Source organism: Corvus hawaiiensis, chromosome 2 (genome assembly GCF_020740725.1).
Source record: "Corvus hawaiiensis isolate bCorHaw1 chromosome 2, bCorHaw1.pri.cur, whole genome shotgun sequence".
NCBI classification, from domain to species: Eukaryota; Metazoa; Chordata; class Aves; order Passeriformes; family Corvidae; genus Corvus; species Corvus hawaiiensis.
Window position 1 is genome coordinate 27,557,113 of NC_063214.1, and position 72,089 is coordinate 27,629,201.

The 72,089-nt window shown below is 45.2% G+C and overlaps 1 protein-coding gene across 1 annotated transcript; it reads right to left on the reverse strand.

The window, feature by feature from the left end:
- Positions 1 to 1,554: 1,554 nt before the first annotated feature.
- Positions 1,555 to 59,841, reverse strand: GAP43 (growth associated protein 43). The gene is made up of 3 exons (XM_048294057.1): positions 59,727 to 59,841; positions 28,687 to 29,314; positions 1,555 to 7,497 (listed from the first exon to the last, which is right to left on the reverse strand). Exons 1-3 carry the CDS (start codon positions 59,754 to 59,756, stop codon positions 7,409 to 7,411), a joined length of 747 nt encoding a protein of 248 aa, XP_048150014.1. The 5' UTR covers positions 59,757 to 59,841; the 3' UTR covers positions 1,555 to 7,408.
- Between the last annotated feature and the right edge of the window lie 12,248 nt (positions 59,842 to 72,089).

The following is a 72,089-nucleotide window of genomic DNA, read 5'->3' on the forward strand; positions in this document are numbered from 1 at the left end:
CAGGGCAAGCTTTGTGTGCCTGGTTAGAAAGTCTCACGTGGAGATTTACATTAGGCTGAGCTTCAGCTGACACACGTGCCCTGGGCCAACAGTTCAGCTCCTGCCCTCCCCCTCTAACAGGTGGAGATAAAAGAGTGCAAGGCAGCTTTGCTGCCTCAAGACAACCACTTACTTGGAGAGAGGTCCTTAAGTGTCCCTTTAGAGGTGTTTTGCCCCACAGAAGCAAAGCCAATCTGCCAGGGCTGATCCCTGCAATCGAGTGATGTGGCTAATTGAAACCACTTGATTTTGAATGCTTAATATTTGTTTGCACACAAGATGTAGTCCACGCCTTTTTTGGAGAAGCCACGAGGCAACTGATGATTACACACAAGAATACAGACATCTAATTGTGTCATTTGTAAATTGGCACTTTGTCCAGAACCCATGTGAGGTGCTGAGGTCTGCTCTGTTTCCCAGGCAGCTCCTTGGAGCCTCATCAGGAATTTTCCTGGGCCCTTGCTAAGCCAGCTGCTGTATTTCATAGATGAGTTGCAAGTGATTTCTAAACAGTGGTTGCAAAGCTCCCTGGGATGAATAGATGTGACAAAAATGCTTGATTTCAGCTCTGCTCTTGAGCTGCTGACAGATACAGCTAAGGATTAAGTCAGAAGCCTAGCACAGCTTGGGCAGCAATTCCTGCTCTGTTCATATTTCATTGTGGTTGGCACAAACTTGATACTGAGGGAAATAATGGTGGGGCTTCTTAACTGCTGAAATATATATTTCTATCTCAAAAACTTCTGGCATTTCCCAGGGAACTACTGAAGATTTAAATCTGATGAGGAATTTGATATCTTTAGATAAGCTTGCACAAGGTTGCCTAACTTCTTTCCATGGAGGGTGGCAGAGCACTGGAACAGCTTCCCAGGGAGGTCGTGGACTCTCCCTCTCTGGAGATATTCAGACCCCACTTTGACAAGTTCCTGTGCCACCTGCTCTAGGTGACCCTGGCTTGGCTGAGGGTTGGAGGGGTTGGACTGAATGATCCCCAGAGGTCCAGCCATTGGTGACCCCCACTCCCATTTCTACACCCAAGCAGATTCCCTGACTCAGAACATCCCAGGCTCAGACATGGCTTTGGATATTTTGCAGCTCTGTGGTGCCCAATCACAGTGCTTCTCAGTCCAGCCCAGTTTCCAGGCAGTGCCCAGACAGCCACAGGCCAGCCTTTCCTGGGTCAGAGTCTCTGTGGGGATGTCTGTGTCATGTTATATAAAAACCCAGGACTTTTGCACAGGAGACCACATCTTCCATCAGGCCAGTTAGATATTCTACCTCAATGGATATTAAGCACAATAAAAACATACCAGGCCTTTTACTTCACCATTTCAATTTAAGATAGCTTTTTACCCAGAAAGAATAAGTAGAAAGCATTTTTTTCCATGGTAGTAGGACTTGACTGAGAAGGTCAAGGGAGAATGAAATGAGATTTTTTTGTAAAAGCATCAAAGTCCTACACAAGGGAGAAATTTCTATTCCAGGAGCAAATAATTGCACACAACTACACATATCTATAAGTGAGAGACTTTATTTGAACCAATTTTTCAAATACAGACATCTGTATTATTCTCACTTCTCGGGAATGTTTTCTGCTCATTTTTGAAGCTTGCAACCTTAGGACAATATTCAGGACATATGTGTACATTAGATCTCTGCAGATGGACACATTCATAATGCACAAGTACAATGAGTGAGAGACTCTTTCCAGATCCTCACACAAGAGCATCGGAAATGGGCCGCTCTAATCGTCAAGTTCTGCTCTTATTAGCTTCCAGACACGTCACAGTTCTTGATACTCTCTAGGCTGTAGCCACCTTCTTCAGGCCCCGATTTATTACTGTGTTACTTCAGCTGTATGCCAGTGGAACTCCTCAAAATAGGGCTTAGGTGATGCACAGGGATTTGTTTTATTCATTGGGAACAGGCATGAGCAGAAAAACCAAGCTATTGGGTGAACAGTTCACCTGGGATTTTCTTTTGTGAGAGTAGTCTAGGTCTCAGGCTGGGATTTCTTTTTTTAGAAGTGACCAGTGGTTCTGGGTGTGTAATACATGAATCTTGATGTTCAGAGCATACAGGGGACCCGTGGCTTGGACCCCAGTGAGGTGTCTCTCAAGTTGGGCACTCCAGATGTGAGCCACTGGGGTCACTAGCCTGTTCTGCAAATCTCGACCTCCACCTCTTCTTCCAAGTATTGCTCAACAGAAGAATGTAGTAATAAAGCATTGTAGGTAAGAATGCAGGCTCGCACATGACCTGAGATCAACACCCTGAAAAATGGATAGAGGGTAGTGCTTTCAGGACCACCTAAATGACTCATGATCTTCAGTTCCATTTTGGGAAATGACTGGAGAATTTCAGGCCTGAGACCCCCAAATGCACTGCAGAGAGGAGCTGGGACATCGTTCAGCATCTGGGCCTTAGGAACTTGCGTCTCTTTGAAAGCCAGTGAAATGTGTGCTCTCAAGTGCCCGTGTCACTTAGGTTATTCTGAAAACTGTACCCTATATACATATAGGTAGATAAGGGGCAGACTTTCACAGGCACAAGTGGCAGTTAGACATGTAACTCCCATTGATTTTTTTTCCCCCTCGGGGACCTGGAAAATCCCCCTCCCCCGAGGAGTTGAATCCTCCTCTCGCATTATTTTCACACCAGATTAACACCACTGGTTCCAGTGGAGCGACTCCTGAGTTACCCCAGTGTGAGCGAGAGGAGAACCAGTCCTGAGGTGCTCTAAATATCCAGTGAAAGTGCTAATGTGGCAATGCAGAAAAGCAGGGAATCTGAGCACAGGCCTGGAAGAGGACCCCCAACGCCACCTCTGGCGTCACTGAGCTGCAGGTGACCACCGAGCGGACTCCTTAGCCAAGAGGAACCACAGAAACATTCATTCAAACCCTTCCCTCCACCTCTGCAAACCACAGCCACTCCACTTCCTTCCTAAGACGCCTATGACAAGCACCAGACCTTCAGTATGAAAAGTCACAAGTGCTAGCCTGCTGTTTGAAGACCACAGGAAAAAAGAAATAACTCCTGTGAGGAGTTTGGTATGAACTCCCTCTTCCTTTTTTCTTTTCTTTTTTTTCCTAAACCCCTCTCCGTCAGTCATGGCCATTTCTTTCATCTAGAGTTTCCCAAGCAATGGTGTTTATGTGGTCACCACAGCTGAGTTCCTTCTGGCTAAGGCCTCTCATGGGGCTGCATTAGGGTTTAGGATTGGAAAACACTGGGTCTGAAGGGATCTCAGCAGGATGCCCTTCCCCTCCCTTTGGAATGTGGTTCATGGAGAAGCTCCTTGGCTGAGGCAACTATTGCAAGGGTTGTGGGGTTTCATCTGCTATCAGTGCAGACAGAATGCCACAAGCATTGCAAAGCAGACCAAATTCATGAGAACGATCTACTGCATTGATGGGGAGTTTATGTTGGAATTCTTTTCACTTTTTCACGGCTTAGTCTAGCGAAATGTAGTAGTGAAATGTCAAGAGCTGGCCTACAGCTGGTATGAGCATTCAGGATAGCTGTGGGTCACTAGCATATCTTACTACGGGGGCATGGAAAAAGCCCCTCTAAGACCCTGAATTTCCACAGCACTGCATGGTGAGGTCAGGCACCATATTCCCAGTGTGAGTCACTCTGATATGCCCTGCCCTTTTCTTACATAAAGTAACAACCACACACACCTCCAGGCAAAGCTATATCCTCTTCAGGGAGAGAGAATTGACACATACTCCCTGGGGAATTCCTGTTGGTTGTTACAGCAGCAGTAGTAGAAAAGCTTCAACTACTCTGCTGATTACTCTTTGCCCCACTCTTTACTTCTGGGACCTCCTGCCTCTTCTGCTGCTTTCAGCTCACTTGATGTCTTGCTAGAAAAACCATTCCTCAAATACCCTTGTTCTCTTTCCAGTTTCCGTCCCATGCTACATCCTTTATACTGTTTCCTTTTAGCCTTTGAAAATCTGGCTGAAGAGGCAACTCAAGGAAATCCAAATGCTATTCTCTGCTCTCTTCCTGTACCCTGAAGACAGCCCAGCTTCCTATACAAATCTTGTGTATTACACATTAAACCACTGCCTGCTCAAGGCTGGGTTTGTCTCTGTGCTCTCTCTCACACTCTCTTTGCCCTGACTCTCTGGCAGGATCAGGACACGGCACAATAATAAAGATAGGGGGTGCTTGGTTACAGCCAGTAATTTTAAACTGCAACCAAGGGAGAGGAATTAGTATTTAAATTATTTAGGTTTGCAGTTGGTAACCACATACCCCGTTCTCTTTGTGGGGGGAAAAAAACCAAAACACAAAACCCAACCCTTTGTTCTCTAAGCAACATGGCAAAGTATGTTCTTACAAACGGTGACAAAACATGCGCGATGCCCCAACCATCAGCCAAGGGGGAGGCAACATGCAAAATACAAAGATAAAACGTCCCTGGGGAGAGAAAGTTGTTTCATTTTTTGAGGAGGGAGGAAGGCCTATGTCCAGGAAGACATGAGAGGCAGTTTTCCTTATAAAGTTAAAAATAGTAATAGCAAAGTGGAGGCAAGATGAAAAGTTTGGGGTCTGAAATCAGAAGAGCAGGGAGACCACATGGTCTTTGCAGGAACAGGCAAGACAGAAAACCTTTTAAAATGGTCATGACAGGAGATAAGGCCAAACAAAAACCGTGCTCCCTCCTTTCTGCCTCCTCCCAAACACCTCTCCCACAAATCCTGAGAGCTGAACCTCAGTTCTCTCAGCTCGGTGCTAGAGACACGGGGTGTCTGCAGTGTCTGCGCTGGGCTGGGCCCCTTGTGTGCTACGAACAGCAAACATAGTGTACACCTCTCCTCCCTACGCCTCAGCCCCCGTGTCCCTCAGAGCTCTCTCCCTCCCAAACACCATCCACACCCAGCTGCATCCATAGCAGGCACGGGTGGGGTGGTGAGACCTGACATACGGTCCAAGCAATGCCTGATGTCTGCGCTACATTTGCTGAATTGAGGTCAGGCTGGAAGGTGTCTCAGGGTTTACCACCCATCATGACATGGGAATATTAGCATATATATCATTTATGAAGTATGACACAATACCTATCTGTCAGTCAGCCCATCTTTCTACCTATTTAGTCTGTCTAATCTACTTCAGCTATCTACGTTTCACTATCTCTATCAATCATCTATTGCTCCATATTATCTAATTTCTTCCTGTCTCTCTCTCATCTTGTTCACTCTAATCTTTCTTTCTCTAGCTATACTCCCCTCTCTCTCCCTATCATCCATCTATCCACTCGAAAATCTTTCCCCCCCTCATCTCTCTAATCCCTGTTTTTAAAAATCTTTGTCCAATCTCTCTCCCACTCTCTCTTTCCCTCTTTTTAAAAAAAAAAACACCTCCCTGTCTCTCTCTCTCTTATTTCTACAGAATGCCAGGAAGCACATGGAAATGAATCCTGACATGTTTTGATGGCACTTCCAGTGAGCAGTCTACGTTCGAAGTGATCATTCCTCAGGAGACACTGTTCATCTTTTCTCCCTATTTCCAACAAAGAGATGGAGGAGAACAAAGGAGTGCCAGCCAGCCCTCCAAAGGCCATGGGGCTGCCACTCCAAGAAGCATTGGCCACCAAAGGACGCTGTAGCTCTCAGCACTCCCATCTTTTGGTGTTCCTGCTGTGAGGACAATTTAATCCTGCTCCTGCACCATTGTACAGTAATGCTGCAGGGTACTCTGGCTGTCACTGCCAATGCAGCCAGGAAAGCATGCAGGAGCTGCTGGGAAAGCACACGGTAATAATCAGGGCAGTGAAAGAGCAGTAATAGCCAATGACTGGGCTTTTATGAAAGCCCAGATATTACTAAATATATTTTAACTGTTCACTCTCACAGCTCACAATGACAGCAGCAGACCCAGGTGGCTGTACAGGCTCTGGGTTTGGCGTCTGTCAGTCCTCCACTGGGACAGGCTGGGAGGCACCGCGGAACAGCCCACAACCTATGGGTAGCAGTGGTGGAGATTTAGGAGGTGGTGCTCTGCCCAGAGCCATAAATGACAGCTGAAAGCCTTGGCCCTCATTAGAGCTGGGTGAGCCACCCTGGGGTTCTGTGGGGAGCAGGAATGAGGTATTTCTCAAAGTGCTGCCAACTTGCTCCTATGCCACCAGGCCTCATCCTGCCTGTGTGCCTATTTATTCAATGCATTGGCCCAATTTATTTTGCCAAACAGAACACTTTTGGGGGACCATGCTATGCTACCCAGGGACTTCAACTCCAGCCCAATGGGGTGAGCATCATCCTATTGTGGGGAGAAGCTCAGGTCTCAGGGCCCTGTCCGCTCGTGGCCCTTGGCACACCCCTTGGCAGGGGTTAGACCTTTGGCATGGATCAAGCTTGTCCCTCTGCAGGCTCATACCTCCAAGGTCACCACAGTTCTCCAAATCGGGGCCTAGAGGTCTCCTAGAGGGACGCTTATTTTGTTCTTTCCTAAAACTGATTTTGCTACTTTCATTATTTATGTTATTCAGTGCTAACATCTCACCCCAAATCCAAGCCTGCTCCCCCTAAGAATCCCCTCAGGAGTGCCAAGGAGAGCAGTCGGTTACTGACTGGTGGCCAAGGAGCATTGCTGGGCCACGCAAGAAGTGGCCCACCAAAGACCACAGGCCAGCAGGATGTACGGCAGCATAGAAATGCGACACGGTGGTATTAATGATAATTATTCTCATTTATTATAATTATTATTCAGTTTGAAAAAGGAGCCTGGAGCCAAGCATTATGCTAATTGGCACATTTTTTAGTTGTTGTTCTTTTAGTTCTGAAAACAAACTGGGGTTTAGTATTCTTTTTGTTCATTTGTTTGCTGTGTTTGGTCCTTTGTTTTTTCTTTTGTTCATTCCATCACATTGAAAAAGGAAGAAAAGAACCTTTTTTCCCCCCTCTTTTGTTTTAACTCACTCGTTAAGTCTGGACTCCTCGGATGAACGTAACATTGCACACACACACACTTGGAGAAGAGAGAGAGGAGAGAGAGAGAGAGAGAGCGCTCGCAGTGGGCAGACAGACACACGCACGCGCCAGGTCAAAGAACTCTGATACAGTGCAAGAATTTTCCCAAAATGATTGGATCATCATTACCAAAAACTTGCCATAACAACACCAAGAAACAAAGAAATGTTTAAGCCACACTGTTTGACTGGGATTTTTCCTGCTTTTTTTTTTTCTTTAAATGTTTGCCACACAGAGAGAAAAAGGGTTTAAGTGGTAATGGGAGAGGGACAGACAGGCTCACAGATGTGAGCAGGAAGGGGGGAGATCGAGATTGGGGTGGGAAGGAAGGATAGAGGATAGGGGGAGGGAGGGAGGGGCAATGGGGAGTCATTTCTTAATGTTCAGGCATTTTCTTGGTCCGCCTTGCTCTCTTCTTCTTTCACCTCTTCCTGCTGGGCACTTTCAGTAGGTTTGGTTTCTTCTACAGCATCTAGTGGGGAAAGAGATGGTCCAGCGTTAGTCAGCCATGATCTAGAGCATCCTGCACGCGCACACAGCCTGATGGACTGCATGACTTCAGGCTTGTCGGTCCCAAAAGTGACCCAGGGCTTAAAGTCCCTGGAATTTCTGTAGCTTGGAAAGAATATGCTAAGGTTCAGTCCAGCAGGCAAATATGTAGCTCTCACAAAACACCTTCAGCCAGAAAGCATGTGCCACTGGAAGGAGCTGCCCTGCTCACTGCTGATGTGCCAGACCACCACTGTCATTTCATTAGGGGCACTGATTAGACTCTTGGCTTATCAACTAGATCACAGAGCCTTTTACAGAACCCACTGATGGTACCAACCACTGCTGAATTTTTGTCCCCCAATTACCGCTATGGATCCTCCCAGCTGAGACTTAATGAGGTCACAAAAAAACCCCCTCTATATACACTTGAAGCCTGCAAGACCCAGAGGGAAAAATTTTATAACTTGTAACTGAAACTTCTCTCACATTGAACAGAGATCTAGAGAAATATCTCTAGCCTTCAAGAATGGGAGTCTTCACCCAGAGGCTGCTACATCTCTCTAGTTTTCTGGTCTCTCAGAAGCAAAGCTGCCCTGGGGGAAGCAGTGAGTACAACTGGAGGCTGGGTCTGCCTGTCAGGCAGACACCTTGTTCTGACACATCATTCACATGAGAAAAAACTAATGCTAGGAGCTATCCCACAATGAACTAGACAGAGGATCAGAATCCAAGGGAAGGCAGAGGCAGCCAGGAGGAACAAGGCAAACAAAAACAATGCCCCTCAAGCTGGAGTGATCTCGCTTCTGTGTTCATCTAGCCCATGCCTCCTTCATTGCAGCAGGATGGATTTAATTGTCTCTGAGCTTCTACTGCCCAGCTCTCATCAGGGTACAGTAACATGTCCCCAGCCTCTTTCAGGAACAATCCCTGCACTGTTTGGATTGCTTTTTACAGGACAAGGTGGTGTCCTGTAAAAGGTGGCTGCAGGGCTGTAAGACAGAATAATGAAAAGGGTCTTAGTGCACTGTAGTGACTGGCCTGCTCCCTTGCCATCTCCCCTTTTTCTCACTGGCTCCCACGCCCATACACCCCATGGAGAGGTCAAGCAAGCAGCAATCCAGACTTGGGATAAAGAACAAGGAAAAGAAACAAGTGCTGAAGGGCTGGGTGGTGTGGGACAGACCACATGTCATTGGTATGACATATACCTCAGTGATGGCACTCAACATACCTCTGTAGCATCACTATAACCACAGTGGTCATTCAGAGAGCACTCTGGGCTCCCTGCACAGTTCCTGGCTTCTCTGATGGGCTATCAAAGTACGTTGTACCAGTAAATATAATGGGCCAGGGACTGCCCCAGGGCCAGCTGGCACCACACAGCTTATGTCCATATGGATAAACTCTCTTCTTCTCCAGAAGAGGGTAGCTGTGTCTGGGACCTGTCTGAAGCAAAGCTACTTGGTGTACACAAAAATCACACCAGGGCCTGTGCCGTCAGTCTGACAATGTGGATGTTCACTTACCAGTGTTTAGTTTGTGAGGATTAGCACCCTCATACCCACGTTTAGTGAGGATGCTATTTGGGATGTGAAAGTTTCCTTACTGACACCATTCATGCATTTTGGCCTGGTCCATTTGATGCCATCAGATGGCAGACTTGTATTTGCTTCCAATACTGGCAGTAGGTGCTACATTCCTGCTTCCCTCTCCCTCAGCTCTTTAGCCTGGGTTTTAAATATGTTCCTAAGCACCACTTCCTTATGAATCACCTTTAAGTTGTGTGCAACTTCCCATTTGGAATCATCTTCATTAAAGGATCTGCTTCTGGACCTTCAAATACTTTTTATCTTAGTCAACCGACTGCTGATTTCCCAAAAGAAAAAAATTTCTGTGAGAACATCCCCATGGCCACAGCCACTGCATTGCAAAACCCCTGTCAGCAAAAACATCTGTGGACTTTCCTTCCCTTGATACTGAACAGCGAAGCAGGACTCCATCCAGCTATTCAAGGACTCCATCTGTATCTGGTACAGCTACCACCACAGACCAGAGACAAAACAGGCTACTGATTAAAATAGGATTGTAACAAGTGCCATTGGGAGGCAAATCTTGGCCTTCTTTTTAAAATTTTCCTGAATGACTTGATCACTGGGAGGGAGGAGAGTCTCTTTAATGCTGCTCTTTAAGGCATTCATAGCAGGAGACACGTTGAATGATGAAGCTGAGAGTAGAATCCCAGTGTGCAACCATCTACCCCTAAACTTGAGTGAAAAGACTATTGTTAGCCAGCAGCAAAGTCTGGTTTCTTACGAGGCTCTGACAGAACCTAGTAAGGCAGAATTTCTGGGGTTTTCTCCTCACATAAATGGAAGATGAGTGAAAGAGTAATGTGGCTTCAGGAGCACAAATCCTGACACTGTTTTTCATTGTGTTTAAAACTTTTTGTGTCTTCCTACCAAAAATATGCACGGGTTTTAGCTGGCAGTCCCACAGCCCCCTCAAGACAGCACACCAGACGGGCCCATAACACTGCAAGCACAGGGACAGACAGACACTGGGGAGTCCTGCACATCTGCTGTGCTACCGAGTCACACAGATGCCCTGTTAATCACCAGCTGAAAGTGGGGTCCAGCTCCTACAGTGATGGGCTCTTGACAGCACTCCAGGAGGGATGGGCAGGAAATCTGCTCACACCCAAAGTGGGGGAGCTGGCAACCTCAGTGATGCTGGTTAGCTCACAGTGTTCCCATGCTGTCCTTGCGCTTAGGATAAGCAGGCAAGTTGAAACACAATTTTCTGCCGTGTTTTATTCCCTGTTAGCTCACCGCAGTGGCAAATCTAATTTCCAGGGAGTGCCCATGGCGCCTAGAGATCCCTGGCTGGCAGAAGAGCTGCACAGAGGTGCCTCACTGTCCCCATTAATGTTCTCTGGGGAGCAGATAGTGGCAGGCCGATGACTCTCTGCTGAAGCAGGCCAGAGACAGCGCTGATTTCTGTCATGGATGAAATAGGCTGGACTAAGTGGGGTCATGGGACAGCAGGAACAATTTAAGGTCACTTCATCACATATTCAATCAACGGAGAGGAATCCTACAACCCAAATGCTGGACTGTGCATATCCAAGTATAAACAAGAAGTCCAGCTTTTTGAATAAGAATTATCACACAAAATTCAGTGAATCACTCTCCCTCTTTTCTCTTGCATGATATTGAAGCAGTAAGGGGAAACATTCTGTGTACTGCTACACCCTGTTATGTCTTACTTCCTAGCAGCTTTAGCAGTGTTTCATCGGTCTTTGGGATGAGGGAAAAGAAGCAACCTGGTGTTATTATGTAATAATGAACTTTAGCAAGAAGCAATATCATGAAGGAAAAAGAATTCAGCACAAAAAAATAAATTTGAAGCTGTGGCACTGCTAAACCACAGCAGTAAAAAGAAGAGGATTCTCTCTGCGCTGTGGGAGCAGTGCATCAGAGCCCCAGTGACATCAGGGCCAGTTAACAGCAGCTTCTAATTCAGAGGAGAGGTGAGACAGTTTATCTGACTCACCAGTTTGTTTGGTGCAGGCTATTTCTGCAGTATGTTCTCTGGGCTTTCTCCAGCCTTGTTTTCAGTGTCCCAGCAAAGGAGGGCAAGGTATTTCCAGGGAGATGAGTAGATAGCTATCCTGAGGATTCCATACATCAGAGAGAGTATTTCTTACATTGCTTTTTACCCAATACTAGCCTTGATTTTCCAGTTTTTTGAACTCTGGGCTATCGCACCTGTGGGTTTATAGTGGACAGATAGCATTATACAGACAGAACTGCAGTTTTGGCATTTTACATTCACTTTGCTCTTTGTTGCAAAGGTGATAAAAAGTGGTTGAGAATTGCAGCCATCCCCTGCTTGAGGAACAAAAGCATTTTATCCTGGGTAGCCAAACTTCCACCTGTTTAAAGCTGCCTCCCTTCTGAACATGCCAGCACTGTGCGATCTCCTCCTGCACGATCAGAGCCCCCTATGTCCACTTGCAAGGGACAGAACAAGCAGGAAGCAGTGAGCTGTTTCATCAGGTGGACCTGGACTGGGGCAGCATCAATGTGCATGTGGTGACATCATGAAATGAGAAAGCTGAAGTCAGAGTAGATGGACATCTCACCAAACTCCAGACATCTACAGAGAGACATCTGCAGCTGATCTTTTCACCGTCTCCTTCCTTCCTAATTAGTGGAAATAAATAGGACATTTCTAAGGCTCTATTAACTTGTCTTATTTAGATGCCTACTTTAGGACAAGTTTCAGTCTGGGAATACCTGGGAATACCTCCACCTGCAGCAAGCCAAGGTGGAGACATTCACATTTATTCTAGGGCCCTCCAGCTACAAAGCAAAAAGAAACTCACAAAATGAGAGTGGAGGAAAGAGAACAGGAGGGGAGGCAGAGCTGTAATATAAAGCAAAAAAAAGCTTGAGGGGGGGCCAAAACCAAATTCAGTCCTGAAGGAAAAAGCAAGAATGGCTAGGTCAGAAAGCCAAAAAAAATCACCTCAAACCAACAACAAAGCTAACCTGGTTTGTGCTTGCAATCCCCACCCTTACAGTTCTTTTAATGGGCACCAGTCATCACTTGCACTGTTCGTGGTCACTCCAGTCCTGTAGTCCCACCCTTCTAGCTTTGAGATTTTAGTTTGCTTTTTTTATTTCAGCCTTTGGAAATCTATGCTGCAGTCCAGATCATCTTATACCATAGGATAATTTTGCCAGAGACAGGCATCTGTGAGCTGAGCTGCCACTGTTTCACTTCCATTTAGCACTCTGGATGGTGCAGTCAAGTTGAGAAACCTTTTGGGCAGCCTTGGACAAACCTTAAGCCGTTGCTGCGGAATTGTTTAAGGGGTAGAGCTGCACGGTGGGAGAGGCCGATGTGTGTTTGCTTCCCTGCTGAAGGGCCTGTGTCAAAGAGAGGCTTCATACCTACAGCTCCACCTGGCACCAGCTGGGCAACAGCCTTACCCATGGAAGAGTAACAATATGGAAGTGAGACATAGAGCCTTGCTGCAATAGGGTCAAAGAGAGCTCCTGCTCCTCAGCACTCCATTTATTTCCTGGGAAGGGTGAGAGTCATGTCTGCGAGCCCTGCTGGGGAGCAAACGCCTGGAACATATGCAGCTCTGGTTTCTGTGAAGCTGAAGCAGGCACGCAAGCAGCAGTTCTGCTGGATGGTGGTACTTCCAGCTGCCTTTTCTACACCGTGCTCTAATGGCTGAGTGTGCAGGCTCCTCTCCAAGTCTCTCCACTGCCCTACATTAGTGAAATTAGGTTGAGTGGATTTCCGGGTAAAACGCTCTCTCTTGGGACCTGCCCAGCTCCTATCTGACTTGCCAAGATTAATTAAATCAGAGCAGACATCAGCTTATGACCACAGTAGAAGCAACCTCTCTGATGATCATTTCTTTTGTGGCTGGTGGCTTGGGTTTTGTTTTCCTTTTTGTCTCTGTTCCACTGCAGATCTTTAAATTACCACAGCCAATGCCAAGAGAAGAGAAATTGCACAACACTCTGAGATTCTAATACGGATGCAGAGATTTTGCTTTTGCTGCTTTCTCACTGTTTACATAATTATTGCTAATATTGATTGTGCAGCTAGAACTCTCCTGTGCATTCATGCTGAAGTACTGCCCAGATCTACTCAGACACTGCTCTCTCTAGCATTTGTCGTGCTTCCTCCTTTCTCTGTCCTTTGCCAGCTACAGCTCGGGCAGAGATGGAACGGAAAACCTGTTCCTCATCCGGTTGTCACTCTACTCCTAAATATTAATCTGGGCTTTCCTGCCCTCTTATCAGGAGATCTCATATGACCCAGAGACGCTACTTAGAATTTTTTTTTTTTTGAAGGTAAGGAGCACTGGAAAGCCTCATTTAAAATCCCTGCCCTGAGCATCTCCTAGTTGTAATGACATTTGGATCCAGATTTGGATCCAGGCTTCACAGCTTGATTCATCTGTCCCGATCCATCTGTCCTTCTAGCCAGCCAGAAGTCTATTCCAGGCAGACGATGGTAGGTCTGAGACTGCTGAAACAAGACACACTTCAGGTTCAGAGCTGTTGCTTACACAGTTCTGTCTCTGGTCCATGTTAGCCCATTGCAGTCAGCCCTATGATGTGTCATATGCAGAGCTAAAATCCTCCACCCTCCCAACTTGCTGCTTCTAAAAACTGGTAGACTTATGCTGCCCCAGCTAAACATTGAGAGATGAAGGAATTGGGTATTTCAGGTAAGTGGTTGTGTCTGGTCCAGGGTATTGGCTTGTACGATTTCTCCCAAATCCCTGGTGAATCCCTCAGTCTGTACAGACAGACCCATGGTACTGATTCCTGTGAGCCCTGGGCGTCCTTGTGAGCACATGGCACATGGGAGATCTGCAAACCCTTGGCACACCCTGTAACAAGGTGGTGGGGAGGAATGTCCCGAGTGCAAGCAAGGAGGTTCAGGGAAGTTGCCCAGTAACTACTGGAAAGAAGCAAGCAAGTCAGCCTGTTAAGCTTGAACTAAAGAGGTGAACATGGCCCCATACATGGTAGCTTGGGCCTCCTATTCCTGTACCCCCTCATCTTTTTCCAGAACCATGTAAGAATCATTCGGTTGCCCCAGCAGTGAGAAAAAAAAGCAACTTCTGTAAGTCCCATGGCTGGTAACTTCGGTCCAAGCTTGGACAGCTGCCTCTTTTTCTGATCCTTCTAAACCTTCAGAGCACAGCCAGACCCAGTTCTGTCGCCCCAGCTGCCTCTGTGCTTTGTTAGGCTCAGGAGCCAGTGGCTTAGGGATTTCCACTCCTTCTCATCCCACCCCATGCCTTTCTTCCTCCAGCACCACCATGGAAATCCAAGCCCACATTGGCATCCATGTGTGCAGTAGATGGAAAGGGAGGGAATGGTGGGAGAGACGCTCAGGGTGTGCGGCAGTGGAAAGGGAAGTCAGGCTTACAGCTCCATTGCAAACCATTTTTCACAGTGTCTAGACACCAGCTGCCAGGTTGCCACAGAAACTCCCCAACTTTGGCTGAGGGAGGGAGCACTGAGGTCTCCAGGGAAATGGGAGTGATGGAGGAAGAGGGTGGGGAGAGAAAAGGGAGGATGTTCCTTGTGAATGTGAGGTGTTATCCTGTTGCACCTACCTTTGCAAATATTCTTCCATCCTGGATAATGGGAAAGAAGCAGCTCTCCTTCTTTCTTCCACTTCTGCTTCTTTCCCATATCCATGGATGCAGCCAGACATGGAGGCTGAGAAAAACAACATGCCTACTGCTGACTGTTCATTTACTGCTGCCTATTACCAGCACTTTTGTCCCAAACTTCCTGTATACCGTACCCATAACTGGGCAACTTCACTCCAGCTGGAACTGGAAGAAGCCTACCAGAGTGGTGAGGTTTTCAGACAGCAAGATATCCTTTAGCAAGGCCCATCCCTTGGGCACTGCCACAGCTACAAGCAAAGGCAGCTCCAGGGAGGACAGAGTGCTCCCACCTGGCAGCAGTGCGATCTTTCACGGTGCTTCTGTGGGGATGCTTTGCTGCACCAGACCGTGGTGGGCAGGTGGGACACTCTGCAGTACAGTGGCCAAAGGCAAAGTAAAAGAGCTTTTTCGGGATGAGAGTGCCTTGGAGGCAGATATTTTACACTGGCATTGAGTGGCCTCCTACCAAACAGCATCAAAGGTGCTGTGACCTCAGAGGTGTTGTGACCTTAACAGACCTCTACCAAGGTTCCATGGTCTTCACAGCCAGGGAGCTTGAAGGGCAGAAATGGGAAGTGACTCGTGCAGGGTATCCCCAGTCATCAGCTGGATCAGAGTTGATCTGATGAACAATCAGGTGCTCAGCTGCCCTCTATCTCCTGCGTTCATTTCTTCAGCTGAGAAAAACCTTAGAAAAAAGTACCCATAAATTGTTCTTTACTCTTCTTCTCCTCTGCCCCTGTTGATTTCACATAGGTCCTGCAGACCAGAAAGGGTACTCTTTAATTCCTTAAATACCTTATGATTCAAAGAGCTTGAATATAGAGATTTTAATTTCCTTCCAGCTGTGGAATGTAACAGTTGACAGCTGCTTTTGGCACGTGTTGGAAATCATGATGTCCCCATCTCATGCAACATTCTTTTGTGCCACCCATCATTTCTCCCTTGCTGGTTAAGTTCTGGAGGATGGTTTAGAAATAGAGGGCATGTGAGGGGACAGAAGAACAAGGTCTTTCTGACACCCATCCATTTATTCTTTAGCTTCTTTAGAGCAACTGCCCTGTGAGATTATAGGGGAGAAATCAGAGGAAAGATAAGAAGAAATGGAAATACCCTGAATAGATATAGGCCAATTGAACCTCATTGAAGTGACAGATAGTGATTGTTCTATAGCCAGGACATTCCTAGCAAAGTAATTAATTCAGGGAATGAAGCTTACAGTACTTTGGGGACAGAGGTTTGAATTTGGAGAGGCCAAGCAGATGCACAGAGAACAGCACAGCAAGTGACAGAAGCCTGACAGACAGATCAGGTCCTCAGAGGTCTGCCCATCTCACAGCTCTGCTGAGCAGCCTGGCAATGGTGGTAGGATCAGTAGGGGGATAAAAATGAACCTGAAACTGTGGCAGACTGCTGACATTCATGCACTGCTGATCCTGAAATAAAGAGGGTTAAGAAGAAGAAGGAAACGTGCAGAGTGGTAGAGCCTTTGGGTTGTCATCTACAGCTCCCACCTCCTCACACAGGACTGGCTGTGAAGCTGTTCTCCTCCCCTTCCCCGGCAAAACTGCCTAGGGAAAAGAAACTAAAGGAGGAAATCTTCTGTAATTGCAGCAAAATGGTCTAGAAATTCCTTCAGTGCATCCAGAATTAATGTGCTGCTCCTCCCCTCATACTCCTCCCCCTTCAGCTGTCAGTGGCAGGAAAACAAATTGCTGCAGCCCTTACTACAAACCACACGCCCGCCTCCCTTCCCCCAGCCCAAAAGACATGTGCCATTCATAAGCTGCCTGACTGCTGGTCTCCATTATTAAAGCCTAGAAGACTGATAAATTGGGGATTCATGGAGCCTGCAAGCCTCCAACAACCACATTGCCATGGAAACCAGAGGCAGCCTCCATCTCCAGCAGAAATGATATTGATCTAGCTGAAGGCAGGGAATTACAATCAAGGAGAGGATATAAAATGTCTCTTTTTCTTCCCTTTGCCATCCTCCCATTTCGAGTTTAAATGAAGGAGAAATTTCATTTAGAGATCATTAGTTTGTTTCCGTCCATCATCATACACGAAGGCTCTGCAAATTGGATGCTAAAATTAATTAAATGCCAGTTGTCAGGCTTTCCACAGCCATCTTCTTGATAACTGTCCCCAGCAGTTGCAACACCAACGATGTCATCTCTTTGCATCAAAGAAATTACTAATATTTCTCAAACGCACAGCTGGTGCACACCCATAGAATCCCAATGTGTTTTGTGCAGGATGAGCACTGAAACACACGCACTGCTCTCTAGAAGGTGGTTCAGGCTTCATGCTGTACCCAGGAAAACTCCTGGTAGCCTTTGCTTTTCATTTCATCAGGAGAAGGCTTGAGAGCCCAGACACAGGAAGAGGCATTTTGAACTATAAACACTTGTGGGAAAAACCCCACTTCGAGACATCACCATGGCATTGCTGGTGCAGAGCAGTTCTCCCCTCTTCTTGAAATCCCTTGCCTGGGACTGCTTAAAAACTGCTTTTCCAAGGATGGAAAGATAAGCAGCCACAGCACTTGTCCTGCAAAACTGGGTGGGCATCTGGACACTTTCCCCAGATCATACAAAGGCCAGATTCTCCTGGGTTGACTTAAGGTGAGAGGTTGGGCTGTGTCGTCGTCCCTGCTGCCCCAAGAAATCTCTGTGACCAGAGGCGTGGTGATGCTTGTCCAGTAAGTGGTGAGCTCCAGGGGAAAGGGGGTGTAGGTCAGCCCCGAGCCATTTTCAGAGCCAAGCTGTACAGCAGGAAGGAAGGAAGGAGCTGCCTGGAAAACCTCTCATGAGCGCTCTTACTGCCAGTCTTCTCTGTGAAGGTGGCAGCAGCTTGCATCAGTAATTCTGATTTTAATTCAGATTTGGCAAGCTCTATTTTTTTTTTTTTTTTAACCAATTTTTAGAGCCATTTCTCCCAGTTGGAGAGGGACTATCGAGTCTCTGAACTCTCCGAGTGCTGCGCTGAGCGAACCGATGCAGCTGTCCCACAGTAGCCATCTCGGTTTAATCAGCTTTTCACAACAACAATTCCATCAGGCAGATAATGAATTCGGCCGTGACGTGAGGCATGAGGGCACTCGGTGGGACAGCTGCAAATGCTGGGGAGACCACCTAGGGGCATAGCCAGGCAGCCCCATGCCCCATGCACAGCCAGCTGTGCCATGGCCAGGATGCACTCCCGCTCTAGAGCAGCGGCAATGTCTGGGTTGTCAACAGCTCCTCAGTACTGCCCACTATTGTGGAAAAAAGTACCCTTATAGGGAGCTAAGACAGCCCTTTGCTAAGATAGTCTGCAATGACAAGGCTCCTCTTCCTCATTAAAGGTTATTTTCCTTCGCCCTTACTCAGCTGTGGGGCCAAGCAGTAGCTGCTCCTCCACTATCACGTGTGCAGCCAAAGTCTGCCCTGAAGCCCAGCTCTGCACAGGTCCGTGGAGGCCCACAGTTACCACAGCTTCCACGTGCAGAGTTTGTAAGTTTTTGACCAAGGTGGAGCAGCCCAAAATTTTGGCTTGAGCACCATCATTTTGACAGTGGTGGTCATAAGAAGAAGAGGGCCTGATAGGAGGCATGAACTCATCAGGCCTGAGCTGCTCTGAAATGGCTCTGAAATTGCACTGAGGCATAGGAAGTGGCACCCCACCATTCTGTGCTCTTATTGTCTCCTCCCGCTGATTTTATTTGCTGTAAAGGTCCTTGGCTCGGGTCCTGCCTGCTGGTCACAGAGTGATGTTGTAAGGTATCCATGTGAATGAACACGTCTCTCTTACTCTTCCTCTCCTGCTGGAGCTGTTCCACTTCCATAAACCATTAAACATTTATTGGGCCAGAGGAAAACATTGACCCTGTAGACCAGTGGTGAGGGCACTCATCTGGAATAGGGGAGACCAAATGCCACATCCTGGCTCCAGCAAACAATAAATAATTTATACAAAGTGGAATAGCTCCAGCAGGAGGGATCAGGGGAAAATTTTTCCAGCAGCCCAATGGCTTGCTTGCAAAGCTCACTGGATTTCAGCTTCCTGGCATAAGGCCCACCCTGTCTTCTGTCCCACTCAAGGAGGACCTGACCCTCACATGCTAGCTACTCTAAAAGCAGGCAAAGGTTTTCTTACTACTTTAATCTACAAATCCCGTAATTCGTGGTAGTGGTATATATTATGTTTGGGTTTGAATAATTAAAGGATCCTGTAATGAAAAAAAGATTATCACAGAACAATTCCAGTCCAGCAGGACTCAGAAGCTCTGAATGGTTGTGGTTTAAACTGCACTTAGGCTTAACTCCTCTCTTTGGGAGAACCATGTCTCTGTGTTTTGCTAGAAATGAGGCCAAGAAGCAGTTACATGCTACATCCGTTAGGAGTGGCTGGAATCTTCTCCTTCTTCCCTGATGTAAAAATCAGTGATTCCATCCATTTTTCTCATAGTCATTTGGCTGCAGCAATGAAAAAGGTTTCTATCTTGAGGCACAGAAAACCATTTTCTTTCTCGTCTTCTGTCTCTTCATTGAGTGCAGGGAACAGTGCTGGGTCAATGTCTCTGGAGACCAAAGTCTGCTGCACAGCGGCAGTGCTGTGCATTTCTTTCCCCTGCCTGCCTGGTGGGCCTCAGCTGTCTTTGGGAGAGGTTGTGTCATGGACAAGAGGTCAAGTTTAGTCCAAACAGGCACCATGCTTGGCCACACTGGTAAGTCTCCCAACAAAGGCTGGGCAATAGTGCTGGGATGGCTTTGGGTAAACATACCTTCAACGCCCAAGACAAGCTTAAAGGCAGGTGCCAAACCTGTTTGCACTGCTGAAGCTTCTTCCTAACACCCATCAGTGCCACTGCTTGCAAACCTGCAGCACCCTGAAAGTCCATGCTGACCGTAAGGAGCTGATCCACGGGACAGTGCAGGACTGAACAGGGGTGGTACAGAGTTCCAAGATCAAGGTGACACTCATGCCTCCTCACTGTTTGGCAATAAAGAAGTTACTTTCTTTCACCACCTGCATCCCTGGTGTACTACTTGAATAAGGGACTGTGAATGAAGACAAAGAGCAGGACAGAATAGCTGCTCCTATGAACTGCAGCAGCCTTACCAAAGATAAACTCACAGCAGCCCTCTGATCAGATCCCCTGAATGTGGGGGATTTCCATCCCTTCCGACAACAGGGAAAGCAGAGGACCAATGTTACAACACTGTGCTGAGTGCCTTCCAGGGGGCGAAACATAGATACCATTTGTAAGCAGATCTAAGATTAAGGCAGACTCCTTCAACTCGCAAATATTTCTGAAGAGGGGCAGACCCAGTCACAGGGTTTGGTCTCCTGTGGCATATCCCTTGTTTCAGCCCAGATGACTGGAGGTTATTCTGAATTGCTTGTGACATTAAGGCTGAAATCACGGGTGAAATCCTAGTCTTACAGAAGCAGGATAGATAACACGGAATGTCTAAACTGGAACACATACTCTTTCTTTTTTCTAAGTCCACATCCAGTTAGGGAATGGAGTCCCATATTCATTTGAAAACTAGACAATTATGGACTTAGTCCACACAAGCTTGCATTCACACCTCCCTGTTAGAGGCTTGTGTCATTTCCAAATCAATGTATGCCCCAAGCTTTTAAGAACATCAAAGAGGTTTTTAAAAGTACTTGCTACTGCCCCAACTTTAAATTACTTTTACTTTATTCTGTCTTCCATCTCTTCAAGCGGTTATCAAGTAAAATCTTTGAAACATTTTTCACAGCTGCTAAGACAGTTTTGTCAAGGTCAGCAGCACTGGGGAATGCTCCTGCACAATGGCCAGAGTTCTTGTTCCTACTCTCCTATCTCTTTACCTGTACCTGAAATGCATTATCAGCTATGGTTCTGTACCACTGCACCCACTTCAGCACTGGGATTTGGATGCTCTTCCAAATGTCAGAGAGATTTTCTTCTTCATTAAGCTCTGTAGGTTACAGGTAATGTCCGGTTATCATTATTAGCATTACCAATTACTGTTTTGCTGAGGGAAGATGGAGAGGTTGAATAGTGTTTTCCACCTTCTGCTTTCTTTCATAATGAAAAGAGGACTCATTTGCTATTGCCTCGAGGTACAGCTGGGAAATCTCTCATTCTTTGAACACTGGATAATTGGGACCTTATGACCTTTATTTAAGACTTATTTGCATGAAGCATTGAGTCTCACTTTTCTGGTCATTAGGGGAACAGCATTTTCCTTTACATCTCTGGACCCTGTCCAGCTTTCCATGGTTCTTTTCCTGAGTACACCACAGCCTGGCTAAGGGCAGGTGTCCAAGGTGGACTCCTGACTGCCAGGACTTCAGCTGAGATTTTCCTCTCTGTTCCAGTGTCCCATGCTGACACTGATGTAGCTAAGGACACAGAAAGAAAAGAGAAACATTTGCACAGATGAAATTCCCATTTGGTGATGATATAACCAAGGCTCTTTACATGGTACAGGCGATTAGAGCTAAAGGATATGTAAAGGGAGCCTTTGGCAGGGAATACAGAACTAGGAAAGAAGTCACAGTTCTAGTAACCTGCAAAACCAGACTGGACTCTTCTTCAAAGAATAGCAAAGCAGACAATAGCAGTACTCCCCATCCTCTGGGCTTCCCACACACATTATTTTAATATCTTATCTATTTTCTGCCTGAAAGATATCCAGAGTGGAAAGCTAAGAAATGAGGAAGCCCTTCTTTAAATCAAGCTTGCAGCATGAATGTAGTCTTGAGAAATACTATGCCTAGAGACCTGTTCAAATTGAGCTTGTGTAATATGGTCTTCCACAGGTCTATTGGAGGTTCAGAACTGGAGGTGGAAACTACCCCACAGAGCTGATGCCATTGGCTTGACTTGTAAGCCTTCTGTCACTGCTTACATTTTCCTTGGTTCTCTTGGCCACTGTCCAGTCTCACAGACCATCATAAGGCTAAATAAAATATTTCAGTAGTGTCTTTACAAAAAGAGTCATTGCAGTCATCAGTGCTCATTGGGTAGCTGTCTGCAAAAAGCGAAGAGGCTGGTGTGCGTAAGGACTGGGATGAGGAACAAAAGAGAAGAAATAATGCCTTTCTGGAAATATGTGTATAAAATTACAGCCTTTTTTTGGACTGATGTGAAGACACTCTGTCATTCCATCCCATAAAATAGATTTGCAAATTTAAAGGGAGTGCAGAGAAAAGCAACAGAGTTCCTAAAAATTATGGGAATAATTTCATATAAAAAGCAGTTGAAAGCACTGCTTGTGGTTTCTTCAAGAAAGAGATGAACAGCAAGGGCTATGATGCTATGCCCTCTGTGCATAAATGCATACTGTATGACGCTATACTCACAATCAAAGGCATGAAGTAGGGCTATCACAAGCTTTTGCTATTTCTGTGATATAGCACAAGTGCAGAAAGATATTTAAGGCAATGGTGGCCAATTTGTCACCAAACTTTATGGCCATTGTACAGTTGGTTGGAGTTGGGAAAGCTGTTGATGCCTCGTCAATCAGATATTTTGTGTGCATACACACACACACACACACACATATATATACATATATGCCATATAACACCGCAGCTAATTAGCATCAAAAGAGAGAATACATCATGCTTTACCTGGTAAACTAAATCTTAGACAGTAGAAGACAGGGATGAGTCCCAGTAGTAGAGAAGCAGCTTACCCTAGATCTGCCCATAGCAGTGCTTTGTGCTAGCCACTGCAAGTACAATAAATAGATAGTAGCTCTGGCCTGGCTTGGCAATTTCTATGTTCCTCTACCAATTATTTGCACGGATCCTTGTGAGTACAGCTTCACCTCACCAGAGTCCATGAAATTTCCACAGAGATTGGAAGTGATCACTGCACTGACATTGATAATCCAGTCTTAATGCACCTATTATATAGCTCTTGAGGAATGTCTAACTAATCTGACTGTTCTGACCTGGTGAACCTTCCAAATCCTTTTCCCCTGCACGTGGCAGTCATCCATACCACAGAGTCAGTACTTCTAATTTTAAATTTCAGTTCCCTGGAGCTGCAAATCCCAGCTGATACTCTGCAAGCTTATATCCATCTGAAAAGTCCAGCCTACTTGATCCTAGAGTAAAGAGATGACACTGGCAGTGGTGCAGAGCACTTCTGGCAGCTACAGCAAACAGTCTACACTTAAATTCCATTGTCTGTCTGTCCAGACTGCCCACAGGTCTGCTATTTGAGCCCTTCTCAGCAGAAATTTTGTTCATCATTTATGACAGAAAGCCTTCCTCCCACAGAGCATTTTCTGAACATGATTTGAATGCAGATGCAGTGGGCCACTGTGGAAAACATTGTAATGAGAGTGACTTAGAGCAAAATCTAGGTGGAGTTCAAGCATTGGTCTTGTCTGTAGAGAGCCATGTGTTAGCGTGAGCGATCGCTGTACAACATGGCACACACTGTGACACTGGCAGGCACTGCCTTAAACAATGTCACCTCTATGTGGTTTGGAAGAGCAACAGCTGTAGCTGCCAACACCAGAAAGGGTGAAAGACTGCTGTCACCTTTCCTATAATTTGCAGCCTTCACAAAATAAGCCAGTCAACCAGCCTTGAGTATCCATGTTTTCTTACTGAGGTCCCAAAAGAACTGGTACCCCTTAGGCATGAAGGAGTGGTTACCCTGCTCTCCTCAAGAGGCCTTTTACAGAGTCAGCCCACACCTTGTCATCAGGAAATATGCTTAATGTCACCTATGATTTTATTAAAAGGGGTCAAGTACTGCTTCACCACTGGCCCACTAGTGCAGGTCCCACCTCTACAGGGCAAGCTGCATCTCATCAGGGAACAGCAGACCTGAGGCACACACGGGACAAGAGACAGTATTTCACTGCAATAGAGGAGGAAATCCTGCACCTGTGTCAGGTTGCGTGCAGGAAAATTGTGGCATTCCACTTTTCTCACGCTGCCCCTCACAAGGCGATTTGCACCAATGCAAACCCAGCTATGAAATACCTATGAGATGTTTACATGTTTAGATGTTTTATGTAGACACAATACAAAGATTAAAAATTTCAGAGCAACTGAGGACTAGACACATACTTCATACGTCAGCATCCATCAGGTAACCTAAACTGCATTTATAGTTTTATTTTGTTGCTGGAGCAGTACTACAGACAAGAAAATGCTGTCATGTATGCTTAGAGTTGCTCCCTCTGGGGCAGTCATGGGAAGACTACTGTATTTGCATTGCTTTCCTTGGCTGCCAGGTGTAGCAGCAGAGATAAGCTCCCTTGAAACAGGAATGGCAGTGAGGTTGTTCTGCCTCATGCCAGCTACTCCTGGGCCAAGACTGCAATTCCAAGTCACACAGCTGCAGTCCTCTTGCATAGTGCAGGCTGCATGTTCTGGCTGGTACAAGACAATAGACAGTCTCCCTTTCCAAATCTTTATATAGCCAGTGCTCCCAAAGTGCAGCAAGTATTGTCCTTTCATCAATATGGGGACTGAACTGAAAACAAAGAACTAATTCAACTGTAAACCATGAAAAAGGTTCCACAGGGACTTGCTCCCTCTGAGGAAGGGAAGATGTTGCCTCCCAGTGCTCCTTGCTTGCAGGATACAGGGCCCTGGGGGAACTGCTGACCCGCTTACATGCAAAGCACTTATCACCTGGCTGATTTTTCATTTCAGCTGTGAAGCTGCTCCATTGTAAAGCTATTTCATCAAGCACGAAAAAGCATTCTCTATTTCCCAACAAAAGAAGATCCATTTGTTTCCTTAGGCACAATTTACTCTTTCACATTCTGGGCTTTGTATTCTTACCTGACAATCTGAGAGTGCTTTGATGTGAGAGCCAACCAAATTTGGAGGTGAGATTTGAAAACTTGTGTAAGTACAAATGGAGTCTAACACTGTGTGACATTCACCTCCTCTCCTCCCTGGGAAGACATTATAGCCCATCTTCTTCCATAGTCTGCTGTGCTGGATGCTGATCTCATTTCAAAACTGCATTAACAGACTCTTTCCAGTAACTTTCATGGAGACTCTCTGGATTTAAGCCAATGAAGCCAAGATTAGAATGAGTCTCACTTCCTCATCCATATGTGATGTATAAATTCCCCCCAATCGCTTTTGAATTTTGTCCTGTTGAGTAGGTTGGCATCTAAGGGAGCCTCTCTAAGCATAATACCAACACCAAAGAGGCAAAAGCTGGATCATAAGAAGAAAACCTATAAACTTGAGTCTTGACAAGGATGCTCAGATGAGAAGACAACTTCTTGGCATTCTTGTCATCCACCAAAATACATGAAGAGGTTTGAGAGATTGTTCTTTTTACATCAATCCTTCATTGCCACTGAACAAAGCCCACTGACTCATTTCATGCCTTATCCGGGTTGGAAGTCATCTCTTTTTTCCATCTACACAGAGAATTGCTTAAGAACTGCCCTACTGTACAACTGGGAATGCTTGGGGTTCCAGACCAATTGGATGCTATTGGATGCAGGACAGTTGTCTGAAGCTGTTTCCTAAGCCATTACCAACAGACAGATAGAGCTTGTGGAACTGAGTAACAAGGAGTGGCGAGGGCTGTCAGGGGAACAACTGACTGGTACAGAGAACCACTCTGTCTCTCCCGCACTCCAGAAATATTAAACATTAAAATCTGTGCACTTGTCTTTATCTGGTTAGTTATTCCTTTCCCCACTTCCTGTCTTTTTCTGTCCTGCCCATAGATAAAGGCAAAAATCTCTCCTGGGTATAAATTAAATGCCCCTGCCTTTTGCTTGTGCTTGCACCAGGGAAGGTATGCACAGATAGCACAATACAGCCATTGTAGTAAATTTCAAGGCAGATGAACATCACCACCCCAAAGTAGCATGGTCGGCAAGCCTCAGGGTAGTAGCAGCCAAGCAAGCCATGGCAACCAGCCAACCAATGACACTGGCCAGGAGCCAATTTGATTTATTTTTGGCAGCCTGACACTGCACACTACTGTGATGGTCTTCGATCACAGAAATGCTAAGAGGTGACCTTTGAAGGCCAAGGGGACTGATGAAGCTGAAAGAGGATCTGTCCCTGGGCTGGAGAAGAACTGAAGTGGCAGATGTCCCCTCTTTCATGAATGACCATCACAGCCATGCCAGCAACCACCAGTGCTGTGTTTGCTGGGGGATGACTGGGAGAAAGGTCGGGATCTGGCAAATGTGTTTAAGTCTATGGAAAGAGTAAGTACCAAGAGAGACAGAGAGGTTTAAAGATGTAAGAGAGAGTAATAGGATGAAGATGGCAAAAAGAAAACACAGGCTTTCTGTCAGGAAATATTCCCTGTCTGTGGGTACTTTCGTAATGTGAAGATGCTCTTCAGAGGAATATTCTTTAAGAAGGAAGCAGCCTCCTACTATTGTGGACATTGTGCTATAGAGTGTATTGCAAAGCACAGCCCGGAATCCTCAGAGAGATGGACAAGGAGACCTCTTTAATCTTTTTTGCATTTCTTTCTTGGATGACTCCTGGGGCACTTAGCCAGCTGTTCAGGTTTGTGACTGGAAGGCTGATATCATACTGGAATTGGAATTCAAGAAAAATCTATATTCATTAATATTTTAAAGAGGCTATCAGCTTGACTCTGGCCACACACCTTCCATGTTTGCTTTCTGCAAACATTGGTAAGCTTGAGTGTTACTGCATGCATACTGAATAAGTATAAATGGATGCACATACTGGTCTTGAACACTTGATCACTGAAAACTCATTTTTAAATACATATATTTGACTGCAGATTTTCCAGCTGCCTCTGTTGGTTAGATATTTACATAAGTAATAGTATCATGTGCAAATGCATATTAAATCGTGCATTTTAAATGGCCACTTCAAATGATGTGGCCATGAATGGTTGGCCACTTCAAATGATGTTAAAACCAACAAGAGCCTGGGGAAGATACCTGAAAATTATTTGGAATATTGCATAGAAATAAACCATTCTTTCATGAGTGACGACTCAAAACAGGTAAAATGAAATGAAAATTAAAATCAAATAGCTTGCTACTATGAATTCCCTACCTCTATCCATTACAGCAGATTAATCTGAATAAAAATGGAATGTCAATTCAAAGCAGAATCATTCTTGCTTTTAGGAATAAGGCACCCCAAGTCTTAAATAACAGGGAATTAGCATTCATTATCCTATGTACAGAGGACCCCAAAACACTGATTCATCCTGTCCTATTCTTGCCATTGATGTTTATACCTTTGCCTAAGTATAAAACCGACACAAGTACAGCATGCAACATAGCAAATTATATCCCACTAATCACATGACATTCATGTTGCCACTCAACTCATCATATAAAGTAAGAACAAATGGCTGGAGACCTGGACAACAAAAAGCAAACATGGACAATACAACTGCAAGGCTTATTTCTAGAAACTTCTAAATAAGCAGAAGTAAAACCAGGAACCCTTTGTAGCTGAGTACAATCAGTTTAGACTCACGCTCTTTAAGGCTGCTCTCCTTGCCTAAACCTTAAATCACAAATGTCCTGCATGAGTTCCTCTCCCAATATTTAATCTGTCCTTTTGGATATCTGTTCTTCCCTATCTGTCCACTTTGTTGAGCAGGAATAGAGTTGCCTGAAGGCCCAGGTTAGCTATGAAGCTTGGAAGCCTAATTAAAGAGTGGGAGTTGCAATTTGTGGAGGAGAAGTAGTGGACCAAATGAAATTATGGAGGAACATCAGTAAGTACAACACTGGGTGCTGAGGCTCTCTAACATTTACATCAGGCTGTTTATGAGCATCAAGGTGATAGGCAACATTTTTCCCCAACAAGCTAATGAATGCAGAATGCCCTGTACAACCGAGTATTTCATTAATGTGGAGGCCAGTTTTGCTTGGTACTGCCTCTTAATTGAATTTCATTTGGAGTCTACCTCCAATGTTACCTTTTTTTTGTTTATGTTCTATTTCTTTGATAAAACAAGAAAGGTAAAGAACAAGAGAGAAAAATATCCTCATGTCTTTGATGCATTTTCTACTCAGCTCAGTATCACAATTTAAAATCAGTTCTTCTTTACGATTTTTAAACATTATATGTTTGTCAAAAAATCTCCACTTTTGCCTTTCAAGACTCTTCACCCCTTCTCAGGGGAACTGGTTAAGCAGACTTGCACTCGGTCAACAGCAAGGAATTGAAAACACCTCTTAGGGAGACTTTTGGTATTCAACCCTCTCTTCTGTCCTCACTCACTGAGCTGTCAGGGCTCTTAATCTTTCCTTTCCCTACCTGATTCTCTTACTATCCACATTTGAATCAGCTTACACATCTAAAAGCTTCATGCAAGCTTGGCTGTCATGGGGTACTCCAAGCAGAGACCCTACAAGGATAGGTGTGGATGAAACTATAAGCACTGCTGATAAAAAGATGTTCCTGACTAGGATGTGGTTGTACTAAGAATCTCATCCACACACAAGCAGATGGAAGAAAGACCCTTTTGACTCCATGACCATCCCATCAGCAAGGTCTCCTGCAGTATGAGAGAGCTTTTGTCTTGTAAGATTTTCAGCTAAATTTGGAAGCCTCCAGTGAGCTGCTCAAGTTGCTCCACTGGAGCTGTCTGTGCTAGTGTGACTGAGAAGGTTCATCACTATCTTTAGCACATGCAGATCTTGGAGAGCTCTCCCTTCAAGCCTCCCAGCTGGCAGACACTCTCCTGCCACCATGGTCAAAAGGGCTGATGGCACCTCCATCTAGAGGAACAGGAACCTCAGCAGGAGCTGCAGTATTTCGAAAAGCTGATTCGAAGCAGGAAAGAGGGTGTTAAGCATGAAATAAATCTCCCCCACCCCTAAAAGCTAGCAAGGGGATTCCCTTGTTAACTCTTGATCTAATCCCCACACCAGCTCTTGCTCCCAGGGGCCCAGGGGAGGTGTCCATTTCTGGAGAGGCCCATTCCCTAGTGAGGCATTCACTCACCTGTCTTCTCTTCGGTTTGGCTGCTCTCCACTGTCTCCATTTGGGGTTGCGCTGTTGCCTTGGCAGTAGCATCCTCTGCGGCAGGGGTGGTGGTGGCAGTGGTGTCAGCAGCAGGCACGTCGGCTTGTTTAGGCTCCTCTTTGTCTTGGGCTTCGTCAGCCTTCAAGGACGGCGAGTTATCAGTGGAAGCTTTAGTGGCACTTTCCCTTTCGGGGGCAGCGGCAGCAGCGGGCTTTTCCTCTGAGGAGGCAGCAGGAGTGGCAGCCTGTGGGGCTGGCTGCTCTGAGCCCGTGTCAGCGGCTCCGTCTCCTTTTTTCTCCTCTGCTGGCGCGCTGCTGTCTTTGCTGCCCTCCTCCTGCTGGGCACTGTCAGCGGCGGCTGCTTCTGTGGCAGCAGGAGCCTCGCTTTCTTTGTTCTCGGCCGCTCCGCCAGCAGGGCCTTCCTCCTTCTTGTCGGCAGCATCAGTCTCAGATGCTGGGGCATCTCCCTTCTTCTCCCCCTTGAGCTTTTTCCTTGTTATGTGTCCGCGGAAGCTGGCCTGGATTTTGGTGGCTGCCTTATGAGCTTTATCTTCTGGTTTGATGCCATCTTGCTCAATCTTTTGGTCTCCGTCCTCATTTTTTTCAACCTTTGAAGAAGAGCAAGGGAGGAGGGCAGAGGAGAAAAGAGGGAGGTAAGTTAAGATTTCCTCAGGTGTAGCAGAAGCTTTAATTTTATTGAGAATGTCCCACCTTCCCCTCCTGCTAACCAGTGACAAGTTTCAAAACAGCCTTTCCATTTGGTGTGGGTTTGGAGCCAGGTGGCCCTAATTTCATCCCAGTGCTGGACAGACATAGGTCTCCAGCCAAACCTCCAGCCAGAGGTTTGTAAAAGGAATTTAAAGCACCTCATCATCTCTGTCAGCAATGCTGAGAGCATCTTGGCTGTGTAGAAAGGCTTGCACCAGCTGGGTTGTCTCTATTCCCAAGATTTATTTTCCCATTCATTTTGAAATACACCAATTTTTTCCCCCACTCATTTTCAAAACACTCTCCCGAGGGGGATTTTCACAGTCCTTCCAAATCCACCTCTGCCTTCAAGATGGTGTTTCTTTTTAATGACACCTTGTTTCACAGGTGTGTGACTCTAATGACACCAAGTGCTTTGTCTTTTATGGCTTTTTGGCTCGGGATTGCCAACAGAGAATAGGATTGCTGCCCGCCCCACTGCAGTTCCGTGCTGTCAGACGCACACAGATATTCACAGGATGTACTCCGCACGAACGCCCTGCCTGCCAGCGCTCCGAGCGCTTTGCCTTTGCTCTCCACTCATGGTTTCACTGAAGGATTAATAGGCAGATTAATATCACTCTTTCCAATTTCAGCAGACTACTATTATTTCTCTGACTATTGGGGGGAATTCAGCCTTATAACAAAGAACAGGCATTCCCCATGTTTTTTAGACTTAAATTGTGAATTAATGTCTTAAATGGGACCAAAACAGAGCCTGTGCCTCACGCTGGTCTGCTGCAGAGAGATAATGTTCAGCTTATAAACCTTCACTGCATCTACAGGACAGATCACACTTCACCCCAATAATTTAGCAGCCCTTGGGCAAGTAACAGCTCAGCTGCATATTGATGAAAGGACACTGTTCTATTAATAGTCCCATTGGGAAGCATTCAAAAGACCTACTTGGAAGCAGAGCCACTGGTCTCTTTGCTGTCTGCACCTGGTTTCCATCACTGGCTCAGGTCACAAAACAAAGGAAACAAGCTGACTGGGAAAGATAGAAGCATTTACTCCTGGGTAGGAAGAGAGAACCACTCCTTTGGCCATTGAAACTGCGATGTGCCATCTGGGGAAAGGCTTCTGACCAGAAGAGCAGAGAGAGGGGACATTCAGTAAAAGTGTGGCAGAAAGAAGGGAGAAGAAGCCACTGCAACATGCAGATACGCCACCGGAAACATCGTGCCTGTGGAGAGGGGGAAAGAAGAGTGGCCACAGCAGCCACACTCCCTGGGAATGTGGGAGACTGGAAATGATCATTTCCACAGCACAAGAGTGGGTCGAGCACACCTGTGGAAGCGATGCTTGGCCAGGGAACCAGTCACGTGTCCACTGCCATGCCATGGGTGGTACCCACTATGTCCCACTGGGTCCCCAGTGATCCCTCACCCTAGCACTGGTGCCCATCATTCTTTAAGTGGGTATGGTGGCCAAGGAGTGAGCAGCCCCAAACCATCAAGGAGAAGAGCCACCCCACACATCTGTGCAGGGATGTGGATGGGTCCGTGTACAGCAGGAAGTGAGATGGGAGGAACACTAAGTGCCAGGGTGCTTATGTAGGGAGTGAGAAAGGCTGTGAATGAATATGTAAATGGCATTAATACACAGAATTCTGCAGAAGGAATTTTTGTGCTCCAATTTTTTTGCCCAGGGACAAAATGGTTGCTGCACCAATCACAGGGGCACAGCTGAGCATTATGTCTACACTTCCCCAAGTGCATTAAATGACGCAGGATGGAAAATGGGCTTTCATGTTTGTCTCAGCTTGTCAGAGAGCAGGTGATGGTTATGTGTAAAGACAATGTAGGCACCAGCAGGCTGCCACCACTCATGTGTGTCTTGCACAGCTAACTCAACACTGTTTTTCAGCATCTGGGGGAAGCTTTTCAGCCTACTTCAGCACAAGGAGGTGGAAATAAATTGGAAGTATGTTTAACTTGCCAGGGTAGTGCAGAGCTCCACACAGGCTCATCCATCCTGTTCCTTAGACAAGTTTTGCAGCTTGCAGTAAGTACTGTGTTGCTGTGGCAACCTAACTGCTAATACCTGAACTATCTGGTTTAAGGAGATCTTGGGTATGCCAGCATTTACACTGTAGCCACAGCAACATGAAGATAGACTGGTAACAGCACTGTATTACACTTAGATGCTGTAGCTTTGACTCCTTCTCCCCAAGGAGAAGCAGCAAGACTGGGAGACTGGAAGGACAATTTAGACATAACTACAAGGCCCTAAGGGTCCAGTCCCCATGCCTGATTCCTGCAAAACCATTAGTGAATGTGACAAAATTGTTAATCCCTGGACAAGATGAAAAACATTGACTGAAGGGAGACCTTTCTTGCCACTGGCCTTGTTGCTCTTTCATCCCACATACCTCCTACACCAACCAAGACGGCTATTACAGGTCGTGGACTGCTGCACGCCCGGCTCTCCGACTCCAGAGGAGCTGTCCTGTTACCTGAGCTATGCAGCCCTGTAAAGGTTTATCTCCTTCCCTCTGCTAGCCAGAGTCCAGGGCACAGGGAGCCACAGGGTCAGCTCTTGTGCTATTTTGACAGAAGCCCTCACAGAGAGCTGTGACTGCCAGTCAGCCTGGCAGGGGATGGGAGAGCACATCTCTCCAGGGAGGTCAGACCAAAACCTCTCACCTGCACCTACAGCATGGCAAAGCTAAAAGGCTCCCTTATTCCAGTGACATCATTGTCTTCTTCTCCCAGCTGGGGTGACATCCATTTGAGTCCTTGCCAGATCCCAAATTGTGCAACTGCAAAATGTATTTCCAGTAGGGTGCTTTCAGCATAATTTCAGATACAAAAGATAAGAAACATGAGACTGGGGCAGAGGTGGAGTTCAAGATTGTGGATGAAAGAAATGTACTAATAGTTTGTCTTTGCCAACTGTGGCCCTCAGGAATCCTGTTTCTATTCAGTCCTTCCCCAGTAAAGCATCCCAGGCATTTGAAAGCACTTTTTTTTCAGGCTACTGGCCTGCAGGTACTTCTGGGGTAGGACATGGTATCCATAAAGTATGTGGTACATGTTGTATAACAATGGGTTGGGTGAGAAACAAGTTGTTCAGGGGAAAACTTCTGTTCACACAAAAAAAAAAGCCCCAAGGGCTTTTCACCTGTGGATTATGTGCACAGCAGATAAACCTTAATTAAGGAAGCACTCAAGAATAACCTGTATACAGCAGAAGCTCCTGGAAAGCAATTTGTCTTCCTTGGAAAGCTAAAAGGGTGAGTCAGCCCTGCCAGGATGCATTCAAAACCATCTCAGTGGAAAACAAGAAATCTGTCTGTCTTATCTATCTCCCAAGCATTCATGACATCTTGGCTGTAGTATTGTGGCTAGAATAAAGTGGCTATTATTACTAGTGTTTGCATGGAATCTAGAGCTCCCAGCCAGGCATCAGGTCTGGTAGGGACTGGTTTCAGATATTAGTATTCCATTGCTCCCTCCCCTTCATTTACACATTTATGTGTAAAGCAAACTCATACTAATACCTAATACTGACATATTCACGATACTGTTAGGTTACATGCAATGTATTGTCATTTTACACAGAGCAAATGTGCTCTGTTTCATTTAGTGTTAAACAAATCATGGATGCTGTAATGGCAGGACATAACTGAGGCAGGTGGATGCAGAGCTAAATGGACATATAACACAACATAGTCAAACAAGTCCATTTTTTTATTTAGACCGTCCTCACATACCCAAGGAAGCCAGTGTGTAAAGCTTTGCCTTTATGAAACACACTTTTATGTCTCTATCTACACAGCCCACAGCATCTTTCTAGTCCTAGAGGGATGATCCTCTCACCATCCCCATCTGCTTGTCTGCCACACCTCCAGGTTTCTAGGACATCCCTTCCCAGGCAGACTGTTCCTGTAAGTGAGACTTTCCCTGCTATCACGTAGCTGAGAGAGCAGGAGACAAGAAATTAAGACACAGATGGGGCAGAGGTTAGCTCTTAGGTACTAGGAATGTAGAAATTTCCTGGAGCCATGACAAGAAGATTTCTAATCTCTGGCCACTTTTGCAACTTCCATCTTCAAACTCACAGCTTACAGAGGGGTCAAATTATGGCAAAGAATTAAGGAAGTATTAGTACAACCTCTAGACCCTTTTAAATGTCTCCTACGCTGGTATTTCAGGAAAGGAGAAATGGAGAAACTAGGTGTTTTCTAGATATTTCACATGTTTTCAGCCACATATTGGCAAAGAAAGGAGAGGACTGAGTGCTTTGGTCCTTGCTTGCTGTTAGTTCACTTGTCTCTCATGGCGCACCTCATTGCCTCTCCTTGGAAAAGTAATCACATAGTTTTGTATTTTGAATGCTGGGATGGAGAGACCAAGAAAGAACTTACTGTTTCACTGAAAGGTGTTTGAATATTACACAGCTTCCTCTGCCTCTCTCTCTAGCTCTCCTTTTCCTGGTGTTTCTCTGCCCTCCAATATATGGCATGTATCACCCACCTTAATGTTCATCCTAGGATCAGGCTGCTGTATGCTATAGCCATGCTATGAGCTCAGCCGTCACCCTGGTACCCTGCTCCTTTCTATCCCTAGTTAGGAGCTCCTCTTAAACGTGACACCAAATCCCAGAGCCCTTCAATACACATGGCCATCTCCCAGTATTCTGAAATCTGCGTGCTGGAAGCCGAGATTTAGGACTCGCACACCTTTCACCAGACAAAGTATCAATACTGTCCAGAGCCTGGACATCCATAGAACCACTATGGATCAATAACCCACTTCACCCATTTCACCCAAGGGAAATATGATACCTGATTATTATTATTATTATAATTATTATTATTATATTAGGGAAAAAAACAACAAAAAAACCCCAACAACTGTGTTCTCCATGCAAAGAACAAAGGCCAAAAGTCATTCCTGTCTCATGACACCTGTGCTAAAGTATGTGTGGAAACTTTTCCTTCAGCTGTTTAGGTGAACTAGTGCTGAATCACCCAAACACCTGTGCTATTTGTGGGGTTAAGATGCCTCTCAGCCCATGCTCTGTTCTCGACTAGAACTCAATGTATGTTCATACTGATGTTACTCAAGGTCACTTGGGCCTAGACTCACAGAAATTTAAGCTCCCAGTGATTTCCCAGGATTGAGTCCTCAGTGTTTTTCATGGGCCTGGCTCCACATGACCTGATTTGTCTCAGAGATGGCATTTAAGGAGCAGAATGTATTAAAAAAAAAGGCCAGCTGTCTCCCCAGAAGGAGTGGAGCACGGACACGTGAAAGGGAGAAAAGGCTTTCACGCCTTGTGAAGTGAGGAAGCAATTTAGCACATAGAACAGCTTTTTTTAACCCAGTTAAATGGTGTGAAGACACCTGGCTAGAGGATGGCACCTGTCAGCACAACCTGTCTTCAAGGTGAGGAAACAAATAGAGTTCCTTTATTTTCCCAGGATGACTTCGGTGATGGTGGGTAAAACACCCTTGAGAAAGAAAAGGTTAATTCATCCCTCTGAAGGCCTAAGCAGGATTGTTCCCCAGGGTGTAACTAGCAGGGTTTCAGCTCTCCAGTTTCAAATCCTCTAACAATGGAGTTGCCACCCTTTCCTCTACAAGATTCTCTCATATGTAGGAAACTTCCCCTCTATTTTCTGGTGCCTAGATTAAAATAAGAAAATAACAGGCAGATGGTTGGGTGTTATTCACTCGTGTACAGTGACTGAAAAGAGAGGTAGAAGATAATCTAAGCTAGACCTATTTAGATATTTCTAGTGAGCCTTCTTAATAAATCCATACTCTCCCCTCCTGTTCTGTGACTTCCCTTCTGTTTGTCACCTTGTTTCTCTCAAGCTGGTGGTCAATCCTCTACCACCCTGAAGCTCCAACAGCTCCAGAAGTTAGATGGAAAAAGGCACTCAGTACTGCTTACGTTGCCTTTGCAGGCTGGGTGAAAGACAGTAGAGCCTTGCCCCTGAAGGGGATGAAAGTGGATGATGTTCAGGATGGTGTTCATGATCTCCGGAGCAGAGAAGCTCACAGGGAAAAACACTTGCCTTGGGTCTGTTCTGGGCTCTGTGGAGCACTTTGGTGATTGTGGGGCACAGGCTGCACTCACTCATCTTTCAATTTAAAGCACCCAGAGTCTCAGAGACAGGAATGGGGTGGAACTTGCTAAGGTGGCGCTTCTATAGTTCATGCCAAGGGTGTGTGTATACCCTGGGGTGTGGCCTAAGTGCATGAGGGCACTCCACGGCACAAGATCTGTGGGGACTGTGTCGAAGGTCTTGAGTGTTTGGCACAATCAGCATCTATGTTCTTGCTTGAGGTTGGATGCCGGTGCATACTGTACTGTCAGTTGTGTCTAGTCTCCTTTCTGGAGGGAAATACTTGTGTCACTCCAGAAGGAACCAGTCAGCAGGCGTTCAGATCAAGGGATCAAAGCCTAGAAAGGAAGCAGGAAGGCATCCAAGCTGACTGTGTAAATGTATTCCCAAAACAGCCCACACTGAAGAAATTCAGCAAAAGAATCAGGTGAAAAATTTCCCTTGAACTATGCTTTGATTAGAAAAGTCCATTCAAAGAACAGCCGATTTTTGATGCAGATGTGCTTAGATAGAAATGCAAGCTTGCATGCCACTGGACTAAAGAGAAATTTTATCTTTTTAAGCTCCAACTGTGTGGTTTGCTTGGTTGTGTTTGGGGCAGATTGGGCAAGGATGGTTGCTGCTCTGTGGATTATTTTGAAGTAGCACCTTCAGACTCTGAATCCATGGTCTGCTGACCATGAGCAGGTAATGAAACACAGAATTACCAATGTCTCTCCGTTCCTACCTTTTGTCTCTCACTTTCTTTTTTTTCTCCTCGCTTGCTTAGTTTTGGACTCCACAGAATTTTTCAGGGAATTGTTATTAGCCTCTAGTGGCTCAGAGTGCCTGCCCCCATGAAAGCTGGACACATTTGCTTCTGATCTAGCTGCACCCAGGGCACAGAGGCTAATTTACTGCTCAGGCTTGCTCCCCTGAGATCTTGGGCAGACAGCTGCTGAGATTCCCCAGAGTCCAGGCTTATGCAGGGTTTCCAGAATGACTTCCACAGGAAGCAGCAGCTTATGTCCTGCTTCCTCCATAGGAACACAAGGCATCCCATCCTTCAGGCCTGTCGATCTGCAAACATGCTGATGGTGCACTGTCTATGTCACTGAGGAAGACATTAAATAGCACTGGTCCCCATATGGACCCCTAAAGGTCACCACTTGTCATCAGTGTCTACAGGGACTCCACGTTGTTGACCGCTACCCTCTGGAGGCAACTGTCCAACCAATTCCTCACCCACCAAAGAGTCCTCCCATCAAATCTCTCTCCCCAGTTTAGAGAGAAGGATGTCATTGGGAATCATGTTGAAGGCCTTGCAGAAGTCCAGATGGTGACATCTGGAGCCCTTCCCCTATTCATTGGTGTAGTCACTCCCTCAGAGAAAACCTCTAGGTTAGTCAGGCAGGACTGGCCCTTTGTGCCACCACCACTGCTTTATACCTAGCACCTTCACAAAGAAGAAAAGGTGTTTCTCCTCCTGAACTGCAGCTATGGCTGGGGTGAAACCCTGTGGCTGCCACCTGTGCCTTCAGTCACACACAGCAATTAAACTTCAGGAGGGACAAAGGTGTATATCCCAGCTGAAATTATAGGGTGAGCTGAAGAAGGCAGCAACCGGGATTCTTGACTGGGATCTTGCAAGGCCAGTAAAGTAAGTATTGCCCTTCTTACTGTTCTGTTAACCTCCTGGTCAGACCTTTGCCTTTTGTTTTTCAAGTCTTGAACAAGAGCCTAGACTCAAGCAGCACATTTAGCCAACAGCTTCCCCATTCCCTGAGGAGCACCATACAATCTTTCAAGTCATCAGAGCTGCTCTTAGCAAAACCCAAAAAATCAGAGTTGCAGATCTATGCAATTTGATAAACTGCCTTTAAAACAGCTCTGCCTAAGACATCCTCTCTCATAGCCTCTTCAGCTTTTGTTCCAAATAGACCAATCCCACAACCCCACTGCAGAGCTGAACTCAGTGTCCACCATGATATTGTATCCCCATTACCACAGCAATCCATTGCAAAGGCTTCTACCTACTGGTATAGACTCTATCTTCTCACTGGGGCAGCTGGCTTTTTCTCAGCTTCTGGTTCTGATGGATTCAACAGGTCTCACTGGCATGGCCTCTCCTTACCAGTCAGGATTAGCCCTACTGGGGTATCCCTTCATGGGATTCCTGACCCTGTTAACATCAGCCTCAACTTCACTAGGACAGGGTGTTCTGGAAGGCAGAGAATGAGGGTGTTGAGTGATGGATCTGATCTTCATGGATGCTCAGTTTATTAATTTGTGTTGTGGATCTTCATGCCCGTTGGGGCTTGACTGACCCAGAGATTGCATCCTCTGGCTTGCCCTGGCCATTGTCTCCACCCACCTTTACTTCAGTTGTACCACTGGTGTTGACATTTGCCCCACAGATCTTCTACAAGGTGTCTGATAGGACTGTCGTGACAGCCTGTGTATGAATTCAACACAAGCAGTAGGTAAGACATGGACTCCTCTTATCTGAATTCTTCACAGCAACTCCATGCCTTGGATGTCAGGGACCTTATAGAAAACCTTATGCGAAATTATTCTTGGTCTACATTTAGTTTTCATTTCTCATATGTGTTTACAGTACAAACAGAGAAAGAAGGAGAGAGATCAGTATCTCCTCCCTGCTTAGGCACCAGTACAGGTGAGAACAGGAAGAGTTACTCTTTAGATACCAAATACAGGAGACAGGTCACTGGTCCCACTAAGAGCTCTTGTACACTGCTGACTTACAGAAAAGAGTGAGAAGACCCAGACCATCTTTTTCTATTCCTTCTATCCCAAAGTTTGTACAACTTATTAACAAATGGTTGTACGAAAATCTTATTTGAAGTCCAGTGCCAAAAGCAATGTCAGATGATGAAAGTGGAGTTTCATTTCATTGATTCCAATGACATTTTATTAGGGATAATTTTTACAAGACCTCTGTGGTCTGCTGCTCCACTGGAAACATTGTTAAGTTCCAGAAGGACTCTGAACATAATTAAATTAGTATTTGTAGTGCTGCAAGAACCTCAAATGCACGGTGTGTAACTCAGTAAAGTATTGTGCAATATTTAATATTTAAGTTATCTTACCTACTTCCTCCTGTCAGTGGAGGATGAGAACATCCTGAAAGGGGGCTTAAGTGTCTGCCAGAACCTGAAAAAGTCTCCAGAGGGGACGTGTATGACACAGCTTCTTTCACCCAACAATCTGGGCTTGGCTGCCCAGTTTGTGTAACTCCAGTGCTTCCCAAGGTCTGTAAAACTGATGAATCAGGCCTGTGATTGCAACTGTCACTCCTGAGTGGCACCCCTCTCCCCTCTTCAGGTAAGATTGTCACCAGAGTACAGGCATGGTTTTGACTGGGAAGATCCTGAACATGAGACTCAGTAGCCCCAGGGCTTAGTCACTTTTTCTAGACCCTGGCACTGAGCTATGGGAAATGCACATGTGGCTTTGAGCCATTTTATTTCCTACTTTGCTCCTTTACTGTATTCAACCCTATTGAAAAGGGGGAAGGGGGAGGCAAGCCTGCAGTGCCTGCTGCAAAAAACCCTTTGTGGATCCTGCTACTTTAGTGCTATAAAGACCCCCAGCCAAAGGGAACATGCTGAATAGATGTGCGAGGGAAAAAGCCACAAGTCTTTGGATCCACCACTTACAAGGGCTAGTATATCACAGCCACATTCAAATAGTCATCCAGATCTTCTCCTGATCTTCCTGCTGCAGGACAACTGTTATTTATTTCAATTCTTTCACCCCCTGGGCTTCCCATTTTAAAGTTGTTATTAAAATAGGGCTTCAATAGGTATTTAATATGTTGGTCATCAGGTCTTCTAGGTTTTTTCCATTCTTCAATCAAGAAGCGTGTCAGTAGCCTCAAAGCACTGCATATTGTAACGTCTCTTCCCCAGGCACACAGTTTGGATGACTCTGCATCTGGTACATCTGTAGCAGAACTGTACTCTACATCCAGACACCCCTGAAGCCCAGCCTGTGGGGGACTTTACTTAGTGACCCCCTGGCAGAGAAGCTGAGGGAAAAGGGACCCTGGTAAGGACTCCTAGGATGGCTGGGAAGGCAGAGTGCACAGAGCTACTTCCACTTCTCTCTACTCTGCTGCAGGTTTGATATGGAAATACAGTTTTCTTCCTGAGAAGGATGTATGGGTTTCTGGAATAGGAACCTTCTTCCCTCAGGAACCCATGCAAAACCAGACAGAAAGCACTGATAAGTTTGCACAGATGATCTAATACCAGAAAATGGGCAGTGTTTCCTCTTCTCTTAGTAAGGGCCAGTTCACACTGAGCAGCTTTGTCACACACTAAAGAGGACATAACTGAAAATCTCCAGGGTCCTCTAGACCCTCCTTGTACAGTGCAGCAGGGCTGATTCTGTTCATCCACCCTGCAGGAGTGGTTTTGACCAGTATTTGGACATTTGCTCCAAAAATGGCTTTCTGGGTTCCTGTGGCAGTTTATTCCTTTGGTGAAATAAAGAATTGCTCCCAGAGTTTCAGCCAGCCCCCTGTATCTTGTCTATGCTTTAGTTTGTTTCTGCTTTCTTAGTAACACCCCTCCACATATCAATAGCTCTCACTTGTCATACCATCCTTCTTTGTCAGATCACTCCTCCTAACCCTCTTAAGCCCTAACCAGATATCTTACTTGATTACTAAATTACATTTGTTCTACGGAGAAATTACTAAAATGTCTCCCCAGCTTTAATGAATAATGAAACACTATACTTACAAAAATAGTAATTAGCAATATAGCTCAAAATAAATCAATGTGTGGATCAGACTCCCAAAGGCAGGAGGAAAAGCTACAGCCATTAAAATAGGTGGAGCTGAAAATAGCTAAGGATTTGGGGAAAAAGAAAGGAAAAAAATAGCTTAAAGGAACTTCTGAATGGCCATGTCCTATAGATAGTTAGCAATCCACACAGGTTGGTAAACACTGTCCTGAGTCTGACTGCTCCATTTCCTGTCAGCTCCCCTCTAATGCTATTCAGCACATTTATGAGTTTTCTGAGGATGTCAAGCAGCTGGAGCAGCCAGGAAAAGTAAGAAGGAGTGGAAGAATGTCAAACCCTCTTTGGTGGTTTCCAAGAGTTTCCATCAGGACTCCTATCGTCCTTCCTTCCAGATGAAGGAAGAGGTGCCCACTGTAAGGAAAACCGAAACGCATAAGGATTTATAATGCTGACAACCATTATTATTTCTACATCCTATGGATGGATCTCCCTTGTGGTGTGGGAAAGGAAGCAATGAAACAAGCAATGGCAGACAAGACAATGAGAGTGTGTTGAAAGGGCATAGGGAGCACACTGGTTTACAGAGAAAAACAATTCAGATACTACAGCAGCCAGCTTGTTTTCTCCTAGCACCACCTAAAATATAGTGCTATTTCTTGGTAGAAAGACATAATTCTGTTTCTTCAGGAAATCACAGGACAAGGTTGGTTCTTGCCAGATCAATTTACTGACCTGTTAACAATAAAAATACCAAGTCCTTCATAAGGCACACCTTTGGAGTCAAGCAAATCGTAGGTCTGCTCAAACAACCCAGATTATGGTAGGCAAATGTCTACATTATGTGGCCAGGCCATGTCATTTATTGTACTATACTGTTCAGATTAACTGGTCCCTCAGTCAGGAAAATAGGCACAAATCATGCAAATTGCATTACAGTGAATGATTATCTATCTAATATTTTAGCCCAGGAGTGTGGTGGGTTTTGGTTTTGGTTTTTTTTTGGGGGGGGAACTCTTTTTTCCCCTTCCTTCCCAGTCAGAGAGGGGAAATCACGTTGTACAACTATCACAAACTGCATGTCACAAACACACACATATGGATAAACATAGTGGAGTAAGTGAGCAAATTGCAACAAATACACTGCCTGTCAGTTTGCATAATGAATTCACTAAATCCTTCTGAAATTAAATCAGAAATGAACCCTAGATAGAGAATACTTTCAAACAGATTAAATTCAATGAGACTCATTTGATCCTTTCCAGAAAGAATGCGTTATGAATGTACAATCACTTTCTGTACTCTCTCAAACCAGACACCAAGGTTTTGGAATCTGCCTGATTCTTAGAATATCTGAGGACACTCATGTAGAATTGCACCTATTGGGGCTTTCAGGTGACTAAGACTTTGATTTCAGTGCAAAGCAGAGAAAAAACTTCCTACATGTAATTTCCTTTGGTTGCAGAAGCAATTATTTTGAAGCCTGAAGAAAATATAACACGTTCCCCCAAGACGCCTGCTTTACAGATTGTACTCTCACAGAACTTTACCATGAATTATTAACATTTTAGTATACATTTCTATGCTTTAGCTCTAGCAGTTCCCTATAAACTTGGCTGAAAGAAGAATTAAAGGGCCAGGTTTTAAGGAAGGAATGCTGGGATCTTAACAAATACCTCATTGCCTTAATCCTATTGAAACCAGTGCAAATTAGACACCAAGGGTCTCTGAAAATCCTACTAGGCTCCTGCCTATATAAATCTTATTTGTTAGGACACTTCTGTAAATTACCTAATACCACCCTTCCACTGTTTGGAAAAAGGCTTGTAAATATCTGCTGCGAGATTGCAAAGTAAAACAAAGTAGCTTAAAGAAGACTTAAAGCGTTAGTAGGAAATCTGGATATTTGGAGCTTAGGAAACTCTGGGGTATAAAGGGATTACACTAAAATCTTGGTCCTAGTTTTTGCACTTGGAAGTCGGAAAGTTAAAATGCAGGAGGGAAAAGTTTGGCAAAGGAGAACAGAGGATCCCAGGGGCAGCTGACAGATGGCTGTCCTACACCCCTGCCCCACCTTTGCTGCTGATTCCTCGGTTATCTTGGCCCATGCTTATCATGGGGTCATTCCTATTGACAAGTTCTGCATCTCTGAGTAGCTGACTTCAAACACCTTGAGTCTGATTTGGAGCAGTGCTGAGCACTCAGAGCTGCAGCTGACAGTAATGGGAGATGCTTTCAGAGATGTGCAATTGAAAACAAAAACTATGAATAAAGGTCAGGCCCTGTTTCTGAAATTCAGGACATAAAACTAGGGTATCCTGCTGACCAAACTCTTTGTGCCTCAGCTGTCCACCTGAAAAAATGGAGAAAAAATACTCAGTTATCTCACATGGGTGTTGCAAAGATTTACTAAATGATGTTAGGGATGTGCTCAGAATCACAAGACAGCTCAGGAGAAAATTAGTATTTCTGATTTCAGAACAAGGTTTGAATATTATGTGGGATCACACACTGACTTATTATGAGAATTCAAAATATTGAATAACTGCTCATTAAGTGAGCACTCTCCATTCTGTGACCCGAATGCAGTCAGAATCCCTGAAAAGAAAAATGTGTTCCTGTTATTAGAAGTGTACTGAAATGCATTCACAAGAGGAGACCATACTGAGGTTGCACAGGCAACTACATTTCCAGTGTTGGTTTATTTTTTTTATACTTGCTTTAGCATCTTTAATAACTTTCTTCTAACACAGTTTCTCTGTGGTCTTTATCACACATATATTAGCTCGTATTGCTGCTGAAGTCTATTTCCACTCCCAATAATGTGGGATAATGCAACTCTTACCCAAATTTCACTTTTTAAAATGTAATTAACTACATCATGGGAGCTCAAACCTCTTGGCTTCATCAGTATCTTACAAAAAACCCAAAACAACTTTCAATTTCCAAGAGGTGTCAACCTCCTATCCAGTACCTTAGGCAAGGTGAGGGCTTTTTCAACAAGCAGCTCCCAGGCAGAAACAAGCAATGGCTCCCCAGGGTGCCAGCATCCAGTGTGGGATGGGATAAGGCTGGGTGCCCAGCTGAGTCCCAGTGCTTGTAGGAAGCTAGTGGCCTCAGAAGACCCTGGGAACTTCTTCCTATATGGAGATACTGATAAAAAAGCAGTCCTAACATCAGCAGTGTGCTGGCAGTAATACAATATATATCCATAACCCCAAGCTGCGCCAGGGGAGGTTCAGGTTTGACGTGAGGAGGAATTTTTTCACAGAAGGGGATGCCACGCATTGAAATGGGGTGTCCAGAAAGGTGGTGGAGTCACCACCCCTGGAGGTGTTCAAGAAATGACTGGATGTGGCACTCAGTGCCATGGTTTAGTTGACAAGGTGCTGATTGGACAAAGGCTGGATTCATGATCCTAAAGGTCTTTTGCAACCTAAATGATTCTGTGATTCCATTGTGGGAGTTATATGTCAATCGCTCAGTATCTACCTCTGGGTCCAAAGCCACAGGTTGTCCATCCTTGAATTAGGTGAGGCAGGATTATCAGTGGAAAATGAAGGGCTTTTCTTAGCAAAAAATAAATTAATAGAAAGTACATCTTATCTGGAAATTTAATGAATGCACAATTAGTGCATCAGGGAAAAGCCCCCTGAAGATTTAATCATTTAATATGTACAAAAAAGCTACTGAACAGAGAATTACTTTGTTCAAAGGATCAGCTATACCCTTGCCTAGTTGTTGTCAGCTCCAGAGCTACCCTGGAATATCAGAGCTGGAATAGCAGGGCTGCTGCAGGGCAGAAGCACAGGGCGTTGATAAAAGTGGAGCAAAGGAATGGCAGAAATCCTGTTTAGCACTTTCCATGCTCTGTATAACTGAGCACTATTTCACTGCCACTGGCAGTAAAATGACCTCCTGCTTACATCACAGTACTTGAAGCTTGTGTTTTCTTTAAAAACTGTGCCTATTTCCAATTCTGATTAACTTCTCCAGGCATTTCTGTGCTGCTCAGCTTTCACAGATGGATTTCCAAACAGCAGAATTGCTTTGTATGGTACCCCTTAGAGGTACTCGGCATCCTCTGCTGTCTGCTGCACCTGACAGCAAGAAGAGCTTAGAGGCAAGTACCCAAGACAAATTGAAAAATTCCAGGTTGGGGATATCAGCATCGATGATACCATACTGTGTGAAGCTGAGAGAAAATGAATCGTACGTGAAAGATGGAACTGGATGGATTTAGCAAAGCAGAGCAACAAGAAGCACATTTTGCCCTCTGCAGGGACAGGTCAAAACCACAGAAGAGAAGCAAGCAAGCCCTGCCAATGGGGCCCTTACTGCACTTTGTGAGATCGGAAGGCTGACCTTAGTTTGGTAAAGCCCCTTCATGAAGTTCCAGAGCAGGTGGAAGTTGTAATACAAGGTACAGTATTATCTGCTGTGGTCAGTTCTTCTCCTTCTAGAGGGATAAGAAGCCAGTGAAGCCCCATGGTCACAGATATTTCCACTAAAATTATCTCCTGACCTAGTCCGGTGCGTTTTCTGCCACCCCCTCCATTCCTGTGCTGAGGCAGTGCATATTTCCACAAGGGTTGCTGCAAAGTTAGACCAAAATCCCATCTGCTTTGGGAGTAGCAGGGACCATAAAATCCCCACCATCTCACAAAAGCTAACAGAAGATCTACATTTCCACTGCCTTCCTGGAAAACATGCATCAGGTTTGGCCCAGAGAGACAACCACATTTTCATTTGGCAACAAGGTCGCTTTCTTCCCTACACTGACAGCCTCTCCACTTCCATTGTGAAGTGGCAGAGGGACAGTGTCCTTCCTCCAGACCTGCCAACAAGAACGTCTCTTTTGGCCACCAACACTGCCTGCATGAAATCTCTCTTCTGATCACTCTGTCCTGACTATCAGCTTTGCACCAGTCCTGGCAGACAGAGGTTTAACTCCAGAGGAGCAGGAGGACAGTCTCTTAAGCTACCACAGAGGAAATCTCAGCAGAAGGTCCTCAAATAAAAGACAAGGTGTCCTCATAAGGCATAGGCTTCAAACCATGACCAGGGATTAGATTTGGTGTGTTTACAGTGTAATGCCATGCTGGCACATTTCAGGACAACAGACATAGTCACTACTCTTCTTCCATGCTTACACAGCGCCCAAGAGTTGCTTTTCCCCCCCCCCACAAGATTAATGAATTTTTGTACTGGGACTTCTGTATTTCCATTTCAGTCTCTCCTAAGAAAAACTCTCCCTTGAGCATGTTAGGCTGCTTTGTGCACCTCTTGGAGAAGTAAATTTTCTTCTGGGGATAATTCATGGACATAGACACTTAGGAGGCAACACAACAGCTCAGCAACAGCCAGCACATGTAACCACGGCAGGAAAAATTCCCCACCTGTGCCTGACCAGAAAATTGTCTCCCATCTTATACACCAGAGATTTAAGAAAGGCAATGCAAATATTCATGGTGTCCACAATAGCAACAGCATATTCAGAGTACGGAGAAGGGTCTCATCGATAAAAGTGTATGACAGTGTACCACCAAGGTTCTTGCCTCTTCTTAGGCTCCCTGTTAAGCGCAGTTTGAAGGCTCTGATCTCTTTCTTAAGCCCATCCTCCTGTGGAGCTTATGATCCAGACCCTGTTGCAAGCACACCCTCCCCACCTGGAGATCCTCCAGGGCAGCAACCAAGAGCCTGAACTTCATGAGCACAGCACAAGCTCAGAATACAAGACCTAGGATAGCACAGACCTGCTTGCTTCCACTACTTCATGGTCAGTTCTTCCTTACGAGATCCTCCCACAGAGTCCCACAGGCAGATACATGTCCCACAGACACAAATAAAAAACAACTGGCAAATAAAGCAAACAAATTATTTTCATTAATCAAACTACTTATTCCAGGTGAGGAGAAGGGAGGGGAAGAAGGGAGGAACAAACCTTTCTTCTGTCCTTTCTACATTAATTCATTCACAAGGAATGTGAATGCTAGTTTAAAATCTGTTGGTTGTCTACAGAGAAAACAGACAGAATTACTGCAGCAGATTATTCCACTTTCTTCTGTGCCTCAGTTTCCTCACATACAAATGGAATAATAACAAGAGTGTTCCAGGATTGGTTTGTTAAGGATCTAAGCTGACATCCTCCAGCATCAATGAAAAGTGTAGTACTAGTTTCAGTGATAACACCTTTGGCCCATTTTTTCCCAATTATTTTGCAACCCATCATTCACAGGCACAAGTCAAAAGTAACGTGACTCATGTATTACATAAAAAGCCTGCCTTACAAGCATATTTCTGGGCACACGTTAAAAGCGGAAGAGGAAAACGTAAAATGGAGATTACCTCTGAAACCCCACTTTGACTTCCTTGCACAGATGCCTTTCAATAGCCTTTATTGTATCTTTTTTCCTTGAAAGTGTCCCCCCCACGTCAGCGACTACAAAGGACAGACGAGCTCACAGAGTGGGTAGCAATTCAGTATTTTCCTGTTATCCTAATTTCAAGCACACCAAAGTGCCTTATTTGCCACACACCACTCAAACCCATCACTGAATACTGATTTCCTCATGGTCTTTTTCTGTGGTGCTATTTTGCCAGAATATCTCATTGCTTCATGAGCCTTAATGGATAGGTAGCCATGGAGCCACGGAGATAGGTAGGGTTGTTATCTCTATTTTGCACACACTAAAATCAAACAAAAAGCAGCTAAGGTCAAAATGGCCAGAGCAACGATGAATTTTGGGTCCCTAATTTGTGACGCCTTGGATTAGTATTTCCCCAGCTCTGTGTGTGTTGACAGCAAACCTCCGTACAATAACAGCTCTGCACTTCTGCAAGTCAGACCCCAGGTGTCTCAAACTGAGAACCCAGAAAATGAGAACACACCAATTAGTGGCCACCCATGGAAAACCTCATTTATGTGGTCTTTTCATATCACGGAGGAACTTGTGACAAAAGGCAGGAAAAAGCCTAATTCTTCAGGGCAGTATTCAATTGCCAAAATATGAGACCATTCTGCTGTTTTTGAACAGCCCCCTGCCCAATTCAATACATAACCTTCATCACTGGCAGTAAATGAAACAGGAGACCTATAGAAATCAGCTTCGTTTATGGCAAAACTCATTCAGTCCCGAAGTATATTCCATTCCATGCACTGAATGAGACAGGGATCCTTTGGAAAAAAAAGGCACTAGTGTTTGATCTTATAATTAAGAGCCACATTTTTATGTCTATTCAGAGAGAAGACAAATTAAAGATGGATAGGCAACCCTTTTAATTAATTTTCTGCATTCTAAGTGTTTGACTTTGAAAACTAAATGTATGCTTAATAAAGGTGTTTAATCTTCTTTTTAAAATGTAAACTAAAAAGGGAGAAAATAGGAAATGTCATCATTTGAAATCATAACATTCTCCTTTGTATTATAAAGGTGCAACTGTTACCTATTAAATGGTTGCAAAATTCTTTGCACTTTCAGAGCTTTATTCCTCTAATCTCAACAGACAAATAAATTAAAAAACCACAGTGCCTATTTGAAGAAGACCCCTACCAAGAAAATTCTTGTCCAAACAGGAAAAGCTCAATAAAGTTTGATGTAGATGAAAAGATTGTCTTTGACTATCGCAATTTATCTCATCTGCCAGAAGTTGGGTAATCCTGACTATAGGCAGGGTGTCTTGTTCCCCCTCTTGTGTTGTGAAAAGACTTAGGAATAAACAAAGGATATCTTCCCGAGGGTTGTATGGATTTAGCATGAGATATTGGAAGATACCACAGATCAGCTTTAGTTCTTCTGTATTCCCATGCAGCACTAGCTCTTCTCCTGCAAGAGAATACATCCAGTGAAGGTGAATATTCTATCTCAGTATGTTTTATTCTGTATTCTCAGCAACCACTAGGACACATCATAATGGCAGCAGAGGGGATTAAGCACTGAAGGTGACTTCTAGTAGGAGTACAGCACTCCGGTTGGCAATTTCTGAGTGACTGCCATAGAAATGCTTTGAGACAATTCATGTCAGGCAGGTAGAAGAAGCCACCATTTGATAAATCCCTTGTAATAATTCTCTTGTGAAGATGATGAAAAGGGCACTTCAGTGTGGAGTTCCAGCAGATGTCTGGGTTCAGGAGATGGATGTTGGAGCTAAGTCTAGGAAGAAGGTGAGATGTCTTGCTGATGCCATAGTCTTAAGTCCACTAGAAAATATGGGTAGAACTGGGCACCTCAGTACCATAACACACCAAGTGAATGCCTTTTGAACCTGCCTATAACAAATGCTGAAGACAGAGTGACATCTAAACAGTCTGGGTTTAGACACCTTTCTCTGGTTATTGGGGAGGTACCTTCCGGTTTGGATTCCAAACCCAGAGTCTCTGCACTGAATGAAACAACTCTAGTTCCTCTCTGACAGCGTGCAGTAGATAGGTATTTGTTCACTATCTCAGTGGACACACTAGCTTCCCTAAATTTTTGAAGATGTTGATTCAACTCTCTACTGTACCTGAAAAGATCTCAACCCTTACCTCCCTCCTACAAATGACTTTTTAGAGCAAGCTGCTCCCAGCTTTTCTTCCTTAAGCTCCTTGGCTTTTCTCATGGAAGAATTAAATAAGCATCAGGCCAGAGACAGAGAGCATACAGAAGTAAATATCACTTTATGTCCTACTGCTTAAGCACAAATCTGCAAGAGGACAGGCTGGGTCCAGTTTCTGATTTGGTGAATATTTTATAATAATCATATGAAATAGTGTTGGAAGAGCACAAGAGACCATTTAGTCCATCCTCTGGTCCAGAGGTACTTCTTACAGCCCTTCAGTGACTGGAGCTTCCACAGTTTACTCAATATATCCCAGGGCATCACAATCTTTTTGGACATCCCATTAAAGACCATTACTCCTAGTTTTATACATCAGGGGCAGCAAGAACAGATTACTCCTATTTTCTTGTACTTGCTAGACTAGCATCTGGACCACTTCTGGCCTTATTCCTCTTAGACCAAACAACCCTAATTATTTCAGTCTTTTCTCCTTTGACCTCAAGCAATTCTCACTATCCCAGTCTGCACATCCTCTCGCTGGACCATACCTCCTTAGAGTGCAGTATGAGACTAAGGCAGGACATTTCAGCTGAGTCCTAAATGTGCACATCAGAGCTGAAGGCTTCTGAGATGTGTCTGCAGCCTGTGCTCCCACTTGCACAGCCTGGTAGGATGCTGTTTCCCTTCCTGGCAACAGGACAACGTTCTAGACTAAGACTGAACTTGTGGACCTCTAGAGACCCTGTCTTCCCTCCTGAAGGACAGCCTGTGGTCTCCCATGCACAACTGGCTGCAATTTATGAATCATTCCCAGAGAGAGCACTTCACATTCACTCTGATGCTGTTCAAACCAGGTCGCTGGTTTGACAAGCTTTTCTTGAATTATAGCTGTTTCCCCCAGCCTATACCTGGTCTATGCCATCTGCAGATTTTATAAAACACTTCCTCTAGACAGCTATCCAGGTTAAAATTGTAATATAAAGTACAATGTATTTAATGAAAATATGAAGCACTAGCAGGCCACAGCAGAAGCTTGTGGCAACCTGCTCAATAGTCTTCCGTTGCAACAGGAAATCAGTGAGAATTGCTCATTGAGTAAAATTATCTACACCAGTTCTGCATCCCTGCTGTAATGCTTTCCTTTGGAACATGTTTCTTTGCTTCATTTATGATAAAAGACTGTGAGATAATGTCAAAATCCTTACAAATGACAAGGTATGACAACTACTTCCTCTGTATCCACAAGGCTTGTTACAGAAGAAAGCTAAATTAGTTTGACGTGATCTGTTCTTGACAGATCTGTGCTGGCTCCTAATAATCTCCTTTATTTGATTATTTCCACCTTTTTTTTTTTTTCCCCAGGAATGAAGTTAAACCAGGTAGTCTGCAATTTCTTATCTTCTGCTTGTTTTCAGCCTTCTGACACCTCATCCAGCCCTCATGAGTCTTCAAAGCATTCAAAGCTTATGGTTCAGAAATTATTTCCTTCACCTTTGTAAATAAGCCAGGATGACTTGAAAGAACGATCTTACATCAGTACATCCTGACTTGTCCTGCCCTTTTCCTAGATCCTGATCTTCCTCCTTTGTGGCTCCTGTTAACTGTCTTAACCATCAGCTTGCAGCTGATCATGTTACTGAAGATATGCAAAATGGGCATAAAATACTTTGGCCTTATTGACAATGCTTGATGTAAAGCTTCAACCACAGCTCTTCCCTCCTCTCCATGAGCATCATAAACAGAGAGGGTCAGGATGATATTATTTCACTCTCCTGCTTGGCTCAATTAATATTTTATTTGTCTGTGTATTGAGCTGATTAAGGGTTATAAAACTAAGGATCATCTAGGCATGCCAGTATGCAGCCTTTTAATGTGACGGGGACTTTACAGTTTTAAGTGTAATTATCTGAGGGCTTTAGGCACCTCCACAGTTAGAAAGGAAGGAAGCTCTAAAGTTCTACAGCCTATGACAGACACCTCTAAGAACGTAGTTCAGTTTAGAACAATCCCTTATTTCTCAGTTCAGAACAATGGTAAAATACTGTGATACATTTCAGACTCCTCTTGACAGTCACACCCTGATGAAAGAGTAATGAAATTCTACAAGATAAGGCATTATCTCATAGTATCTCTTCCTGATTTGTGGAACCATACCACTGAAAGGAAGAAAATAATGAATATAAGTAAGAATTAACTGAGCTTTAAAAGAAGATTTGCTAAAAGTTCCTATGAGTCATTGGGGGTCATTTTTCACTAATTTGTCTTTTTTTTTTGTCTTCTACAGAATCTTGTGCACTAGCATCATAATGGAGGGTTCTTTTTGCTGCATATCCAGTTTTACCATATAAGAGCGAGCTTCAAGTACTGCTTCACATATTAACTCTGCTAACTACTCTCTGAAGTTATCCAACTTCTGTTTACTTCATGGAGATTTCAGCTGGCTTCAGTTCTTCAGTTATTTTGGGGGGAGATCTTTTTTTCCTTGCTCCATTTGTCCTTTCCTTAGGGTTTTATCTCTTCTAGCTGGTATTCTGAGTGGAATTTAGGATACAAGGGAAAGGCCATTTGCCAGTGATGTGCTTTAGGCAGGACTGGTTGCATCCCTATCATGACTTTGACTGCAATTTTAACAGTCAATATTAAACATCAATTTTCTGTTCTGGTTGTCAGTCCTCAAAATTCTATGCAGGCCTTGAAATTCTTCTGGGTTTTCCACTGGAAATGCAAACAGCAGGAAGGGTTAAAGCCACAGTTTTTCACCGTTGATCAGGCAAAGCCTCCATTCTGACAGAATCATCTCAGCCTGTGCATCCAGGTTGTTGCAAGATGCCGGTCTGACTTCTCCAACATAACAAGCCAAGAATTAAAATTTTAACACTAGGTAAGGTGAAAGGTGTCCCCAGTTCTAGGGAAGACAGTGAAGCATCCCTGCTGGGGGTAAACTTTGGTCCAGCTTCTAAAAGCCCCCTTGCCTCCGTTCCCCATCATTCCTGTACTGTGTCCCAGCTTCACCACTCTTCTCAGGCACAAAGGAGCAGGTGATGCCCTCCTTGCATTTGCTCAGCAGGTGATTTCACTCTCACATGAAACCAAATGGCTGCAATTTTACTGTCAGCAAATCAGCAACTGACACTTGTTTCTATATGTCTACCCTTCCAAACCTAGGTGACTTTTTGTTAAATTATTTATAAATCCACCACTGAATGCCTTATTCCTAAAGCTGTGGGCAGACATAAGGTGGAATGATACAAGGAGAACAATGGTCAGATCAAAACCATTGTGGTTTACATCCCGATGATTTCAATCTGAATTAATATAAATGACTGGCCTCTTCTGCAAAAGAGTACAGCATAGTACCATGGTGCCCAACCTGCACACCATGGAGTACTTAACATTGCAGATTTATAAGGTCATTGGATACTATTAATAAAATAAATGGATTAGACTCCACTCAATAGTCTGATGAACTGAATGCTAATTGATAATAGTCTTAACAATTATAAGGGTAATCAAAACTGAAAATTATTCTGTACATTACCAATTACTAGAAATGATCCAAATTAATAAAAAAACTGAAGTTCCTGAGAGCACAGTAGCACTTCTAGGTGATTATGAGAAGGGGTCCAGATCCAAACACACTCCCCTGCACCCCTGAATTTTAAGGGCATTCAAACCAAGTAAGTGATATTCTTTTGGAGCCTTTTAGCTTTACTAATTACCAGCTCTTACAGAAAGGTGTATCCTCCAGAGAGAATGCCTAAATATTGTGAGATGTCCCAGCTTTCTATAAATAGAGATATACTGTGATTACGGCTGGAATTAATTCAAGAAACTTCAGTTGCAAGATGAGTAATGAACGGGACTGACATTTATTGGTCATAATTTAAGAGACTGTAAGTACATCCTGGCCTCCCTTTTGAGACATAAATGCCAACCAACCCTGGTTGGCAGGTTCAGGACATTCTGTCTTGGGCCAACAATACAGCTGGAGCACAGCCTGCCACCCAACAGTGGCATTAGAAGCCAAGGGACAAGCCTGGAAGGAGCATGAACCATCAGGAAAGCAGGAATGCTGACATTAGTTTGTACTGCATTGCTTCTGTTGCATAGCCTTCCCAGCTGCCAGTGGGGCTGGGCAACCTTCTACCTAGGCCAACAGCAAGGTGAGAGGTGAAGATGCACCACTTTGCTGTCTCTGTCTAGGGATGCTCATTTGTAGCAGCTGCAACTCCTACCCAAGTGGAGAACTGGAGCAGATACAAAAGCAACTGGAGCACAAAGAAGGAACCCAGTTTTCCTTCGGATACCAGTGCCAGGAAGGGTGAAGGGAGCCAGACCCTGGCAGTAGTGGCTGATGCTGCCAGCAGGAGTCCCCAAGAAACACAGCATAACAGAGGGCTGGGACCCAGCTAGGGGAGAGAAGGAGTGGCAGGAGGACTGCATGGTCAAGGGAGCAGGGGGAAGTCAAGGAGCAGAACAGATGGGGAGAAGGGACAGCATGAGTAACAGGTGGAGACAGCAGGATCAGTGTAACTCCAAGAGCACAAATTCCTTTTGCTGTATTAAAAACAAATCACTATTTTCATTACACTATTCCTTCACCCCATACACATCTTGTAGGCTGGATCACTGTGCTGGTCAGGGAGGAGCTACCACTCTGGTGAATAGTGGGGAGAAAACTAAGTTGTAGCCCTACTCTCAGGCTCTGATCCATTATAATAAAGCCTGCGTCTGGGAAAAAAATCAATGGTTTGTGTTAAAGGAACTCAAGGGGCTAATAAACATCCTAGCACTGCAGGAGTGACTGAGGATGGATAAAGCAGAGCTTTGCCTGTCTAAAGCATCTCTCACTTGAGGGCTTCTGATTCCCTTTTTTTTTTTTTCCCCACAGTAATTGTTTAGTTTCCAAATTAAAGAAGCATCTTGCAGAGATGGCCATAACAGTCAGAGAATGTACACTTAGATCAAGTCAGAAAGCAGGTTAATAGCCCTGCCAGAAAGAGAAACCAGCTCTCCTTAAACCAATTCCTATATACTGTCCTGTGGTGCTCACAACCATGAAAAGCCATCGAGTTTTACACACACACTCAGCAGGTGATAGAGAGAGCCCTAAGGAAATATAAACACCTTCTCCACATGAGGCCATCAGAGCTCTGAGGTTACATGTCCCCTCCTGGTATGCTCAGGAGGATCTTGGAATGATAGATTAAATGAACATGGATGGATTCCAGACTTTGATTTTGGACTTCAGATGTTGAAAGGTGTTTCATCTGGATACCTGCTCTGGTACTCCCACAGCAAGATATTCTACCAGCAAGCATTTGTACCTTCCACCACACCTTTCTGGATCACCAGCCTCCTCTTATCAACCCGACATTCCTCTGTGTAGAGCTACAGGGTTATGATTGTTTCTTTACAACACTGATTACTGGGATTTCAAAACTTAGATGCAGACAGGTAAGGACTGCTGCCAAATCTACCTATGAGACTTGTCAGATTCACAGCAAACAGGGGAAGCACACAGTGACTTCCAAAGGGCATCAAAAAAGAAACCTGCCATCAAAAGGTTTCTCATCCTCAGGTGTCTTTAGCCTGGCACTGTCATCAGAGTTATTGTTCATTCTGAAATCCAAATAAAGCCCTCCCAGTGTAGGGAGGAAGCTCAAAACAACAAAGTAATCACAAGTCATTTATGTTCAGGAAAAGGACAATGGGAGAGTTGTACAGAAGGAAGGAGGCATGGGCCAGCAGTGCATGCACTGAGCAAATGGCAGTCAGCAATGCACCACCAGCCTTCCACAGCCATGCAGAGGCCTCCGTTTATAGAGCATGGTGCTAATAACACTAAGGTTGTGGGTTCAATCCTACAGGGACTATTCACTTAAAAGTTGGACTCAGTGGTCTTTGTGGGTCCCTTCCAACTCAGAATATTCTGTGATTCTGGTGCTTTTGTTTCAAATTATCTCAGCCAAAAGCAGAGGCAACCTTCAGGCTATAGCTGCTGTTTTACCGGTTAATGCACCGATCCCTCAGCAGATACGTGTCTGCTTGCTAGAGATCAGGCAGAACCCACTTCTGCAACATGTCCTCTGCTGTGGACAGCACATGGAGCACACGAGTCACTATGAGGAGCACACGCCTCACAGCACAAGCCCAGCAAATCCAAGCAGGAATACACACCCTTTGTTTGCATCATGCAAGACTATCAGCCTGCCTTCATCTTGCAAGGGGCAATGGGCCTGGTTCACCTGGTTCACCTGCCCAAGGAGGCATTGCAACTTGGCAGCTGCCAGCAGTGAGAAATTCCTGCTCTCTGGGAAATGAGGAGAGGGAAATATAATGTCTGTGCAGGACGGGTACTAGATCCTGGGATGGCATCACGGAACCCGAATCAGATAATATTCTGAATTGAAAGGGATCCACAAGGATCATCAAGTCCAGCTCTTAAGTGAATGGACCACCCAGGGATTGATCCCACAACCTTGGTGGTAACAGCACCATTCTCTAACCAACTGAGCTAATCTCAGGGTCCAGGACAGCTGGCCTGAAATTAGAGTGAATTTGAGGTGAAAACTCTTTGCACTTTCTCCTTGTAGTCAGTCAAAGCCACATGACAAAAGGAGGAGTCCCTCTCATCCTCATCCCCAAGTGATGCCCACCCTCTCAGCATGGCATGGGCAGAGTCTGTGAGCTACAGCTCACTTCCTTACCCTGAGGCAGGAACAGCTCTGAGATCATCCAGGCAGCCCCAGCACTGGGCCAGGACAAGTCCTCAGATAATACATGTTGGTTCCTTGGGCTGCACACGTGTCCCCAGCCTGGCATGGTCACACAGAAGATTCACTGCAGCCCTCTAGTCAGGGATGCTTCTGTATACCAGCAGGTACTGCCTGACTGGTTTTTGCTGGGACTTCAATTCAGGAGCAAGCGGCTACAGACAATTCGGATCCACAGACCGGTTTCTTTCCCACTAAGCACTACGGCTGTCCTTCTCCCACTGGAATCTCTGCCTGCAATTAGTTCCCTAGGAGGGGGGGCTTGTCTGTGCCATTAAGAACATTACATGATCTAGGAGAAATCAATGTCTCTAATAGTTAGCAAAGGCAGTGGAGGACAGGGTGATGGGAGGGATGTTTCTCTGGAGATACCCTGCTCAGTAGAAATCTCAGGGGTATTGCCCCAGGAAGAGAAATAGTAAGGACCTGGAGTGATTAAACTTCCATGGCACAATTGTTTACTGGAAGAAGCAGAGAAGCTGCTCAGTGTCTCTCAGAAAGGCAGAGGCAGTGGCTAGACTCTCCCTTGGTGCACACGAAGTGCCTCTGCCCTGAAGTCAGTAGTCTGTGGTGATTTACACCATGCTGGCAAGTGGTGGGAGGAGAGGTGTGGCTCCTTTAAAATACCCCTTTTCCTCTGTCCACGGCAGTGTTTAAAGGTAAGACCACGCCTTGCAAGTTTTGAAGCATCTGAATTGTGCAGTATAATTAAGTTATTCTAAATGAAGCCTGAGACATTTTAATATCCTGAGGCAAGAAAACCTTAACTCTGCATGCATCTTCCTCTCTCTCTTTTTCTCCATTTCCTCCTTCTTGTACACCTCTGCAGTTCCTGGAATGACAAGCCACTTCGCCGGCTGGCTGTAATTGCTAGAACTGTTCCCTAATGCTTTTGCCTTTTCCAATTGCATTAAACTGCATCTTTAGAGGTACAGCCCTGTTTATTCATGCTGCTCGTGTGGAAGGGGGAAGAAATGCAGACTGCCTCTTCTCTCCTCTCCCTCCTTTGATTTGCTGGGTGTGGCAGGTTTAAACCTTTGCAGCCGCTGGCTCTCTGGCGCTGGGGTGAGGAGGAGAAGACGGAATGGGAGGGAAGCCATCGTCTATGGCTGGTGATGAATGAGACTCATCTCACCCACAAGTGGGAAACCTGCTTGCGGGTTATTGTTTAATCACTCATGCAATCCAATACCGAGCACATACCCCCATAACGTCCATCTGTTCTAGAATGCAGTGCATGCACCACTTGCATTTCTAGCCACCTATCTCACTGCCCAGCCCTGCGTGTTACTGACTGCATCTCTCAGTGGCAGTAAGGGTTGAGTTCAGTTTTTCAGATATAGCTCGACCCAGCCTTTCAGTTATACTACCTTTCAGCTGAATATTTTGTGGGCTCAGATTCAGAGCTGCAGTCAGCTGTAGGCAGAAATGACAACACTTAGCTATCTACATCTCTCATGGGCGGGCACAGTCAGTCAGTCAAATACTTCACTCTTCACACTGGCATCGCACCCACAAGAAAGAATAATCTGCAAGGTATGAGTGTGTGAACATATTTGTGTCTGAGGGGTGGGAGGACAGACACACACAGGCACACCTAGACACAAATGTGAAGAGATTTCTTCCACGCCCAAGCCTGTAATTTCAACGTTTTGCTCTTTAGCTGCCAGAAAGGTGGGACACCAGGGACTTCCCCTGAAAAATAATTTGAGGAGAGCTGTTTTTATTTTGGGAAGAAAACTCCTGCCAGTGCTGAAAAACCCATTCCGTCTTTTTCTCTCTGTGAAGAGTCTGGGTGGGGACAGAGGAAGAGCACAAGCTGAAAACTGAGGTCTTTTTCTTCTCCCAATCAGAGCTTTCTCTGGTGTATCATCAGCTTTCCCGAGCAAGCTGCTGTGTTGCCAGTTTGGCAATTGCGGTGTGTATTCAGGTACAGGGGCAGCAGCTGGGCTCCGAGCCCAGCAATACCCACGAATACGCTCGGGCAGACACAATCGGGTTGTGTGGCTGCGTGAGGCTCAGGAAAGCATGTGCAGCGAGCGCACGGTGTGCCCGTGCGTATCCGTGTAGTACGGACGCGAGGGCGCGCAGAGCGGGGCTGCGAGCTGCTCGTGCACGCGCAAAGGGGTGTGTACCATGCGGTGGATTCGTGTGGGAGCGGGGACAGAGGGCTCTGTGCGAGCAAGGTACCCGCATGCCACGCATCGCTAAACACCACAGAATACACAACGACAGGAGTAAACCCAGACGGATGTAAAGAGCAGGTATATCAGAATGTCATTCAGGAGCTTTAATGCCCAACCCGCGACGGTATGGGCAGAATGATCCCTCTTCCCCAGTAGCTCTCTTCGGACTCCAAAGAACCCCAGAGCGCCTACTTTATTTTAAAATTTGCAGTGCACCTCCACCCACTGCTCTGTCACTTTGCCTCCGTCTGCCTTTCTTCTCCTCCTCTGCTCTTTTCATCCCGTATTTGCCACCAGAACGTGCTCTGCTGTCTGACTGCAATGTGTTCCCCCCTCCCCAGCCTTCACCCCCTCCTTCCAGATTTTAGTGAGCATATCATTAATTGCACAGCATTTGAAAAACCTGCATGAGGAAAAACACAGGATGACGCAGGGTCTCTTTCTATCCCAATCACTTGCCCCTCCCCATTATTCTACAAATTTCTCCTTCGTTTGCTAACACACACATGCCCATTCAGAAACACACTTTAACCTGAATCTGCTTTCAACACTGTGCTGTAGTTACTCACATCAGCGTGTGAACAGAATACTGCAGTGCTACGTTGTAAAAGACACAGAAATGTATGCATATATAAAGAAAGTAACCAGAATGGTGCTGTGCCTAAAGACTGAGTTTTGTGCTCAGAACAAGGACCAGAGCTCCTACAAATCCGTAATTCTTGGAAGTTTCTATAATGTCTTACAAAGATATCTAGGGTCAGTTCCTGCCTCAAAGTTCCAACTGCATAAATCCAGCATCCTCCCGAGGAAGTCCAAGAGATTCAGCCAAAACAGGCTTTCTTAATCAGGAGCAGGTTTGGGCTTTCACACAAAATAAAAGGGGGAAGGGTGAGGGGGAAATGATCTAAGTAGCTTTTTTTTCCTAATTTCATTATCATTTTGGACACAAAAATTCTGACACTGAACACTAGCCACCACCCAAACCTTCTCATCATCCCAATTCCCTTATAGCAAAAGCCGGGCGGTACCAGGAAAGAAAATGAACGGGTTTCCAACAGGTTCACACCGTGAGCTTCTCTTATCCCACCCGAGTTCGGAGCTAACAGAGGCGTGGTCCTCTGTCTCTTTACCAGCTGGTGCACAGTTGTCTAACTGGTTGTACTATGAAGGGTATTGCAAAGAGGGTGACTCTCCCCCTCCTTGGGCTAATGCTTTTGTTATTAATTAATTGGATTTTTCACTATAGAATAGGTTAAAAAAAAAAAATTCCTTCAGGTTAATTCTTGCTCAGGTTGTTGTAACACAAAAAAAATGAATACACCTGTCCTCCGAGCCACCTCACAGCACAGGCACATAAAGCATCTCCCATTCATCAGAAACGGGAGCAATTGAGAGCGTTCTGCCCAGGGATCAAGGCTCACTGGGCATCCGTTCTTTTTTGGCATAAGATGAAGAATTGCTTCCTTTATCTCCAAGGTAGAGCCAGATCTCATCACATTTCCTGCCAGCCGCAACACTCCCCTCCACCTCTCCCCCCCCCCCCCCCCCCCCCCCCGCCCCATCCACACCCTCAGAACCACAGACAGAAAATCCTAGGCAATATAACTGCCCCTATTAAAAAAAAAAAAAAAAAGAAGAAGAAGAATAGAGGGGGGATTCTGGTAGCTCCCCCAAATGTACATGTAGGCCACCCCCCTTCCCCACATCACCAGCCCCGTAAAGGCAAAACAGTCACGTTGCAGGGTGTGAAAAGAACCTTCAGTCGCAAGATGCTAAAGAATTGCAAAAGAGACGTCTGCTGAAAGCAGCTGAAATTTCCTCCCCTTACCCCAGCCCCTACCCCAGCCCCTCACACACTCAGGCAGACACGCACCCCACGGACACCCAGCAGCCTGGGAGATTTCTTAACAGAAAGAAATATAAAAATCTTAAGCTCTACCTGTTTTGTTCTTCTCATACAGCACAGCATGATCGTATTGTCCCCTTCCTTCCTTCTTCTTCCTTCCTTCTCCTCTCTCCTTTTCCTCTTCTCTCTCTTATCTCTCCCCCCCACCCTCTCCACTCCCTCCCTCCCTCCCTCCCTCTCTCTCTCCCTCTCTCTCTCGCTCACACACACATACACACACGAGCACACGCGCACACACACACACACCAGGGCAGTTAGCAGCAACTGGAAGGTCCACAGCTATTGCTCATCACACATGCACACGCTGCCTCTCCCTGCCTCCCTCCCTACCCTTCCCAGAATTGTTCACCAGCTCTCCCTGACTCGTCACCTCCCCACCCCACCCCCACACCGGCAGCCACCCCCACCCCCCCCCAAGTCCCTCGCCAGCCTCATGAATAATTAAAATCTTCAATCTGGACCCAATTACCCAACGACTTTCCCACTGTACAGAGGCGACAGGGGAGAGGGGACACTGCGGGCTGCGGAGGGGTGGGGTGGGCTGGGGTGTGTCTGGGAGGCACCGGGCGGCTGGGGAGCCCCCAGCCCTATTCCCACGGGAGCAGCCGAAGCCCCCGGCCACGGCCAGGAGTGGGATTTATGCGCGAAGAAAGCGTGGGGTGGGGTGGGCACGGAGGGGAGAAGAGGGAATGGAGGTACTGCCACGGCAGGCAGTATATTCACGGACAGGTGAAGTACCGTAGGTGGGAGCTGCGAGCTAAACGGGAGCTGGTAAATATGTTAAAATGGCTGTTGGAAACCCCTCTGCCCAGCACACTCGCAAACATATATGCACGTGCTGCCTTCCCTGTATGTGCAGGCATAAACCCTGAAGAGTGATGTCCTGCAGCACGGAACGGGACAACTTTCTCCCTTGTTCCCTCAGTCCATCCCACAGACCTTCCACAGGCACAGAAAATGATACTCCTGCGATACTTTCTTCTGTTTTTTTTTTTTTTTTTTTTAAAGCAGAATAGCTTCCAAACCCACAGAAATCATCCCTTTCCCTTCCGTATAGATCTCAAGTAATTTCCGTGTCCAAGTAATTCCCACACCTATTGATCTCTGCCTGCAAATTGCTGTGAACTATTGCGAGGCAGATGTGCGTGTTCACACCCGGAGGCAGCCCCCGTGCACGTGTGGGAGCGGGAGTGCATGGGTCTGCATGCGCAGGAGATCATGGCGATGCAGGAGCCCCAGCGAGCATTAATGCGCACATGCGCTCGCTCCCAAGCGCGCGTCTGGAAAGTTATAACGCTGTGTTTTCTCAGAATATACACGAGCTGGATAGCTGTATCTGTCATTGTGAAAAAATATCCCAGACGACAGTGAAACCAAAGTGTGACAATGTTGAGTGTGTTAAAAATATTTTTTTTTTTTTAATTGCTGGATTTTTAGGATTTCATCTACCGAAATTCAAATTTAGCTTATTTCACTTACTGAGTCTGGGAGGCACAGTCAGATGCTGTTCTCTATTTAGCACTAATGTCACTACATCAGCTTCTCTGCCACACCATGGAGTTACTTCTAATTTATTTTTAATGTAAAACTGCCTGTAAAAGAGAAAAAAATTGTCTGAGGTTATTACGAAGGTCTTTGCTCTTTAATTACATCTAATTATATTATTAACACAAATATTCATGCATGTGTGCATGCTTATACAAATAAATGCATATGTACATAGATATAGTTTTTGGAATACCCCTCAGTACAGACTCCTACATAATCACATCCTGTTGCTATGATATCACTGCAGTTCCCAGTACACCATTTATTTTAAGAAAAGCAAACAGCATTTCAAAAAAAATCTAGCTAGCTCTCTACATCTGTATGCAGTTTAAGGGAAGTGCCTTTTGGGGTCAAGAAGGTATCAGTGTTGGTCCTGGGTTACAGACTAGAAAAGGGAAGTAATGAGATGGTAATGACATTCAGAGAAGATACTAAACTGGGAAGAGTTGCAAGTACCAGCTGACACAGAAGCAGACCAAAGGATTAAGTAATGAAAATCAGATTCAGCTTCAGAAAATGCATGCAGAGAGAAGAAGGCAAACTGTGCAATCATAAAAGAAGAGAGGTAAGAAGTGGAGTAGTAGAAAGCAGTGGACATCATATTTGAGGAAAGGATCTCTGTGACATACGTCACTGCTGGCAATGCCATGCCAAGGCACTGAGGAGCAGTGCACTGGCAGTTTGAATTACACCTGTGGGACTTAGGAGCCTCTGCCCTGGCCCCAGTGCTGCTGAGGGTTCATCTCCACGATGAAGAGAGTGTGTCATGAGCTTGCGGGCACTTGCCAACCCACACGGCTGTTCCCCATGCCATTGGGAGATGGGGGTCCCCTGGTAAAACATGTCTGAGAGCTTCAACTGGGTCTCCCTTTGGTGACAATGAAGAGAAATGGGAACTTTGAGGGTGTGACTCAGATCATCCTAAAGTAGGAGCCTAAACTAGGTCAGACAAATCACGCTTCAGAAGTGTTTTAGAAGCTTTTTTTCTTCCCACTGACAAGGCCTTTTTAGGGAACCTCCGAGTGCTAGGGAGCCCTGACGAGGAAAGCCTTCCCAGCCCCCATCTTTCCCAGACACCCACCTGAAGGAGGAGCAGGCTGGCAGCAGAACTGTGCTGGTGCAGTTGGTGAGGGTCAGGCCATTTTCTTGTGTTCACACGGGGCAGTTGCTCACCACCATCAGTCACAGCCAAAGGCAGAGCCAGCTCTCTACATACCCAGCCCACGAGCACTGTATGCTCCAGCTTATCACAAATAATTTTTGGCACACAGACAACATCTCCTTAATATGTTTCCCAAACTTATAGACTTAGTGGTGAGTGGCCAGTCCACTGTAGATTCACATCCGAGTTTCCTCTGAATTAATTTTGTTACATAGAAGAGCCATAAATTAAGACCCGAATTTTCAGGGCAGGTCAGTTCCTAACACTGCTGTCTTTCAAATCAGGACCCTTTTAGTATATTTAAAAGTTGGACTTTTAAATTCTTCAGCAAATTATATGGTTTTGAAAATCATATCCCAGCTTCCCTTGCCCTGCCATTTCAGCTGTTTTCACTTGAAGCTGTAATGTAAATTATTTTGAAACACAGAAGGAAGAAGGGACAAGTCCACAGCAATGAAAAGGCCAAAGAGAATGAGAGGGAAATAAAGGCACAGACTTTAGCCAGGGAATCAATGAAAATCAGAAGCAGAAGTTAAGGGAAGAAGAACAGGTGAATCTCCATCTCTTTAAGTGCCCAAGTCAAGATGGGATGCTTTCATCCAAATGACACTTTTGTCTCTCCAGGGCACTTCCAACTCTGGCTCATTCAGCACTCCTTCGGAGCTGCAGGATAACACTGCATCATGCAGTATAGACATGCCCTGAAAGGCCCCTTTGACCTTGGCTTTTGAATCTACACAACTAAAAGGAAGAGCGGTTCCAAAGAATAACAGGAATGGGGGTGAACAATGACCATAGATTTAAAAAGCTTTATCTGTAAGACTTGACTGAATGACAGCTAAGGAGGTGGATAAGTGTGATATTTTCAAAAGCTATAACCCTCTAGAAGGAAATCATTTGGAGTGATATATACACTCTGGTGTATGCTGCATGTTGCTTCACCCTGAAGGAGGGTATGGTTCATATAAAGTAATTATTAAGGTGACTCCTTTTATTCAAAGTCACGTCTTTAATTTAAAAGGGTAAAGATCATTTCAAAGTAACGAGACATATTAGTGGCTATTACAAAATAAGTTGGGTGGAGTAAGAGACACAAAACCGTGCTTTTTAAGTCTATTGAGTTCTGCTGCAAGGTTACTCCAGCAGCTTGAGGTCCCTATAAGTTGAAAGAAAAAGCATCTTCAGTCCAGCTGCTAATTTAGGTTCAAGAGATCAGATTCAGTTTCATTTTGAAGAAGCACATAGTTCCGACCTGCTCCTGGGACTGTAATCAGGTTGATTCCCTGGCCAAACAAAACTAAATGAAACCAAGAAGGAAACAGTTTGCCTAGAAGAGCTGTCCCAGTGGTAACCATACTAAACTGAAGAGGCGTCTCTTTGAGAGAAGTACTGTGAAAGTCCCGTTACTAGGGATATTTAAAGCTTCAGTAAAAACAGCTCTAAAGTGAGCGACTTACTTTCATTGGGAGATACACTGGGTTTTCTCTCTATTCATATGTTCCACATATAGTGGTAGCCTTGCCTTTTGTTAGCCAACTTTCATGCTAGAGGGAAAAAAGCCAATTTTATAAAGAGTTTTTGGTATCCTCATTTGAATAGGCATTCCTGAAAATCCCACCATGGGACCACTTGCATTTGCAGTCTCCTCAGTAGCTTTGCAGCTTTGGTCTCATTTGGCCTCACTTTCAGTCATCTGTGTCTTAGTGACAAAAAACAGTGCAGCACAACACTACAACCAAACTCCTTTTCTAAATGACTTAGACATAGTCATGAATCTCCTTGGAGGAGTACCCATTTTTCAGTATAAGGATCACTTATATCAATTTACCTTGGATTTCAGTTAATCCTGAATTATCAATATTAGAAAGGGAGAGCTTAGTTTATTTTGACCTAAGACTGAAGTAAGAGGCTTTAAAGCCATGATTTTCAAAAGCCACAATGCCACTTACTCTTGCAGAGAAGGCTTCAGAAAACGCCAGTCCAGGAATGCTCTAATTCCTTCAGTGTCTTTAATGACTGCTGGGTTACTTATCCTGCATGATACTGAACTCACGTGACATTAGCACCTGTTGCCATCAAGCCAGTCACAGAGATGTGCACAGGTGCTCTGCATTTATTCCCCGTGAGTTCCATTTTTCTTCCCATGCCTGCACAGCTGGGCTCACAGCACTGAAGACACCTGACTTTAAAATATCACACATAGTAAGAAATTGCCTCAATAATTTCCCTGTTTTCATCATTTTAGAAAAAAGGTGTTTTCTGTAAATTGTGTGGTGTATACAAACTGGAATACCTGGCTACAAGCAAGGGTAGAATAATTTTAACATGCACAAAGAATGGTCTGTACAACCCCTGGGTCAATGTTAATTATTACTGAGCTTCAGAATCATCAAAAATACAAACATAACAGTTAAATCCCAGCACAGCTTAGTGCTGAAACTGTAACTCTTCAATAAAATGAAATTTCATCTGCTTGTCTGTCAAAAAGAAAAATGTCATCACAGAAAGCAGTCAACCTATCAGCTATTATTCTGTGCAGTTGTAGTCTGCCATGGGGGAACGTGATACTTTACAAGCCAAACCAAATGTGAGACAGGATGACCCAGGAAGCCCCTTTCTTCTTCTCCAGGGACCCTTCAACATGTGCTGTTGTACACAGTCCCTCCTGCTGTAGCACAGGCTCAGAAAAGCAAGCTTTGAATGAGAATCGGTGTCACCAAGGAGCTCAGAATGGGCCAATTTACCCTGGCTGGCTCCACCCTTTTTAAGTCCTGCCATGCTGTGACAAGTTGCTGTCAGCATCCAGGCTCACCATCTCACAGTGCCACGTGGGGCTGTCTGCGCTGTTCCGTGCTGCGGGGTGTGATGGGGCTGAGAGGGAGACTAATGCTGAGGGGTGAGTCCTACACACTGCCTGCACACACGACTGGGGAAGAAGAGTCCACCCTCAGTTCTGTTCTACTCCCCTCCTGGCTTCTTCCGGTGATATACTGCCATTCCCCTGACACTGCAGGGGTGAATATGGGAGATGCCCAGTGATACCAGTATGACGGCATGACAGTATTATGGTGTGAGGTACAATTTCCTGAGCCTTCTTTGGACCACCTGGTCCTGCTCTGCATGTGCCCACAACACCCCTCATTGATGCCACGTTGGGGATGATAACCTGGATGCTTCAGCACTGGGAAGGAAAGTGGGCAGGAACAGGTTCATTCTCCTGTGCTGTCCCCTCAGCCGACCAGACTCTTTCTTCTTTCCAGCAAAAGAGGTGACTTGAGCTGAAACAGCCTTCATGAGGGAAGGTACATGGGGTACCCTGGACCCTGACAGGGATTGAATGAGAAGGAAAAAAGCTGAAGAAGACTTTCCTATGCCCTTAACTGGCACTCCAGTGTCAGCTGTGGAGTGAAGTTTCCAGAGATGAAGAACATCCAACAGGCCAAATCTGCCTTAGCCTTTCAGGAAAGGGCATTAAAAATTTCTAACCATGGTCATGCTTCACTCACAGGCATATGGTGACCAGGCCATTGATCAGGATCACAGCAGCAAACTCCAAATCAGAGACTACTGTTAAAAAACGTAGGAAGTGTTTGTATTGGAGAAACGGTGGAGTGAGCTCACAGGACCCTTTCACTTACCCACAGCTGCACATGGGAGAGTTAGAACAACAAAGATCTACCACGAATTAAATGAGCAGGAAAACTGTAAACATCCACTTGCCTTTAAGGCTCTAAAAAGACTCTCTCCTTGCCTTGACTTCATTTCGTTTAGCCACAAAATACCCACTGAGAGGAAAGTCCACATCCCTCAGTCTGCCAGGTAGACATGGTATCTGCAGAGGATTGCTCCCTTGCAGTAGGATCCTCAACACAAAACTCACTGCATCTAATTAAAGTGGAAGAGCTCCCTAGTCCAAAATGCAGAGCACAGGGCTTGGACAGGGAATGGGTCCTAGTTCAGTCTCACCACAGCTAAAATTTTGTTACAGTTCCCTTTAATTAGAATGCTGTTACAAGTGGGAGATAGACCCATAGTGATTTTGATGCATTCAGTATCAAATCTATATGAATTTTAGGTTGGGACTGAAACACTCTTACATGCTAAAAAGTGCTCCATTTCATTGCTAAAATCATCAATAGTGGAGAATGGAAATTCTTAACTAAAATTCCCATAGATTATCATCCAGCAGCATCAGAGCTGTGTTTTGTATGCATGCATTAAAAGAGTTCTACATTACAAGATGCACACCATACCCAACCTTCTTAGGAGTGCCCTGGTACAGCAATTATTATTTCTTTTCCAAGACCTCACTGTTAGCCAAAGGAATTCACCCCAGAGGGCAGGAAACACAGATGGAATTTTATTAAGAGTCCACGTCTGTGCAGGCGGGAATCCAAATCTGCTGCCCCGTGCATGGAAACTGCATTACAGCAAAAGGCCCTATTTTAGCTCAGCGCTACAGGACACAGAGCTGTGTTTCTGGACTGTGATTTTCTGGAGGTTTAGGAGTTGCTCCAAGCACAATGGTGAGTTTTCTGTGTAAATCTGAGAGATTAGCTCCTTCCCCAAGCTATTATGGTGGCAAGGAGAAACTTTCTGGAGAGGGGCAGCCTAATTTCTCAAAGCAGTCCCACTCACTAGCTGACAGAGCTGTTTTATACAACAAAGTGCCATATCTCATGCACACCTGGCACTGTGACATGCTAGAGAAGCCAGTCTTGTTTCCCACCTGCAACCCCCCTTTCTTTGCCCTACCACCTGCATGCACAATTCACTCATCTCGTCCCTGGTGTAGTTGCCACTCACAGCTGTCAGTCCCCTCTGTCCAGTAGCTGAGGCACAACCTGACACAAGTAGAGGCCAGAGAGGGTTTCTTAGCCTGCAGAAGGCAGCAGGAAGCGGCAAGGGAGGTGATGAGGACCCACAGTCAAGCACACAGAGACCTTTATGCCTGCTCTGGTAATGACACAGCAGATGGAGGGCTCAGTGGAGGTGGAAAGGTCTCCTTCAGCTCGAGGGAGAAAGGAGGAAAAAGGCATTCGTTTACTGCCTACATCAGAGAAGATAAGCATGCTGACCTTGATGGTCTTCTCATGTGTGTTCATCTCAGTGGGGTCAAGTTAAAATTTATTTTAATATCATATGCTATAAAATTTGAAGGGTAATACTTCCTTGTTGCCCTAATTTATTCAGCTAGAGAGGAGGAAAAAGAAGTTCATTCTCTGTTTGTTATGAAAGCTAAGCTCAAATATGAACAGTGTTCCATAGTAAATGATGGAGAGTTTGACAATCTTATCTGTATCATATCATCATATATTGAAAGGTTCTATTGTTAAGAACACGTACAAGAGAATACAATTTTATCTGCTTTGGGAAGTGTAATTTTGAGCTTTCTCATTTTAGAGTTCTTTTCAAGTCAGGGATCTGTGTAAGTCTTTATAAAGTTAGAAAAGCAAATTATATATGTCCAGCTTTCCCAAAGTTAGTCACAGTTCAAAAATAACATTGGCATTGCCTGGGCTGCATCCAAAGCAGCATGGCCAGCAGGGCAAGAGAGGGGATTCTACCCCTTAACTCTGCTCTCACCTGCAGTACTGCACCCAGCTTTGGGGTCCTCGGCACAGGAGGGACATTGATCCTTGGAACAAGTCCAGAGAGGGTCACCAGTATGGTTGGAGGGATGGAACATCTCTACTTCAAGGCAGGATGAGAGAGCTGAGATTGTTCAGCCTGGAGAAGAGAAAGCGTGAGGGTGACCTAATTGTGGCCTTCCAGTACTTGAAGGGAGCCTGCAAGAAAGATGGGGAGGGACTTTTAACAAGGACATGTAGTGACGGGACAAGGGGGAGTGGCTTCAAACTGAGTAGGTTTGCATTGAGTACTGTTGGGACCCTCCCCCTGCCACGTAGTCCTGGGAGAGGGGCCCTGGGGGGGAGACACGGGGTTTCCCTGCCCCTGGTCAGCCTCGTTCCCCATTGGTTGTTTTGTGTTCCCCTGCGCAGGCAAGGACCCTCGGGTCCCATGATTGAGCAGTTCCTCAGCAGAGCCCCAGCCATGCGGCTGGAGAAATAAACATCTCTGAAACATCTATCAAGAATCGGTCCATAGATATTTCTTTCCACAGGCCTCGTTGATTGATATGCGTGTTGCAGTATCCACACTGTAACAAATGGTGGGTAATGCGGGCAAGACACCAATCCCTAAGGACAGAAAGTTAGTGAGTAAAAACCACTCTAGATCTCTCTCTTCTCGCCTTGGTTTGGATATTCTCTCTAAATTATGGAGGAACCGTGGAAAGACTCTTGGCTCTCAGAGCTGCATATGAACATTTATCTTAAACTTGAAAAGATTCTTGAACAGCGATTTGTAAATTTTAGCTTAATTCAAGCTCAAAAGAACTGAAACATTTCCTGGCATGGTTGTTTAAGAACTTTTTCTATGTTTCTTGGGATTTAATTCTTACCAAAGACTTTTGGAATACTGTTTGGACACAGTTAATTTTTGAGTCAAAATATATGCCGATGGAAGAATATTTTTGTGAATATTATTTCATTACCGAGACTGTTGAGCAATGTCAGCTGTGTCCTGGCGAAGGGAAGCGTGCCTCAGGGACCGTGCGGCCCAGGCCACATGGACCGAGCCCTCTGTGAGCAGCAGCGAGGCAGTTCCCGTGCACGGGTGGAGCGGCGCGAGCTGCAGTGTCAGCAGCAGAGCGAGGCGCAGCAGGAGCAGCGCAACACGGCGGTGCCCGCCTGGCCCCACACAGCGCGTGGTGGAGCGAGCCCCGTGAACGCCTGACCGAGAGGGGCGGCGTGTGGGCAGGGGCCGGCGGCGATGGCAACGCGGGGCTGCGCAGAGCCCGGACACGCGCCGGAGCAGCGCCGCTCGGAGGGCGCGGAGCAGCCGCAACGCGGGGGCCCGGCCGAGACATTGGAGTTGGCGAGGCAGCAGCCACGCAGGACCAGCAGCCATGACAAACACACAAGCACATGATAGGAGAAGTTGTAGCAATGAAAATCACAGGAACCGTGAAATGGTACAATGTCAAAAACAACTATGGATTTATAACATGAGATGATACAGGGGAAGATTTATTCATCCATAGAACTGCCATTAAAAGGAATAACCCTAAAAATTACCTGCAAAGTGTAGGAGATGGGGAAGTTGTACAATTTGATATAGTGCAAGGAAAGAAGGGTCTACAAGAAGCAAATGTTACTGGGCCTGGGGGTATTCCAGTCAAAGGCAGCCGTTATGCACAAAATTATAAACAATATCCATCCCAGCAATTTCCCTACCCACAGCCTACTTTCCCCTTTTACCCTATACCCAATATGAACCCTTTCCTAAGTTTACCCCATCCCCAGTTTATTCCTAATCTGTTTTTCACCCCATGGCTTCCTTATACAATTCCCTTTCCCTACAACTCCTCTCCGATGCTGAGGGGAGGATGAAAAGGGGGAGGGAAGAAATTAAACCATCTCCTGCCTCAGTTTCCCCAAAAGACATGCCCAGAGAGTCCTGTCTCCCTTCTGTCAGCCTTAAGATGTTCCAGAGAATCTGTCTGGACATTTAAAGACTCAGGAGGGTGGCTTGTTTTGTTTTGAAACTGTTCTTGTTACGTTTATCCAGTTGTTTCCAATGTTAAGTTTTAAATCTCTTTTTGTTAAAAATGAATGGATGAAATGTTGGGGTCCCTCCCCCCCCGCCATGTGGTCCTGGGAGAGGGGCCCTGGGGGGGAGACACGGGTTTCCCTGCCCCGGTCAGCCTCGTTCCCCATTGGTTGTTTTGTGTTCCCCTGCGCGGGCAAGGACCCTCGGGTCCGGTGATAGCAGCCATTCCTCGGCAGAGCCCCGGCCATGCAGCTGGCGAAATAAACATCTCTGAAACATCTATCAAGAATCGGTCCATAGATATTTCTTTCCACGGGCCTCGTTGATTGATATGCGTGTTGCAGTATCTGCACTGTAGCAGGGTACTAGGAAGAAATTCTTTACCGTGCGGGTGGTGAGGCACAGCAAGGCATTGGCCAAAGAACTGGTGGATGCCCCATCCCTGGAAGTGTTCAAAGCCAGGCTGGATGGAGCTTGTAGCGACTTGGTCTAGTAGATGTCTCTGTCCATGTCATGAATTTGAAACTAGATGATGTTTAAGATCCCTTCCAATCCAAAACGTTCTATGATTCTGTTCAAGAACAGTACTGAGTTCTGTCTAAAACTATATGTCATTCATTTCCTTCTTAAGGCTAAAAGCTTAAAAGAAAAATAAAACAGGGAAAACAAAACAATGAGTCCTCAGGCAACACGAAACACAAAACCCGAACAGTGTCAGATAATCTCCATGTTGCACATGACACAGGCCAGGCCCCTCCCTGCTTAGCTGCAGCCATTAACAAGGAATGTTAAAATGTTAAATGTTAAAATGGCATCATGGGCATTTTCATTCTTGCTTTAAGCTCAGTAGTTACCAAGCCATGGCTTGAGGCATAGTGATGCCCTCAAGGTCTTCCAGCATTTCCTGCAACCCCTGGGAACTAACAGGCTAAAACTGAGCTCAACAGGGAGACGAAAGCTGCTGAAACACAGAGCTCATTTCGTATTGTTGCTTGGAAGCCAGTGAAGGTTATTAATTCTCAGATCTTTGGCAAAAGCTGCCTCCTTTGTATGTTTAGTCATCCAAGAAGTCAAAATGGTCTCCCAAAGGATGCTGAGCTACTCTGTCTGACTTAATTTTGATCATACTGTGCCCAGTGAAAACGGGACTTTGCTAGATCTCCCTTTTTACCATCTTGTCAAACTCCTGCAGGCTCCTATTAGATCTTCTTCACATGCAGTCCAACCTCACTGACCCAAAATTTGTCTCGTCATTTCCTAGGACATAACAGGTCCTTTCTGTGTAAACACACAAGTGTCACATCCCAGGAAAATTAAAGGATGGTTTTGTACTTCGAAAAATTATGTCATGCTCAGCATTAAAGCCCTATTCCTCTACACACAACAAATTTAAGAAGCATTTATTTTATCTTCATTGACTTAAAACTGATCTTAAATCCTATTTTACTGTCACTTCCTCCAACATTCTATTGTACAATACTTTCTGTCTTTCTTGTAGCAGGGAGGTAATCTACATATCAAAGTTGTTTGTGCTGGACATGTCATTTCACCTAATAGTGAGAATTTTTTACAAAGACATTATTAAAAGGCATACGAGATAGTAAGTCTTTCTACCCTCTCCTGAAATGCTGTTAAGTGGACAGAAATTCTACTTGGTAGTCACACTCTGCTTTTCAACCCCCAAAAGCAAAATTCAGTAACGTTACTGAAGATTTAAAATTTTTTCATTATATCCAATGCAATCGTGCATTTCTGTAAAGTCTATCCAAGCATTCCAGTCATAAAACCATGGGGGGTTTGTTTGCTTTGTTTTGTTGTGGGTTTTTTCACTTACTTTAGTTAGGTTTCTGGGGGGTTTTGCCTGTTTGTTTATTTTGATTCACTGGAAATATTTGGATCTGCTGTGGATCCTGTCTTTCTAAGATCCTTCTTCCTAGGAGATAAATCCACAGAAGGATCAAAGTTAGAAGTCCTCAGACTGTCCAAAAGATGCCTTGATAAACGTTAGTTTACAAGTGGATTTCAAATTTGGATGCAGAACCACTTGCTTTCAGTTTTTCAAACTTCTTTGC

Bases quoted from the DNA above. Each gene is read 5' to 3' on its own strand.
- GAP43 (XM_048294057.1), bottom strand. From the start codon at position 59,756: ATGCTGTGCTGTATGAGAAGAACAAAACAG. The intron at 29,315-59,726 runs GTAGAGCTTAAG...TCTTCTTCAAAG, and splicing joins GTATGAGAAGAACAAAACAG to GTTGAAAAAAATGAGGACGG. The intron at 7,498-28,686 runs GTGAGTGAATGC...TTTCCCCACTAG, and splicing joins CCAAACCGAAGAGAAGACAG to ATGCTGTAGAAGAAACCAAA.